Source organism: Physcomitrium patens, chromosome 26 (genome assembly GCF_059467195.1).
Source record: "Physcomitrium patens ecotype Gransden chromosome 26, ASM5946719v1, whole genome shotgun sequence".
Lineage (NCBI taxonomy): Eukaryota > Viridiplantae > Streptophyta > Bryopsida > Funariales > Funariaceae > Physcomitrium > Physcomitrium patens.
The window spans coordinates 4,439,232-4,500,179 of record NC_143435.1 but is presented as its reverse complement, the minus strand read 5'-3'; the positions used below and the strand labels follow the sequence as shown (position 1 = coordinate 4,500,179).

The following is a 60,948-nucleotide window of genomic DNA, read 5'->3' as shown; positions in this document are numbered from 1 at the left end:
ATAGTGATATAAAAATAAATGCATTATTAAGTTATGATATATATATATATATATATTTTAACTATAAAACATGAATGTTTTACTCTTGAAAACAAACCAAACTTTCTCTAGTAACAAAAAAAATATATTATTTTTATTCACCCATATTCTTTTTGAATTAAAAATACATAATAGGACTCTTGGTTCTATTGAAGCTTCTCAATAGCAACATACCATTGTCAAAGAATTAATATCCTATGTGGCCAATAGTACGTAGATCTTCACAAAACTACTATCTTATTATTATCCAATTACACGCAAATGGATGTTTAAAATTAAACTCAAAAGCAACAAAAGAAATTGACAAATTCAAAGCATGGCTTATGGCTCAAGGATTCAATTAAGTTTTGGATCTTGATTATATTGGTATCGTCTCTTCAATTGTATAAATCGTAAGCAATTTACTGCGATGTGCGGTAAATTGCTTACGACAAGCAACGCAAAGCATGCCGATGCTGTGCACCGGAAAGAATGAGCACGTGGCAGTTGACGCTCACCATGTGCAATGAACTCGTCCTAATCTACTCTATGATACACGGATGCTCTCCATATCTGGGCGGCCTTGTTTCCTGGGCCCCCTTTCCTTTCTAGTGGCTGTTCACCTGGTCAAACTGTCGCCGAATTTCGCCGTCCAAACCTGTGAGCACCTCAATCTGGCTCATCTTCACCATCGCCTTGGCGAAGTTGCGGTAGAATGCCGCGCCGTTGTTGGCGTACACACCCCCGCTGGTGCGGGAGTCGTACAACAGGCTCTGGTCCGAGGTGAGCAGGCCTCTCCCGGCGATGATGTCCTTGAAGTACTGGCTGTCGAATGTGTGCGCGGTGGAATCCATGTCCACGCTGGTGGATTGGATTGCTGCATACGGGCACTGCCCCTTCAAGAACGTGGCGAAGCTGGGAGCCAGAGTTGGGTCCACCGGGGTTGTCTGAACGCGGTCGTCGAATGTGACGCACGGGGCTTTTCCGATGGTGTGGGCACCTGATAGGACTACCATTTGGGAGGGGCTCAAGCCCTTCCGCCCGAACACATCTATGAGTTGGGACACGGTCATGCTCGGGGCGGGCAGGTTCAGTGCTTCTTCCATGATGGAAACCGTTCCGTCTCGACGCCCAGCGGGCACATGCCACCCGTAACCTCCAGCCTGGACAACCACGCAGGTGCAATCCACATGTCAGAAACGGGAGCCTGATACTCGACCCCACAGGTTCAATGCGGGATCGGATGCGCTTCTGAATCGCTCATTCGATGCGCGATCGGGTGAAGTCGGGAACGATCAACCAGGCAGACATCCAACCTTCATCCACAGACACTACCAGGTTTGCGTTATGGGATGCTTGCTCACCAGTACAACTGCGTCACGGGCGGCGAACTGCAACACATCGGCGGCTGAGACTACGCCCGGGCAAGCGTTCTCCACAGCTCTTTTTGCGGCGTCGATGGCGTCAAAGCCATGGAGTCCCGTGTTGGTTCTAGCTCTTCGCTCTGTATTGGGTCCTTCTAGCAGAACGGAAGCGTCGCAGCCCTGAAGAAACCACAGAGACGGAACAATCCTGTGAGGAGATGTTGCGGTTACAGTGTGAAGCATCTGAAGCAGAAGCAGACAACTCGGGAAAACTGAATTTGAAATCCAGGTACTTCTCAGCGCAAGCTCTGCGACTCGATCCAGCTGGCTGGGGTGCTGCAAATCAAGACGATCACGTACCCGGACGAAGCAATCGTGGAACGCCATCCGAAGGATTCCAGGTGCAACGGTGTCGTCGGCCTTGGTGGATTGAGCCATAGAGTTGTAGACGATGGCCTCCACTTGGGGACAGCTGTGACGATAGAACCCTACCTTGAGTCCAGTGTGAGCGGCAGCCGGGGTGATTGAATTCATGGCAAGGGCGATGGTTACGAAGATCGCCAGTAACGCCGGTGAGGGCCACCTCCCCATCGTACTGGTAAGATTCGGTTCACCGATGTGCTAGTAGGTGGTGGAAATATCTGTAGCACCTGCACCTGAAATATATTTGTGGTTACGAGGCGCTAGTCTTGGAGTGGGACGCGCCGGAGCTCGAAACTGGATTTGGGTGGGCGCTCTGCGTCGCACTTGGATCTCATCCAATATGGACGTGGTTCAGCGTCCTGCAAAAGCGCCAGGAATCGCGGATGATCAGTAGACGAATGGATACAAGACCGCTGATCCAGATGCAGGTCGAGGTCGAGGTCGAGGTCGATCGATTGGGAGCAGCGCGAGTTGTGGTGAGACTGGCACTGCCTCTGAAACGTATTTGTATGTGGTGTTCAGGAACTGGGCAAGTCGCAAGTTTGAGTACGAAGATGCAGGGAAAGAAGATGAGAGTCGCCTTGGCTGATGAAGCTTTGCGCGTCCGGATACGAGTGGCACTGCACAAGACCGCAACGACACGAGGAAGACTGGGAGTGTCCTATATCCGAGTTGACGTCGAGAACAGTACGGGCCGTCGAACGTGTACGGACCACAGAAACCCCTCGTGGCGTTCCAAGACTTTTCGGAGTGGGCTCAAGTCTGAAGAGGGGACAGTATTGACCGTGGGACGGAGAGAGCCGGTCGCCAGCACAACATCAGCGCACATGCTTACAAATCTAACCCACGCAAGATGGAGGCTCTAGCGAAACGAAACAGTTGACAACAGCAGCTGGACTTGGGCAATATGGCGGGACCGGTCACCATGGATGAGTGATCGAGCCTGGTATTGGAGTTGGGTGACCTTGCAACATCCGCCCCTGGAAGTGAGCAGTGATTCGGTCTCCGTGCAGCTGGCAACTGTTGACTCACCAACCGGTACCCGTCATCCTTGGCGGCCGAATTGTCTGTTCATATTTGTGGGTATTATTTTTTGAAGGTTGCTTCTATTCTTTGTAGTGTGTTTCCAATTCCCCAAGTTCATTCAAATACGGTTGAGATAGATCCTGTGAAGCAGGGGTGGGGAAGCGTGATGTTTCCGGGAAACTTTGTTGATGTAATCCGTGGTGCTTCCCGCATGGATCCCATCGTGCTTTGTTGAGCATGACGTTCACTTTGTTGCACTTTATGAGTGCGGTGGATTTCCCCCAGCAGTTGAGTTCAGTTATTCTATTCCTCGATTCGATTCTATCATGCACGTGAGATACGTATGGAAATTCATGAAAGTAGCGTTACCAGGTGGCGTGTATGTGTCCTGGTCAAAACATGCGCGTGTTGTAGTGAAATGGAGTTTGAAGTTTTTGAGCTTACAAGGATATTTGCATATATTTTATAATGCACGTGAGGTAATCAACCCTGATAGCTGTACCAGAAAAACATTACTACGGAACATTTGTGTGTTTATATTGAGGCTTTTGATTTCAAGAAGGGATGGATGTGATATGCACTTGAGGATTATTTCAAATATATAAATTCTGCTGTAGTAAGCAATAAAAAGCTACATTCATTAAAACTCTTACATTGCAAACATGGAGGTATGTAAATCGATGTTTTTGTACAAATGTGTTGGCTTTGAAAGAAGAAAAATTTGTGCAAATGTTTCTAATTCTATTTGGTATTTTCTTTATCAGTACAGAGTTTTTCACTCAGCACAGTGGAGTTCAGTGTGCTCCAATCTTCAATTCGATCACAGCATGCACGTAAGGTTTGTATGGAAATTTTGGAAAGTAGTGTTATTAGGTAGAGAGTATGTGTCTTGGTCAAAATATTCACGTGTTGTAATCAAGTTGAGTTTGAAATTTTGAATCTTATAAGAATATTTACATCTTTACATATGAATGTTTGATAGTAAGGGGTTGGTTATTGTGGCGATTTCAATCATTCTACTTCAATAGCAAATTTCAATCGGTGCCTTTGATTATTGGCGACCGGATGTGTATCCATATTAGTGGGTATTATTTTTGAAGGTTGCTTCTATTCTTTGTAATGTGTTTCTAGTTCTACGAGATCATTGAAATACGGTTGAGATGGATACTGTGAAGTAGGGGTGGAGAAGCATAATGATTCCGGGAAACTTTGTTGGTGTAATCCGTGCAGCATCCCGCATTGATCTCATCGTGCCTTATTGAGCATGATATTCACTTTGCTGCACTTTATCAGTGCAGAGGATTTCACCTAGCAGTCAAATTCAGTTTCACTTTGTTAAGCTTAGCACGATTTTTCAAATGGATTCTTGCATGCATGTAAGTTACGGATTACAAATCAGACAAGCAGTGTAACCAAGACGCCTGTATGTGTCATGTCAAATCATGAGCGTGACTCTTATCGTTAGAGCTTGTACTTCGATACCGCCTAGTCAAGAAGTTTTGAAGACTATAAATGTTATAAATGCATGGAGTATAGGATTGTTGTTTTAAGGCTTTTGATCCCAAGAAGGGATCAACTTGCTACTTAGATGACAATAATTTTGAAGGAGTATTCTTAGTTGTAAAACACATTACAAAGCATAATTTTACTGAACTTTTAAATGCTTATTTGGAGGTCTTTAGATTTACTTATTTATTTATTTATTTTTAACCAAAGTATGGACTTTAAAAGAAGCAAACTTGAATAGTTAAAAACAAATATTTTGTATTCTTTGCTTTATTTTTGGTAACTAATAATTGGCATATTAGCTCTTAAGTTGATATTATAGAGTTTTTATAAATAATGATGTAATTTCGAATAACATTATAAATAAAATTGGTTTCAGTTTTTTTAAATTAAAATTTTAATTATTTATTTTTGAAAGTATATTAAAAAATAAGATCAGAATAAATTATAAAATTGATGTTATAATATCTTATTCAATAATTTTAAAACAATTCGACTATTAGTCTTTTTAAATAATTTAAATAATTTTGATAAAATCTGTTTAAGTAGTGTTTTAGAATTTTTCAAATAATAAATTTTGGTTCAAAGAATATAATAACATAAAAAATTGCATATAAAATATTTTACATGATAAGATTATAGTATTTATTTTATACTATAATTAAAAATTTATCTATGATAATTTTTTTTAATAACATTTATTAAATATCAGAAATTGGCTCAAGTTTAAATTTTATTTAGGTTTATTTCTATTTCTATTTTATTTTATATGAAGAATGTGTACCTGAATTTAAAAAGAAACTTTATTACCTTGTAAAATTATAATGTTAAACTTCAAAAAAAACCAATTGTAAATAAATAATGTAATATTATGAAATTATTTTTATTTTATTAGTTGTGTAAAAAATTAATAAGACATATATTTAATCTAGCAAACAATGATAATAAAAAAGAATTAATTTAAATAACTTATAAGTAGAATGAAAGAATATAAACCTTGAATTAGGGGCTTGAACTTCCAAAACTTAATCTTTTGATTAAATAGTGCAAAAGATGAATTTTGATCCAATCTTGTTCTATCACATGTATTTGTTTTGTAGGTCTATGGTATTAATATTTTGGTATAGATGGATGTAAGAATAAAATTTATACCTCAATTTAAATTATAAAATGGCCTCAATTAAGAGTTATTTATAATATGTGGTATAAAATGAAAGAAGCAAATAACTAAAAATAAAGAGAATAAACACAAACAAGTGAAAGAAATGCAATCAAGAAATTACGTACTACAAAAATAATCTCAATCTATTTATTGATTTTTTATCCAATTAAATACAAAAATAAAATAAAAAGTATGTTTTTTTAAATAATTATTTTTTTTAATCCTTTCAATGATATAAAAAAACATAAAAATTCAAATTTTTATGTATAAGTTGATAATTTTGATCATTGTTCTAGTGGTTATAATACAAGTTTTATATATCAATTAGAATAATATAATCTACAAATCTGATCTTCATTACTTATATTCTAACTTGGCTCCTACAGTCTTTTGAAGAATGATGTAAAGAAATCACTTGATTGAATCTTTTATAATAATATATAAGGTAAAATTTTCTACAATTGGAACATAAAATTCTATTTTTGATCCAACATTAACTTAGTATATGTTGTTTTTTGCAAGTAGGTCAAGGTATAATGTTATTCTTTTGATTCAAAGAATAAACTATGACCTATTCGTCTTGAATGATGAAAAAGCTTATAAGGTTAGAACTCAATTGTTTTTCTATAGGTGGTTATTTTAGAAGTTATAGACAAAATTGAATCGTGTGGTTTACTTGTTTTTAATTTGTATACTACAACTTAAAGGTGTAAATTTTTACTTCATGATATTTAGGCTCTATAATTGGATTTTGATATTTGATAAAAACAAAAACAATATTTATTCAATAATGGATTTCATAATATTCATCATTTTTTTTTAAATACATCATTTTTTTGTGTTATCTTTCTTTTAAATTCCTTTAATTTAATCTTATTAAATATTTTATTTAGAACTTGATCATACTAGACTTATATAAATATTTTATAGATGGATCTATTAAATCTTAAAAGATTAAAAAGAATTGATATATCTTGTAATTTTAAAGATATAATAATAGATAATTTTTTATGCAATATCATCAAATCAATTTGAATATCCATTAGAAGATTTTGGTTACTTCCATTGATTACATTAGTCCTTCAAGTTAGAATAAGTGAGAGATCTACTTGAGTTTTTTGAAGATGGCTTCTACCATGCTCCATTCTAAGAAAAACTTATGATATTTTGTCATAAACCTCTTTCAATATAATGGTTTCTAACATTATGATTTTTAATTCTATTTTCTTTTGTATAATATGTTTAGATTGAAAAACATGGTCTAAAATAGAATAAATAATTTTGGTCTTAATTTTAAGTGATGTATGATTTAATATGTAATTTCTAAATTAACTACTTAAGATAAAAAGTTGTCAAGGACATAAATTTCAAAAAAAGAAATCCTCAATATACTCTTATGTCACTTATAAAGATTAAAAAGTAACTCAAAGATGATAATAGATTGAACTAAAATAGCTATTGCCAAAGACAAGAAGACTAGAAAGTCTTGAAACAAGATTAAAGACTAAAAAGGCATTGATAAGAGTAAAGAAGGCTTCATTCTTACTTCTATATATACTATCTAATTAGAAGCTATGTAATGATGTTTTGTAGGGCTTTCAACACATATTATTGAAGAAACACAATAAGCAAGACACAAGTAAGTAGAAATCAGCAAGGTTAGACACAAGAGAAGTGTGGAATGAGATACCTCTCACTTCCAACACCTTTTACTTATAGGTAGAAGTTACATCCATTTTGGATAGTATTCAACTTACTTTTATCCAACTAAACCCTAGATTCTTCTTAACCTAGCCGCCACTTTGAAACCCTAGCCGCCACCTTAGTAACTTTTCTTCATCCTTTTGTTGCCCTTTGACCATTAACAACTTATTTAAGATAATATCTTTTACCTTCTAAATTATCCTCCATTTACTTTAATACTCCCACTTTGCTATTAATCAAAGGCTAATAAACCTAATTTCTTTGTCAATTTGTAATGTCTATCTTTCACTAATATTTTTGTGAGTAAATCAGCAAACATGTCTTCCGTTGCACAATATTTCATGTCAATTATTTCCATCTCAATCTTCTCCCATATGAAGTGATGTTGAATGTCAATGTGTTTTGTCCTTGAATGATGCTTTGGATTCTTGGCAAAAGCAAGGCAACTTTGATTGTCACACTTCATTGGAGTTGCTTCCTATTACACAAGTCCAATGTCTTCTAAAACTTGTCTTAGCCATATTGCCTCCATTGCACCACGACTTATTGCCATGTATTCCGCCTCCATTGTAGACCTTGTAATTATTGGATGTCTCTTACAATTCCATGAAATTGCTCCCACTCCAACAAAGAATACATATCTTATTTTTGACCTTCTATCATTTGCATCTCTAGTCCAATCCGCATCACAATATCCATGCAATGTAATATTATTACCTCCAAGACACAATTTGAAGTTCAAAGTACCTTTTAAGTACGTCAAGATCTTCTTAATGGTTGCCCAATGAATTGGTCTAGCATTTGACATGTGTTGACTCACAACACTTACCGCATGTGCAAGATCCACCCTTGTACCAACCATTGCATACCTAAGTGAGCCTACTGCTGCCTTGTATGGAACATCTTTCATTTCTTCTTCAACTTCAGCAAATTCTTCATCAGTGAGCTTCATCAACTTCAAATTTGTCTCCAAAGGTGTTCCAATGGATTTACACTCCTCCATGTTGAACCGTTTCAGCACTTCTTCAATGTACTTCTTTTGGCTCAATGTAATGATCTTCTTAGCTCTTTTTTCTACAAATTCCACTCCTAAGCAATAGTGGAGCTCTTCCAAATCACTCATTTCAAATTCTTTTGCTAACTTTGACTTCAATCAATCCATCTTTTTCAAAGTATTGGTCAAAATGATCAAATCATCAACATAAAGAATAACATTCAACAAGAAGGCTTTTGATTGCATCACATACATGGAATGATCAGCCTCACTCCTCACAAATCCTTCATTCACAAAGAAGGTGTCGATACATTGGTACCATGTCCTTGATGATTGCTTAAGCCCATACAAGGATTTCTTCAACTTATACACAAGGTGTTGTTTTTCTTCTTCAACAAATCTTTGAAGTTGATCCATGTAGATGTCTTCTTTCAATTCTCCATTCAAGAAAGCCATCTTCACATCTATTTGGTGCATCTCCAAGTCCATTGCTGCCCCAATTGCCACAATGGTTCTAATGGTGGTGAATTTGGCCACGAGAGCAAATGTCTCATTGAAATCAACACCAACAACTTGTGAGTAGCCTTTGGCAACCAATCTTGCCTTATACCTCACAATATAGTCTATTGCATCCCTTTTGGTTCTAAACACCCACTTACAACCAGTTGAAAATTAATTTGGTGGCAGTTGAGTCAATTCCCATGTTCCATTGTCGATGAGTGATTTGTACTCTTCTTCCATAGCATTCTCCCACTTCATAGCATCCGTGGAATTCATTGCATCACATAAAGTCAATGGATCAGCAATAAGTGCAACATTGGCATGTTCTATACTTACTTGAGGAAAAATATGGTCCTTCCACCATTCACCATGTTGTTTTCTATCTCTCAAAGGATATCTCGTTTCATTTGAAGAAGACTCAACTTGTTGCACTCCATGGTCACCTCCAACCTTCTTTTCTTTTGAAGATAGTCTTTTCTCATTCAAAGGTTCCTAATCCTCATCACCATCATCATCAACATCTTCATGCTCTTCATTTCTGGTCTTAGCAATTGTAGAGGCCTTCTTGTCCACCTTCTTTGCCTCTTCATCTTAATTTCCACCTTTACAACCATCATTGTCTTTGTCTTCTTTCTTCTTTGCTGAATTTAAAGATGTATCTACAAACGTGCCATTACTCCCACTTGGACATATCTCCAAGTACTCACAAGTACTCTTATACTTCAAAAACTCAACATCACGACTTTTGATGATCTTTTTAGTCTCCAAACACATGAGCCTATAAGCCTTTATACCTTCACAATATCCAACAAATATACATTTGGTATCTTTTGCATCAAATTTTGATCTCATACAATCTGGTATCATTGCATATGCTATGCATCTGTAGAATAAGTAATTATTTGCTGAATTGTAGATACTTAGTTTATAGTGTAAACAGGGATAGATGACTGTTGAAAAGGTAGTTTAGTAGGTAAAATGGATGAATAGTTAGAAAAAACAGTTTTCATTAGAGATGTAGCAGTTGATATCTCGTGGTAGCATAAGCAAGATGGGAGAGAGGAAGTAAGGGCCAGACTGTGAGAGTCGTAAGCCGAGGGCCATCGCTGTGAGAGTTGTGAGCCGAGGGCCAGACTGTGATAGTATGAGCCGGGATAAGCTTGGTGCTGTCTCTTATTTTTTTGTTTTGTTGTTTAAAGTTCTGAATACTATAAAAAGAATTTATGGAATAAATCAGGGAAATGATTTATGAGATATTGGGTGTGTAACTGAAGTATTGTGTGATTGAAGGAGAGAAATTTGAAAGTTGTTATCAGATTTTGTGAAGATTGGTTATAACTAGAAGATTATGATCGTGATTAATTGAAAACTGTGTGTGTTCGGACCGAGGAAATCTGAAAAAATAGAAATTGTGTAAAGCCAGATTAATTAAGTAAGATTGGTTATTCTTGGTGTTGGATGGAATTTATGTGTTTTGTGTGGACTTTTGAGACAGTGCAGATTGCATTTAGTGGTTATTGGTTAATGAAAGGATTTCATTAGCAGAAAAAAGTCTTGTAGTGTTTCTTCGTTGTTTTAAGTAGTGCGGAATATAGTTAATTGTGTGACCCTAACGTGTAAGCTCATGCGGTATTCTTTCCCTATGTTCAAATTCCCATATACAGGTTTACTCTGATTAGATTAGTTAGAGTAAGTAAATCGACAATCACATTTTGGCACTGCTGCCGGAGAAATTGATAATAGCATGGAGTGTTAGATATTAACTGCTGGTTGAAATAGATGGAAAATAGGTAGCAGTCGCAGAAGAATATAATGAAAGAGTATGGTTTTTAAGAATGAGATATTAACAGTAAAGAAAATACGACAGTCAAGAGAAAGAATAGAGAGATTGCAAGCAAGAAATTTGTAGCGAAACGAGCAACAAAAAAAGTTAAAAAGGAATCATAGACAAAGCTGGATTAAGCCATGGTTGCATCCCTATCGTCATATTCGAGCATACTTAGAAGCTAATCGACATCTAATATTTTAGAAGTATATACCATTAGAGAAATTGCCAAGAGTACTTGCAGAAAATTTGGTCAATAGGCCAGGGTTTCTTCTGAGACCATTAACTAAGAGTGGGGGAATCACAGAAGAGTTGGGTACTCCATTGGATACATTTCCAATAGCGGAAACTGCCGATTCCGTCAAAATTGGTTCCATAGAGTGGCATAAATTATTGGTCAATAAGGGCCAATTCAGTGTGTTTCAAAACCCATCATTTTCACTTCTTATTCAACCAATAAACTTGTTCAAGGATAATAATAGCAAATTGAGCAGGGTAGAAAGTTCGGAAAATATATTTGGGAGAGACGCAGACTATATTAACAAATAATTAAGTATCACATTGTCAAATTCAATGACGACGGGAGGTCCAGCGATTCCCATAGCAGTACAAATGGATACTGTGAGTGATTGCACAACTAGCGTGGCTCCATTACCTACCTTTAGGGGCTTTCCGGGTACGGATCTAGATCAACATTTGTCGCAATTTTTGACAGCATGTGTCGCCAATAATGGGAGAACCGAGGATATTTGGTTACAATGGTTGTCAGCAACCTTAAAGGATACGGCGTTTGAATGGTATAACCGTCAACCAGTTGGTCAATTTTTGAACTGGGAAGCATTGAAGAATGCATTTTTGACCCATTTTTGACCAATTGGTTTTGAAGATCGTCTTCGAGGAAGGTTAATAAACAGTAAAATGATCCTAACAGAGGCGGTGGAATCGTACTATGGCCAAGTGGCTGATACACTTAGTAAGTGGCCGAACCACCAAATGCCGGAGGTATTTATATTATCTATATTAATAAATGGTTTGCACCCACCACAGCTAAAAATGTTTGTAAAAGAAGCTCAACTAGTTACGGTATCTGCATCCCTTGATAGAGCCAAGGTTTGAAAGGAATGCCATTATGATCAATTTTTAATTGCGAGTGCCACGATGATACCAGTTCAAAGCAATTATCAATATCCGGCTTTGAACGGATCAGTGGATAGTTATCCACAGATGATCGAAACAGTGGCCCATTCAAGTGCCAATACTCAGGGGCCAGTTAATGTTACTCCATTGCAAGCTTTACCACCGCAAGTCACAACAGCGTATGCTCCATATTTTCCATATGAAACACAAGAGTCAACTTTGGCAGAAAAACAAATAATACTAGCTTCAAAAGATTCCAATGAAGCCTTATTATTGAACTTGACAAAGAAAATGGAAGAAATGGTCGTTAATATGGCCAAAGATAAGGAGAAGAAGCAAAAGCCAACCAATACTAGGACCAATGTATGGTGTAGTAATTGTCAGGGCCACGGTCATTTGGTAACGGAATGCTCGTCACCTTCACAAGTGTTGGGTAAATGTACATTTTGTGGAGGCAAGCACTTAACTGCTAATTGTTGGAATTTGCAAAGACAACAACAATTCAGTAATCGGACCATGATTCCACCAACTCCATGGAATATCAATCAAGTTCAAATAGGAAATACGTTTGGATGGCATGGAAATCGATCTAACCGACAAAATCGAGCAGTCAATCATTTTCAAAATTCCACTTATAATCAGGGGTTTGTATCAAATCTTCAGAACTATGGTAAGGAGCAGCATAGGTATCAGCCATATGCTCCATCGATGCCATTGAACCAAGTACAACCGGGACAACCAGGATCGTTTTCTCAACCTACATGGAATAAATCTAGTAGGTATATACCGGTGGAGACACCTAATATGCCTGATGGGGGTGCAAAAAGGCCATTGCGTTGTTTCCATTGTAGACAGATTGGTCATTATGCCAATGAATGTCCCAATCCAAGAGCCAGTGACGATTATGCGCCAGTTTGTGGGAATTGCAAGCAGTCAAGGCATACGTATCAGCAATGTAATGCTCCATTCAATTTCAATAATCGGGATCAGTAGATCTAGAGTCCAGGAAAAATAGAGGGGATAAATCGAGGTCCTCAAGACTCTCCAGTAAATCGGGTGGAATGTGTCCATACCATTCTTACTAAGAGTCAGCAAAAAGGAAAGGACCAATCACACCCAATTACGGATCCATCCCATTCAGGTCTTGACACTTGAAAAGTCTTGAGTCCTGATTTGGTTGCGAAGCCCAATGAGGTCCCAATTACGGAGTCTTGAGTTCCGTCTCGAGCTGGTCTATTCCCACCATAGTTCCAAGAAGCATCATATTCGTTGAAAGATCCCCTTGGGAAAGGTAGTCCCAAGGAAGCTCAAGCTGCTGTTCCAATTCCAAGGCTAGGGCGGCAGAATAATTTATCTCACGGAGTTAAACTCAAACCCATGAAACGGAAGAGGGCATTGGAAATTATCCTAAATATGGAACCCTACGACATTTTAAAGGATTTGGATGCTATTCGGCCTTGAATTTCTATGAAGCAACTTTTAGCAGTCGCACCAGAGTGTCGTTCCACCTTGAATTCATCTCTAATAAGACATCGACATTGTAATATGGAAGTTTGTGAAGTTAGTATGAACCCTGATCTAGGCGCACCAACCATTGATGTTTCGATTGATGGTGTTCTGATCTCTGGCATCCAAGTAGATGGAGGTTCCAGCGTCAATTTAATGAACGCTGATACAATGGATGCTTTAGATTTGGAACAATTAGTCTCCACGACATTGGTATTACGGATGGTAGATCATAGCCGAGTTAAGCCAATGGGTATTTTACGAAGTGTTCAAACTATAATTGCAGGTATTGCATATGAAATTGACTACATTATCTTTCGCTTACAACGTTCAACTTTATCGTACCCTATTTTATTGGGACGACCTTGGCTGTATCAAGCAAGGGCCAAGAACGATTGGGGTCAGGGTACTTTGACAATTGGTAAGGGCGTAGATAAAATGGTGTTACAAATGTACCCAGTACGCTATCACGGGGAGTCTCAGTTGCCAGTATCTGAATTGATGTCAAACGAAAAGCTTAGCTCTGAGGATGACACAGAAGTATCGAGTACGGAGGCTAATGTGGAGGCAACACAGCACCTTGAGGTGGTGTACCAATGTGGAGGTCCGAGGGAGTACTTGATATATCCGAAGGATTCGGAAAACTCTGCTTATATTAGTATTGACTGAAAACCTCGGCACGATGTGCACCATGTTAGTGCCCTCGAGACGGGATTCGTTACTTCGCATATGTCAGACATACCGAGTAACTTTAAATCACTGCAAGAATTGAAACAGAGTATTGTTGTTGAACCTATATGTCAAACTATTAATTTAGTGACTACGGCCGAACCTCGGCTAATTAAGGTCTACAAAGGTATTAAGGAATAAGAGTTGACCTGTTGGACAGACTTTTTCTTATATCATAAATCTGCTTTTGTTTGGACTTATGATGATCTACAAGGTATCCCCGCTGATGTCTGTGAACATCGTATCATATTAGAAGAAAACGCTAAACTGGTACGCCAGAGGCAACATCGCTTTAATCCTAAATATTTCCTTATGGTGAAGGAAGAATTGGACAAGCTTCTTGCGGTGGGTTTCATTTATCCGATACCAAATAGTGAGTGGATTTCTCCAATTGTGATGGTGCCGAAAAAGAATGGAAAAATCCAAATTTGTCAAGATTTTCGGAAACTTAATGCAGCCACCAAGAAAGATTACTTTCTGTTACCATTCACGAATAGTATATTAGATGCCATCGCCGGTCACGAATGCTATTCATTTCTCGATGGTTTCTCCGGGTATAATCAAGTTCAAATTACAAAAGAAGATCAGCTCAAGATAGCCTTTACTACGGATTGGGGCACATTTGCTTATCGCGTGATGCCTTTTGGGTTATGTAACGCCCCAGCCACGTTCCAACACGTGATGACTCAGGCTTTTCAAGACTATCTCCGGATGTTTATGGAGATCTTTTTAGATGACTTTTGTACATTCAATACCAAACAAGATCATCTTCATTGTTTAGGCAAATGTTTGGCTCAGTGTGCCAAATTTGGGATATCGTTGAATTCGGAGAAGTACCAATTTGGTATTCCGTCTGGAAAATTATTGGGCCATATTGTTTTCAGTCGTGGTATTGCTACGGATCCTGAAAAAGTGTAGCATATCATAAACTTGCCCAGACCGGAGACAGTCTCTAGTGTTCGAGGGTTCGTTAGTCATGTCAGTTATTATCGATGATTTATAAGTTCGTTTGCGGTTATTTGTCAACCTTTAACGAACTTACTGAAGAAACCTCCGTCTGATGGTACTAGTCCTCTCTTGACCAAGGAATGTACTGTAGCCTTCAAGGTCTTAAAGTCAAAATTGGTCTCTGCACCAATATTGGTGGCTCCTTGTTGGACAAAGCCATTTCATGTGTATGTTGATGCATCCAATGTTGCTATTGGCTCGGTGTTAAGCCAGAAGGATGATAAGGGATTAGATCATCCCATATATTATGTCAGTCGACAATTGGTGGCTGTCGAACGTAATTATACTACTACTGAACGAGAGGCGTTGGGTATGATATACTCGGTTGATGAAATTGGAGGAATTGGATGAAATACGGGCTGTCGCTCTATTCCACATGGAAGCCACTTATAAATGGAAGAAGAGTTACTATGATAGTAAACTATGGCCGAAGTGTTTTATGCCCAATGATTTGGTATTGCTGTATGACAGCCGATTCAATCATTTTTTGGGAAAATTTCAAGTTCGCTGGCATGGACCATATCGCGTAATTGAAGGATTTTCTAATGGATCTGTTCAATTGGAGGATTTCACGGGCCATCATTTCAGTACCCGCATTAATGGGAATCGTTTACGGTTATATAATACCTAAAACCCGGGACGGGTTTTATTTCATTTGAGGGGAAGGGACTTCGAATGGACTCAGGAGGGACCTAATTATGGTATAAGGCGTAGAGGTGGCTGCAAGGATATTTAGTTATCGCTATTGTGTCAGATACGAAGAAAGTGAGAAATGGACAATATGGGTACCATGTTATCGTTCTCATCACTAGGTAATAGAATAGGAGTGGGGCTCCTATTAAGGGTTATTCTGTGGTGTTATATTCTGTTGTTGCTTATTTGTGTTTCATTTTAGTGTTTCGGGCATACTGGAGAGTCGCATTGACAGTTAAGACCTGTAAGCGTTTGAGTCACGGCGATTGAAAGTACCAAGAGAGCTGGAGACAGAGATGAAAGTGGCCGGAATGTGAGAGCTAAACGCACAGCAAAACCATCGGCTGTGATAATCATTACTAATATGGAGCCGATGAAGTTAGAAATCTGTTGGACGCAGAGAAAAATAAGGGATTTTGGACTGCGAAGTTGTTCCAGTGTTTGCACCATTCAGAGCGTTTACCATCAATCAATGTGTCATTAGTGGAAGAATACATTGAGAATTACGACCCCGAGGATGGATCGAGTGTTGTTGAAGGGCGAATTATTGGGATTGATGAAACAATCCTGGAAAAGGTGTTATTTCTTCCCATTGGAGAGATGGCAGTAGGGACTGATGAGTCAAGCGATTTCAGCCCAGGTAGATATTTCAAGGGAGGAATGTCATCCTTTGAAAGGAGCCAAGGATGGCGGACTCAGGACGCGATTACATCAGAATATGTAGAATGGTTGCGATTCGTGCTGAGGCGGTTAGGATTGTACCGACACCCCACATATGTATCAAAACGATTATTGTATGCAGCAGTAGGGGCATTTGAAGGGATGGTGTTCAACTGGGCACCTTACATAGCTACTTGTATTCATGAGGAGATAGGAGCCAAGTTCAAATTGGAAAAGTTCACATCCTTGCTTTGTTCAAATTATGTGTATGTTGTCATCGTGCACACATTACGTCAACTATCGTCAGAAGAGAAAAACCCTATATCAGTGTCAGCACCTTTGCAGAGAGAACGAAATTTGTTGGCACAGAATCTTAATGCAGCGGATGTAATACACAAAATTAGAAAATCAAGTCGTACAGTGGTTCAAGGGGTAGCTCCGGTTATCAAAGCGGGACGGGTTCCAAGTGGTGTTGCGATGGAAGAGAAGAATCAAGTCCCATTATTGATAGATATCAACCAGTTGGCGTTTCCAGAAGGTCGATTACCTGAAGGAGTATCTCTTAAAAATGCCATATTGAAGCACATTTCGCAAATACATTGTATGGTACGAGCATTGGATATAGAAGACAGAAGTAAACGGGATTGGGAGGACAATAAAAAAATGATATCGGATCAAAATTGAAAAATTAGGGAACAAGAACTGAGGATTCAAGAAATTGAAGAAGCCAAGTTGGTCCTGGAGTGAAAATCGGTTCTCGAATATGAGGCTTGGACAAAGGAAAAAGAACAGATTTCACGGATTGTGGAAGGACAATGGGACGAATTGATTCAGAATAAGAAGTCATAGGATTTGGAACGGGAGAAGTTCAAATGCCAATTGGAAGCGGAAGTGGACAAGACTGAGTTATTGGCAACAGAGAAAGCATTATTGTGTGACCAATTGACATGTGAAACGGGAAAAATGAGGTCTGAAATTGAAGTTTTACAAAATGAGGTGTCAAAATTGACGAAAGAGTTAATTGTGAGGAGCCAATCTCAAGTGTCGATTGAAGATGTCTCAGAAGGGATGAGTCCGCAGCAACATCAGTTGGAACTTTGCGATGCCCAGATCCTGAAACTGGAAGCTCAGGTTCGTGAATTGGGAGAATACAATGAAGATCTTTCAGCCCAGTTGAGAAAGAAGTCACTTGAAATATTGGAAGAGGATGAAGACGTACCACTAGAGCCAGAATCGGTGGAACCAATAACAGATAATGTAGTAATTGATCAATTAGGTGTATCAAATAAATAGAAATTTTGGAGAAGTTTTTTTTTAGTTATGTATCGGTTCTATGTTTGCGAAGACGCTGCACAGATGAGAGTGGGGCTATGTAGAATAAGTAGTTATTTGTTGAATTGTAGATACTTAGTTTATAGTGTAAACAGAGATAGATGACTGTTGAAAAGATAGTTCAGTAGGTAAAATAGATGAATAGTTAGAAAAAACAGTTTTCATTAGAGATGTAGCAGTTGGTATCTCGTGGTAGCATAAGCAGGATGGGAGAGAGGAAGTAAGGGCCAGACTGTGAGAGTCGTAAGCCGAGGGCCATCGCTGTGAGAGTTGTGAGCCGAGGGCCAGACTGTGATAGTATGAGCCGGGATAAGCTTGGTGCTGTCTCTTATTTTTTTGTTTTGTTGTTTAAAGTTCTGAATACTGTAAAAAGAATTTGTGGAATAAATCAGGGAAATAATTTATGAGATATTTGGTGTGTAACTGAAGTATTGTGTGATTGAAGGAGAGAAATTTGAAAGTTGTTATCAGATTTTGTAAAGATTGGTTATAACTAGAAGATTAGGATCGTGATTAATTGAAAATTATGTGTGTTCGGACCGAAGAAATCTGAAAAAACAGAAATTGTGTAAAGTCAGATTAATTGAGTAAGATTGGTTATTCCTGGTGTTGGATGGAATTTATATGTTTTGTGTGGACTTTTGAGACAGTGCAGATTACATTTAGTAGTTATCGGTTAATGAAAGGGTTTCATTAGTAGAAAAAAGTCTTGTAGTGTTTCTTTATTGTTTTAAGTAGTGCGGAATACAGTTAATTGTGTGACCCTAACGTGTAAGCTCATGCGGTATTCTTTCCCTATGTTCGAATTCCTCTATACAAGTTTACTCTGATTAGATTAGTTAGAGTAAGTAAAACGACAATCACAACATCCAAAGGTCCTCATGTGAGAAATACAAGGTTTTCTCTCACTCTAAGCTTCTTCTGGTGTCATTGATGTAAGTACAGTTGTAGGACACCTATTTCTTGTGTATACTGCATTCACCACTGCTTCCATCCAAAACTCATGTCTAAGGTGTTGTGCATGAAGTATACTCCTTGCCATGTCTACAATGGTTCGATTTGCTCTTTCAGCAACTCAATTTTGTTGAGGAGTATAAAGAGTGGAGGTTTGTCTTGAAATACCATGAAATTTTAAGAAATCATTGAATTGCTTTGACATATACTCACCTCTATTATCTTTACACAATATCTTGATTTTGCATTCACATTGCTTCTCTACAAGTGTCTTAAATTCTTTACACCTTATGAAACACTCACTCTTTGCTTTGAGGATGAAAATCCATACTTTCTTTGAAAAGTCATCAATGAATGTGACAAAATATCTTACACCTCCTATTGATGGCATCCTCATAGGTCTACAAACATCAGAATGGACAATCTCTAATAACTTGGATGCACGTTGTCGTACTGTAAATGCTTACAGTATGTAAAAATTAGCTAAAATATATTATATGTTGATAAATCTAGATGTATGTTAGAATGGCTAGTGGATTAAATTAAAAGGAGTTGGTATAAAAAGCTTTACTTTATTTCTTTATTTCTTTTGATTTTGACATTAATATATATATATATATATATATATATTTATATATAGGACCTAAATGTTTAGTATGAAACCTTGGAAAACGGTGGAAACCTATGGATGAAAACCTAAACTAGTAGGAAGCTAATTGGGAGGGATGAAAGTAAGGAATGGGAAACTTCATCCCTATTCGTCGAATACCATGCCCAATGGGCTTTGAGGAGGCTGCCCGCGACCTTAAGAAGGATTTCGGCGACTTCAAAGGAGGCATTCGGAGATTAGAAGCTAGGATTATAAAGTTTAGGATTTGGAGAACAATTTGTGTACAAAAATTAGAGGATTTGGAGTTAGGGTGAAAAAGTTATAACCGTTTGAAGTTAAGGTATTTATTTAAGACATATTGTTACTCTTTTGAGAGTACAAGGAGTTTTACAGCAGCTTTTGAAGATCGGAAGGTGCGACTGGAACGGCGATTTTAAGGCCTACATCTTTTATGGAAGCATTATTGCTTTTGGAGTTCATATGAAGGAGTTGTAAGGAGTTGAAGGCGATGCTTCCAAATCAAAAGCAATAAGTAAGCGGGTTTGTTTGTAGTAATAGTTGAAGCCATAACTTGAGTTTTCAGACGAATTTTTGGCTCAAACTTTTTGGAGAATGTAAAATTTTGTGTTAAAAAGCTATACATACAAATTTCGTGGTATTTGAGCTTATATTTTGTGAGATATGAAGAAAATTGCACGCGGATGTATAAAGACAAGGGTTTGAAGCAGCTGTTAGGGATTTCAAGATATCTCAAGATCTGCAATGAATTTACGGTTGAAAGTTTTTGTAGAAGTTAAAAAGAATACATCAGTACCTCATGTAAAATTACAGTTTTTTTGGATGGTCGGATTAAGAGATATGAGGTGTTGAAGTTTGGAAAAATCTCCACATAAGAATAAACAAGGATTTAGAAGATTTTATCATATTTTGGAAGTTGTGGGTTACTTGAGGATTGTATATTTGGTGTAATTACTCAAAAAGAGAAAAATTATATATAAACTTAGGGCTTCCCTTATTTTCAAGCTTGATTGAATAATTAGTGACAGCCAGAAGCCCAGCATTTTCTTGAGGCAAACTCTCTCTACCCCGACATATTGGTGCTTCCATTGAGAGAGCCTTAAGGCACTGATTTTTCAACAAGTTGAAATGCAAGATCAAAATCCAGGATTTGGATTATCAGGAGGAGTGGGTGCCGATGATTTATTCAAGGCATTTGCTCAATTTATGGAAGAAAGGCAACAGGTGCATGGAGGGGATAGAAACACTACTAAGGCCTTACAAGTAGTAGTGGACAAAGTTGAGAGGTTTGATGGATGGAATATCACCAAGTTCTTGAGGATTTATACATGTGAAATGGAGGTGCATCAAGTTTCAGAGATGAAGATGATTACCACCTTTGATTTGGCAGTGGTACCAGAATTCAAAGAAAGGGTGCAAGAGTTACATTCTGAGACTATATCATCGAAGAAATTTGAAGAACTCTTGAAAGATGAATTTTTTGAAGAAGATTCAAAAAGAATGACAAGACAGACTTTTTCGGAGTGGATTGAGTAAAGGCCAAGGAATTAATTGACTCCAAATGAATTAATCAAGGAATTTGAGATCAAGTTTGGGCAATTACCTCGGTAAGAGAGGCAGCTCTTGGAAACAAGGAAAACTGGATTATTTTTACAAGCAGCTGATGAATATTTGGAAGACAAGCTTCTCTTTTATCTAGCAGATAAGACATCTGAGAGTGGTTTTATAAATAATTGGAAGCTAGTAAAAGAGACTATGGGACTTTTGGCTAAACAATAGAAGATTAAGACTCGTGGTTTAATATCCAGATTGGAACCAGTGCCTACATCTCAGAATCAAGGACCACCTCAAAGGATGATCAAGACTATTAATGATGGTACTCTTGAAAAATTGATCAAGGGTATACAAGATTTGAAGGTGGAAATGACTGAGTTGAAGAAATCCCAAATAGCAAATTCATCAAAGACGATTGAAGGCTCAAAGGGATTTGTAGAGAGATGTATGTGGTGTGACTATCCAAATCACAAGCATGGTGAATGTGATAGCTACAAAGGTGCAATCAAAGATGGTATTGTATACTTCAAAGAGGGCAGGATAAGACTCTTAAGGTCAGATGAGCTTTTAAAGACTAATTTTGGGAAGGGTGGCATGAAAAAATTGGTAGAAGAGCAAATATCAAGAAATAATGCCATACAAGGAGAAGGAGCTGAGTCTTACTCTATTACAAGTGAACAAAAAGGACTTAAGGCTATTTCTCTACTAACTACAGAAATCATGATCAGTGGAGCTGAAGCTATCAGAAAAATGACTAGGTGGAATAATCTAGTTGATGCTATTAGTATTAAAGCATATTTATGTGGAGATAAATATGATGATGATTTACACGATGCCATGGTTGAAGAAAAAAGAGGTAGGGCTATTCATGAAGAAGATGTTATTGAGCCTAAAAATAAGAAGAGATCTCCAAGAAACAAAGAAGCTTTTAAGGAGCAAAAATCAGAGAAAATGCCTTCTTCTACTCATCCCGGTGGTGTACCATTACCAAAAGAGTGGTGGGAGAAGAGCAAAGAGAAAGAAAAAGATGTTGCAAGCAAACCTAAAGGTAAAAATCCTGCTTATAAGCTTCAATCTGACATTGAAACATCTACAGATGTGAAGAGCATTTTAGAGGAAAAGATCTTAGATGAAAAAAATGAATTCACTCTGAAAGAGGCTCTTAGTATAGCTAAAAAAGATTTCCATGAGTTGATCATCAATATAATAAAAAGGAAGAGGCAAATGATAGCTGAAGCTATTATGATAGAGGCATTGGATACTCGGGTAACTATGGATGAGGAAGAAGAGATAGGGCAAGTATTTGCACAATTTGTAATACCAAAAGCTGGAATTAAGGTTGATATGGAGAATGAGGCTTTAAATAAATATGAAGAAGTTATAGATGAGCATCAAATGAAATGTGCATCTATGAAAATTACTGGAATAAAGAAGAATGCACAAGAAGCATGTGTGAATACTTGTTCTAAATGTGATAATGATGGAATGGAAAGTAATAGCTATTTAGTTCTTTATTGGGCTAGAGCTACTACAGAGACATATGTGAGGTTGGGAGACTCTAAAGATCCAATTTTGGCTTTAGTTGATCATGGATCAGAAATCAATATCATGTCAAGGCGAATATATGAGAAAAATAAGTGGCCAGTTGATATCAATCATGGTTGGGTAATTAGAGCTGCAAACAACCAACAAGGTGATTTATACGGAGCTTGTCCAGTTGTAAGGATTAGAACTGGAGATGTGGAAGTGGAGCAAAATTTCTTCATACAAAACTCTGCTACATATCCAGTAATACTTGGTCAACCTTATATTAAAGCTGCTAGAATGGAAACTAGAGTCTTAGATGATGGTTCACATTATGCTAGGATTTGTAGTTGGGATGGAAGGAAAGCTGTGCAGTTTATTACTGTGAAACCTATTCATGAAAGGCATAGAGAATAATTAAGATGGATGCCTTTGGAGCCAGGAAACAACTTTGTGGATTTCTAGAAAACACCCTTGTAGAATGGAGACACATGAGTGCAAATAAATCATCTGCAAACCCCATTGTAGATAATATGAATTTTGGATTTTTAAACTTGACTAGTAATGGATTTGTGAATATTCGAAAGATTAAAGATCTAGATTCTATATATAGAAGAAGGGTGAAGAAACAAGAAAAAAACTTAAAAAGAGTGGGTTTAGTTTCAAGTGATGAAGCCATAGTTGGAGTAATAGAAGAAATAGGTTTAGAAGATGATTTGATAAAGATTCTTGAAAATTTAGCTATAAGTATAGATGGAAATGCTATAGTAGAAATATATTCAAGACAGAATTATAAAGAATTAGAAAAGATAGTGGTAATTGGTGGGCTTGCTACAAGCTATGGATTGAAACATGAAGCTAGAGTATAAACTAAATATAAAGCTGTAGCAAGAAAGGTAAAGCCTATAGCTACTCATTTACCAGTTGATACTATGGATCATATCAATCAAGCAATTAAGGAGCCAAGTCTAAGAGAAGGACTTGGAATTGGATATCAATTTACTCAAGAATCATTAATTAAATTGAAGATTGGAGGGGATGATTTCTTGACATCAATGGAGAAATTTATATTTTAAAAAATACTTATTAGGCATGATAAGGCATTTGCCTCAACTTCTGATGAAATTAGATTTGTGGATCCTAATGTTGTAGTACCTATAGTAATCTTTACTGTACCGCATGTTCCATGGGATTTAAAGCCTATACCTGTGCCCAGAGCTTTACTTCCAAAGTTGATAGAACTACTAAAAGAAAAGGTGAAGATGGGTATTTTAGAACCTTCAATTGCTCCCTATTCTAATAGATGGTTCACAGTACCCAAGAAGTTAGGGGCATTAAGGTTTATTCAGGATATGCAACTTGCAAATAGAGTAACTATTCGAAATAAGGGATCAGGTCCTATAGTAGATGAAGTGGCTGAACAATTTGCAAGTCATGATATCTATTCTATTAGAGACTTATATTCGGAATATGACCAATTTCAATTGGCTAAAGAGAGTAGGGACTTAACTACCATTAAGACTCCTTTGGGTTTAATGAAGATGTGTACCTTACCTCAAGGTGCAACCAACTCAATGGCTCATATGCAAAATGCTATGAACCAAATATTGAAAGAATTTATTCCTGAAAAAACCATACCATTTTTGGATGATATACCTATAAAAAGAGATAAAGAAGAAGACAAGGATGAGACTATGGAGGTTGAAGGTTGTAGAAAGTTTGTTAAGAGGCATATTGAAGATGTGGCTCGAATATTAGAGAGATTAGAATCAGTTAATCTCACATTATCTTTGGAAAAATCAAGCTTTGGAGTTGATGAGATTCTAGTGGTGGGACACATGCATGGCAGGTATGGTAGGAAACCAAACCCTAATAAAATCGATGCTATATCTAGAATGAAGGCTTATAAAAATGTTATAGAAACTAAAAGGTTTTTAGGAGCATGTGTATTCTATCACATTTGGGTGCCTCACTTTGCCCATATTTGAGAGCCACTATATAAATTATTAAGGAAGGATAAAGGATTTGTTTGGGAAGAAGAACAAAAAATAGCTATGGAAAACCTGAAAAAGATGTTGAGTTCACCACCTGTGCTTAAACAAGTGGATTATCAATGTGAGAGACCAGTGGTTGTAACAGTAGATACAAGCCTTATAGCAATTGGATGGGCTATTGGACAAGATGATGTAGAAAGGAGAAGATTTGCTATAAGGTTTGGAGCTAGGATTCTTATAAAGAGGCAAAGGACTTATCCACAAGTTAAAAGAGAGCTTTTGGGAGCACTCACCACTTTAAAGGTTGAGAGGAATTATTTGATTGGAATAAGTATGGTTTTGGAAACAGACTGTTTGCCATTACTTGGAATGATAATTAACTGTACTACTCCAGACACTGCCATGTTAAGATGGATAGTATACATAAGAACATTGAATCCTGTTTTAGTATATATCACAGGCAAAGAAAACTTGGTGGCGGATATATTATCTAGAGCTAGATATACCTTTAAAGAGGAAATAATGGCACACGAAGGAGGTGAAGATCAAGAAGAGAAGAATTATAAAAATTCATTTGCTACTAGTAGAATGGATTTTGGTGAAAAGGTTCAAAAATTCTATGAAGGTTTGTATGAAGGCAGATTGAAGGATATTGGAATTTATTTAAATATAATAAAGAAATAAGAAGGGTAGATGGATAAAACCTTCAAAGATATTAGACATCAATCCTATGGTTATTTGCTCAGAGATGGATTCCTATGAAAGAGGCCAAAACGAGGAGATAAAATCCCATTGAGGATAGTAGGAGATCTTGAAATTAAGTTTAAGGTTTTAAGAGAATATCATGATACACTTTGGGTAGGGCATAGAGGAATTTGGGCTACATATACTAAGATCAAGGAAAGGTATTGGTAGAAGGGTTTATACATAGATGTAGAAGACTTTGTGAGTTCCTGCAAAGAGTATCAACTACAATCTAAAATTAGGTATAGAGATGGATTACATCCTACGTATCCACCTTCAATATATTTTCAATGGATGATTGATTTGGTAGCTATGCCATTAGGACTTTGGAATATGAAATATTTAGTTTTGGCAAGAGAAGAGCTATCAAATTATGTTGAAGAGAGGGCTTTGACAACCAAGACTACAAAAGCAATATGCAGATTTATATTGGAAGACATCTTTAGTAGATATGATAGCATTGGGAGGATGAGAGCTGATAGAAGAGAATTGGATGCTGTTGAAGCAAGAGAATTTTTCAACAGGTATGGAGTTCAATTGAAGTTGACTACTTCTTATAATCCTGAAGCCAATGGAAAGAGTGAGAGGGATCATCCTCCTATCATTTATGCATTGGTTAAGGCATGTAAAGATAAGTCAATTCAATGGCCTAAACTGCTTCTATTTGCTTTATGGGCTGATAGAACTACTCACAGTACTATCACTCATTATATGCCCATGGAGTAAATGTTAGGACAAAAACCTATGATGCCAGCTGAAGAAACTTATCCTACATGGATGTTTTTATCTTGGAAAGATGATATAAATAGAAAAAGATTATTAGAGCTTCGAATCCAACAATTGGGTAGGTTACCTGAAGACCTACAAATTACAGCTGAGAAGTTAAAGAAAGCAAGATTGAAAAATAAAGAAAGATTTGATAAGACTCATAGGTTGAGGCCTAGGCCTATAGAGATTGGAGACTGGGTTCTAGTTTATGATAGCAGCCTTGAGCATCAACATAGTACTATAAAGAAATTTGCAATAAAATGGTTTGGACTATATGTGGTGGTTACAATACATGATAATGCCACATATACTTTACATGAGTAAGATGGAGCTATCATAAGAGAATCCAATAGCATGGAAGGGGGTGAAAACTTTTAAGAAAAAGAGATGGATTATTTCAAATAGAAGACCTTCAAGAATTCTTACCTCAATATTTAGATCAAGAAGATGAAAAAGAGTAACATGTGGCACATACCGGAGGATGTGCAGGTTTGGAGGGGGTAAATGTCGTACTGTAAATGATTACAGTATGTAAAAATTAGCTAAAACATATTATATATTGATAAATCTAGATGTATGTTAGAATGGCTAGTAGATTAAATTAAAAGGAGTTGGTATAAAAAGCTTTACTTTATTTCTTTATTTCTTTTGATTTTGACATTAATATATATATATATTTATATATAGGACCTAAATGTTTAGTATGAAACCTTAGAAAACGGTGGAAACCCAAGGATGAAAACCTAAACTAGTAGGAAGCTAATTGGGAGGGATGAAAGCAAGGAATGGGAAACTTCATCCCTATTCGTCGAATACCATGCCCAATGGGCTTTGAGGAGGCTGCCCGCGACCTTAAGAAGGGTTTCGGCGACTTCAAAGGAGGCATTCGGAGATTAGAAGCTAGGATTATAAAGTTTATGGTTTGGAGAACAATTTGTGTACAAAAATTAGAGGATTTGGAGTTAAGGTGAAAAAGTTATAACCGTTTGAAGTTAAGGTATTTATTTAAGACATATTGTTACTCTTTTGAGAGTACAAGGAGTTTTACAGCAGCTTTTGAAGATCGGAAGGTGCGACTAGAACGGCGATTTTAAGGCCTACATCTTTTATAGAAGCATTATTGCTTTTGGAGTTCATATGAAGGAGTTGTAAGGAGTTGAAGGCGATGCTTCCAAATCAAAAGCAGTAAGTAAGCGGGTTTGTTTGTAGTAATAGTTGAAGCCATAACTTGAGTTTTCAGACGAATTTTTGGCTCAAACTTTTTGGAGAATGTAAAATTTTGTGTTAAAAAGCTATACATACAAATTTCGTGGCATTTGAGCTTATATTTTGTGAGATATGAAGAAAATTGCACGCGGATGTATAAAGACAAGGGTTTGAAGCAGCTGTTAGGGATTTCAAGATATCTCAAGATCTGCAATGAATTTGCGGTTGAAAGTTTTTGTAGAAGTTAAAAAGAATACATCAGTACCTCATGTAAAATTACAGTTTTTTTGGATGGTCGGATTAAGAGATATGAGGTGTTGAAGTTTGGAAAAATCTCCACATAAGAATAAACAAGGATTTAGAAGATTTTATCATATTTTGGAAGTTGTGGGTTACTTGAGGATTGTATATTTGGTGTAATTACTCAAAAAGAGAAAAATTATATATAAACTTAGGGCTTCCCTTATTTTCAAGCTTGATTGAGTAATTAGTGACAGCCAGAAGCCCAGCATTTTCTTGAGACAAACTCTCTCTACCCTGACAACGTATTGAAACTCCACTTGGAAATAAGGCCCTTTGTTGTTTGCCTTGAATACAACCTTCACAAGAAACTATCATAGCATTGTGGCTTATATGACCAAGATCTAAGCTACTTACCATGGATTGGAGCTCCTTCATGCTCTTGGCATTCAAATGACCAAGGCGTCGATGCCAAATGCCAAACTTGTCTTGATGTTGAGGAAATTCAGCAAATGTCGCCATTTCAACGCCATTCACCTTGTTATACTTGATGAAGTAGAGGTTGCCATCTCTAAAGCCCTTTGCAATATGATTTCCTTTCAATGTCTTCACAAAACACCCATTCTTATCAAATTGTACTTTACAACCATGTGAAACAAGTTTACTCAGCGAGAGGAGGTTTTTCTTCATCTTTGGTACATGTAAGACGTTCTTCAATGTGATCTTCTTGGTTCGGCCTTTCACAACAATCTCTATAACAATTGAGCCCATTCCAATAGCTTGTACTATGCCATTGTCTCCCATGAGGATATTTGCTGTTGAAATTTCTTCATAAGTCTCAAATGAACACTTATATGGAGTCATGTGCTTAGTGGCACCAGAATCAATGATCCACTTGGACATGGCAGCCATGGAAGTACCTTCACTTGCCATGAATGCATAATCATCACCTCCATATTCATTAGGAGCATTATTTGCACTTTCTCTATCTCCTTTCTTAGCCTTGTAGCAATTTCGAGCAAAGTGACCTGGTTTTCCACAAATAAAGCAAGTTCTCACATTGCCATGTTGGTTGAGATGACTCCCCTTGCCTTGCCTTGAAAAGAGAGCCGAATCCTCACTTTGGGGCTCTTTTTCTTTTCTCTTGGTCACTTCATGGGCAAGTCTTGCCGTCACATAATCCATTGTGAGTTCTTTTACTTTGATGGATTCCAATGCCACAATGAGGTAGTTACAAGACATAGAAAGGTTCATAAGCAAGGTCATGACAATATCACTCTCTTCTAAAGACTTGTCAACAACAATAAGTTGATTAGCAACAGCTTTTATCTTGTTGACATGAGCCATGAGGTCTTCACCTTCTTCCATCTTGCAAGTGAAGAATTTCTTCTTTGTGAAGATGATATTGGATAAGTTCTTACTCTCATATATGTTACGAAGAGTCTTCCATACTTCTGCTAGTCCTTTATAAGAGATGATGTGAGAAAAGTTGGCTTCATCCAAATTAGTGGCAATCATGCCAAAAGCCTTCTTTTTTCATCTTGTGAAGTCCTTCCTCTCTTTAGCATCAACATGCGTGCTTGGAGGCTCTTCACTTTCATCTACAATGTCCCAAAGGTCCAAAGACGCTAACAAAAGCTCCATTTTGACCTTCCAATGGTAGAAATTGTCACCTTTAAACTTTTCAATCACTCTCAAACCTTCACCTTCACTTGAAGCCATGTCTTAAAAGAGGACTATCAAAAAATATCAAGAAAAAGAGTCTCTATGTGCTTAAAATGACTAAAACAATTTTGTACTAGCAAAATCTCAAAATGCCCTCTTAAGAATAAATGAATATTTCTTCACTCCAAACACTCCCAAATCAACTTTTGAAGCTTCTAACAAGTATGTCTCGAATCAACCTCACCATGTAATTCTTCCACTCATAAAACTTACTTTCTCACCACAAAATCAAAGACACTATGTGGGTCTTTGTATAAGGTCTTAATCACTCCATCCTAGGAGTTAAGAACCTTCAAACTAATGTAAGAGATCTATAAGGCCTAAATTAGAACCTCCACAAGTCAAAATACTAGATTAGATCATACAATATTTAACATCAATAAATACCATAAGATTTATTCCACACAAGAATAACAACCAACAAATGACTTCAACTTACTTAAAAGGCACAACAAAGTGTGTGTGGGCCCATTACCTATTCAAGAAATACAATAAGCAAGACACAAGTAAGTAGAAATCAGCAAGGTTAGACACAAGAGAAGTGTGGAATGAGATATCTCTCACTTCTAACACCTTTCACTTATAGGTAGAGGTTACATTCATTTTGGCTAGTATTCAACTTACTTTCATCCAACTAAACCCTAAATTCCTCTTAACCTAGCCGCCACTTTAAAACCCTAGCTACCACCTAAGTAACTTTCCTTCATCCTTTTGCTGCCTTTTGACCATTAGCAACTTATCTAAGATAATATCTTTTACCTTCTAACTTATCCTCTATTTACTATAACACATATAGACTTTGCTAGACACATGTCTTAACTTACAAGGTAATTTTTCTATATGTGTACAATATAGTTAGATTGTTTCACAAGGTATTAATATGTGTGGCATGTAGTTACCTTGTTGACCAAGTTTTTAACCTATCAATTAACTACAAACACGTGTAAAGTCCAAACTACATCTATAAAGCTTCTAGGAAGCTTTTCTAAAAGATATTATGAAATTAATTTATATTTATCTACTTCTATTTAATCACATTGATAATTATTGGATTAAATATATATGTCTATGATATTATCTTTTCTTTTAGAAATAAGTTTGATAAAAAATTATTATCATCTTTTAATGATCTTACCTTTTTTTATCTCAGTTTTGATGGATATTGGCAATAAAAAGATTTAACTTTCTTTACTACATTTACAAGTTTCTTTGTTGGAAATCAAGTTCATTCATGAATATCATGTCTATACTCATAAATAAGATATTAAGATTTGATTTGCTATTGCCTTAAATTTAAAAGTTCTTTGACTTCAAATTGTTGATTATTATTCACTTTTATTAGATGAAGTGGGATTTGTCTTTTTTTCAAGAATGCAAAGATGCAAGAAAAGAAGATGAGAGTTGCCTTGGTTGATGAAGCTTTGCACGTCCAAATACAAGTGGCATCTTACAAGGCCACAATGATATGAGGAAGACTAGGAGTGTCCTATATCCAAGTTGTCGTCAAGAACTGTATGGATTGTTGAACGTGTACGGACCACAGAAATCCCTCGTGGCATTCTAAGACTTTTTGGAGTGGATTCAAGTCATAAGAGGGGACATAATTGATTGTTGGATGGAGAGAGCTGATTGCCAGCATAACATCAATGCACATACTTATAAATCTAATCCACCCAAGATAGAGGGTCTTGCGTGAAACAAAACAGTTGACAACAATAATTGGACTTAGATAATATTGAAGGATTGGTCATCGATCACAAGATCGATCATCTATGTGATTTAATATCCAGGTTGAGGATTAAGATAAGGTTAATTTATGAATAATATTATTTTTCTTTATTTTTTTTTATTTTTATACTTGAGATTATACTAAGGAGGAGGTTTTATCTAAAAAGGTTGTATCTTCTCCGAAGGTGAAATAATTTTATTAATGTTAAATTTTTTGATTTCTAATATGTGTCTAAGAGCAAATTGTGATACTAATATGTGTCTTATATGTGTCTATGAGCAAATTGTGATCAGATTGATAACAGTTTTACAACCTGAACGCTATCCAACAGAGGAGTCACGTGTTGGGCTTGTTGGAACCTTACTTACAGGACAAGCTCTATCATGGTTTGCTCCTTTGTTTGAGAAACGATCCTCCATACTAAACAACTTTGAAACCTTTTTCGAGGCGTTTGCGGAAGCATTTGGTGAACATGATAAGATTCGATGGGCTACAACAAAGATCCGATCACTATGACAAGAGATGCGTTCTACATCAATCTAGAGATCAGACTTCAGAAAATTAGCATGTGACATCAATTGGGACGAAGAAGCGTTGATGAGTCAATTCTATTGGAGTTTAAGGAACAATGTGAAGGATTTGCTGTTAACTCTTCCTGATCTGCAAAAGCTCAACGAAGCTATTAGTCAAGTTGTAAAGTGCGATAACTACCTATTTCAATGTCGCCAAGATCAATGTTCAAGACAACATATGGTTCGCCACACCCCAACTATGTCGGCAAGCACCGTGAATTCACATTCAGAGGTAGAAGACATGCAAATTGATGCGGTACGTGTCAAATCTCTTACTCTAGAAGAAAAAAAGCGGCGTATGGAGGAAGGTCTATGCTTGTATTGTGGTGAAGAAGGCCACAAAGTTGGAAACTGCCCCAAGAAGCAAAATTGATGTATTATTAAGACTAGGGGTGTGTTTATTCAGGAAAACGAGGATGCCCAGCCACAATAGGAACCGTGCGGCTAAACAGTGAAATATCACAACAACAACCAGGTTCCTTTCTTTTCGCTCAACCTGCCCTTTGTTTTACAATCCTTTTGCTTATTGGCCCTCAAAAACTGAGAACCTTAGCATTATTAGATTCAGGAGCATCTGCTTGTTTCTTAGACAAAGAAGTTGCGAAGCATCATAAGATCCTTTTAGTACAAAAATCAAAACCTATTGACGTTGAGGTCATAGATGGACGATCTTTATTGTCTGGTAGTGTCACCTATGAATCAGAACCTATAGAAGTGACGTTTAAGGGCCATAGTAGTCATATTATTTTCAATATTATTAGAACCCCATCAAATCCTGTTATTCTTGGTCTTTTCTGGTTGGAAAAGCATAATCCATCCATAGATTGGAAGTTGTGGAAGAAAACCTTTCCCACAAAACCACCTAAGAGCAAGCCTAATAGAAAACCCCGAATAGAGAAATCCTTATTTATTGGAGCAAGAGCGTTTATAAGATCGTCCAAGGAAGGTACACCGTTTGTCATTTATGCGACTCCAACTATTGGGCAGAAGATCTCGACAGCAAGTATATCAGAGCAATATAAAGATTTTAAAGACGTGTTTCAAAAGAAAAATGCCGACATGCTACCGGAACACAGACCATATGATTGCGCCATAGACTTGTAGGAAGGAGCACAACCGCGTTTTGGCCCAATCTACAATCTATCGCAGAAGAAGTTGGCAGAGTTGCGAAAGTATATCGACGAGAATCTAGCCAAGAACTTCATCTGGCATTCAAAATCATCAACTAGAGCACCTATCTTATTTGTGAAGATGAAAGATGGCTCATTGCGGATGTGCGTGGATTATCAAGGCCTCAACAAGGTAACAAAGAAGAATCGTTATCCATTACCCTTGATTTCTGGTCTCTTAGAACAACTTAGACGTGCAAGAATCTTTACAAAAATTGATCTAAGGGGAGCTTACAACCTCGTACGAATCAAGGAAGGAGATGAGTGGAAGACAGCGTTTCGTACAAGGTATGGCCATTTTGAGTATAATGTCATGCCCTTTGGTCTTACGAATGCTCCAGCAATCTTTCAACATATGATGAATGACATTTTTCGAGAGCACCTTGAAGATTTTGTTGTCATCTATTTGGATGATATTTTGATATTCTCCAAAAATGAGGAAGAGCATAAAAAATACGTTCGTTTGGTCTTGGAGAAACTACGTGAGCGAGGACTATATGCCAAGTTGGAGAAGTGTTTATTTCACTAAATAGAGATGGAGTTTTTGGGATTTGTTGCAACTACGGAAGGCTTGAAGATGGACCCCAAGAAGGTGGATGCAATCGTGTCCTAGGAGGTTCCGAAGACGGTTAGAGACGTACAATGCTTTCTTCGTTTTGCTAACTTCTATCGGATCTTTATCAAAAATTACTCTCAAGTTGCTGCTCCTCTCACTCAGTTGACATGCAAGGATAAGCTGGAATGGGGACCTCTAGCAGAGAAGGCGTTTCAAGACCTGAAAATGGCATTTACTACGGCTCCAATCTTGGTACATCCAGACTTTACAAAGGCCTTTTATTTAGAAACTGATGCTTCGGGTTTTACTTTAAGAGCTGTACTTTCACAAATGGAAGAAGACAAGAAGCTCCATCTGGTTGCATTCTATTCTCAAAAGTTCTCTGTTGCTGAAATCAATTATGAGATCCACGATAAGGAACTTCTTGCTATAGTGGATTCTTTCTAAGAATGGTGTCACTTTCTTGAAGGAGGTGCACATCCAGTGATCGTATACATAGATTACAAGAATTTGGAGTATTTCATGTCGGCTCGAGTTCTAAATCGACGTCAAGCTCGGTGGAGTATGTTGCTATCTAGGTTCGATTTTGTTATCACTTATCGACTTGGAAAGCAGCAAGGCCTATCTGATGCCTTATCGAGGAGATCATATCTTGTACCAAAGGTTGGAGAAGTAGCATTTGATCAACAATGTATGACATTGTTGAAGCCAGAGCAATTTCAGCTTTGTACTACTATTTTGCCAATTGATGCTGACTTCCTGAATCAGGTACGTGCCGTGACCATTGAAGATTCAGTAGCCATTGATATTAAGCAACGTACCAATGACAACAAGTTCAAGGTGGAGGGAGATCTTTTATACTTTGAGGAGCAGTTATATATCCCAAAAGGACCAGCATGACTCCGAGTTCTTCAATCTCACCATGATTTTCCAGCTACGGGACATTTTGGATTCAACAAGACCTTGGAGCTTATTTCTCGAGATTTTTGGTGGCCTCAAATGTGGAAGGATGTGAAAGATTTTGTCCTCTTCTGCGACATCTGTTCAAGATCCAAGAATCCTCGGCATCGCCCTTATGGACTCCTACAGCCATTGCCGATTCCACGTCGACCACGGTCTTCAATTTCTATGGACTTCATCACGGACCTGCCATCATCGAACTCATTTGACAGCATCTTTGTCATGGTAGATCGACTTACAAAAATGGCACACTTTGTCCCTTGCAAGAAGACATCGTCCAGTGAAGTCACATCAAGGCTCTTTCTCGATAATGTGTATCGTTATCATGGACTTCTAGATGATATCGTATCAGATCGAAGAATCCAATTTGTATCAAAGTTTTGGAGATCTCTCTTTGAGATATTGAAGGTGGATATCAAACTTTCTTTGGCTTTTCATCCTCAAACTGACGGCCAAACGAAACGGGTGAACCAAGTCTTGGAACAATACTTACGATGCAGTATCAACTATCAGCAAGACGATTGGACCACATATCTGCCGTTAGCCGAGTTTGCATATAACAACACCCTCCATGCGCCGACTCAATACACACCATTCTTTTCCAACTATGGGTATCATCCGAAGCTTGATTTATTGAGTCCATCAATAAATAACAATCCAACAGCTGAAGGATTTGCGAAACAACTATCAGAGCTTCAAAATACGTTGAAGCTTCAATTACAATCCGCTCAAGAATCCTACAAGGCGTCTGCAGATAGATTTCGGAATCAAGCACCTACTTTCAAAATTAGAGATAAAACATGGTTTCTTCGACGAAATATCAAGACCAAGCGACCATGTGATAAGTTGGACTATCGAAGATTGGGACCATTTATCATCCAAAAGCAAATCAATCCAATGGCGTACCGTCTGGAATTACCGGCTTCTATGAAGGTACATCCAGTCTTTCATATTTTTCTGTTAGAGCCTTATCGAGAGTCGTCTTTTCCTAGAAGAGTGCAATGTCCGCTATCTAGTATTGAGATCGAGAACCACGAGGAATACGAGGTTGAAAAGGTACTGGATTCACGGCGAAGGTGGGGCAAGTTGGAGTATCTTGTTCATTGGTGCGGCTATGACATTAATGAACAAACGTGGAAGCCAGCTGAAAATCTCGCCAATGCGCCACAAAAGGTACAGAAGTTTTATCAACAACATCCTCATAAACCTAAGCTGGTTTGTCGATAGCTTCTTTCTGAAGCTTGCTCACCCAAAAATATAAGAAAAGGGGAGAGCACCACCAAAATTCGTAGTTGATGTAGTTATTTTTTCCAAGATAAAATAGAATTTTTTTAGTAGCCATAGTTTGGTTTTCTGATATGGATAGCCAAAAGATAGATACTATGCCAGTCAGATTATCTCAACCAACTAGCTCACGAAGACGACCCCCAGATGAAGAACCACCTGCACCACGACGATGACGGAGGATACCAACTAACCGATCACTGGTGATTGTATTTGAGTCCGAGCCTGCTTACGATGATCAACCAGAAGGCATATTTGCAGGACAATTTCACAATGAAGACACGGAAGTTCATGCTTGGTCAGAAGTTGAAAGAGTGGGTCACTACCATTAGCTTCAAGGATCGATGAACCACTTATCTCGTGAATAACAGTTGGAGTTCATAGCAGACGTTATGCGACAGATCTTCATTTTCTTGCGTTGGTACTGATTGACAACAACATTGCTTCTCAGAGACCTCAAAGCTAAACGAGGGAGTAATGTTAGGGACATAGTCTTTAGAACCTTCTAGAGACAAGTTTCTAGAATCTTCTAGAGACAAGCTTCTAGAACCTTCTAGAAGTAAGTCTCTGGAATCTTTTAGAAGCTTCTTAGTTAGTAGAAGTTGCTTGAGAAGCTTCCTAAATAGGAGTATATATTAGAATCGAGGCTGAAGAGTTCTTCAGTCTCGACAACACATCTCTTGTAGCTCTAGCTCACCTCTCTAGTGTTGTTCTTGTATTCATCTGATTAATCTAGTTCTTACTTGTTCTTCTTGAACTTCTTGTTAGATCTCAAGTCTGTATTTCTGTATCCGTGACAATGGCAGAACAAATCACTCATCGACAATGGAACATGGGAATTGACTCAACTGCCACCAAATTAATTTTCAACTGGTTGTAAGTGGGTGTTTAGAACCAAAAGGGATGCAATAGACTATATTGTGAGGTATAAGGCAAGATTGGTTGCCAAAGGCTACTCACAAGTTGTTGGTGTTGATTTCAATGAGACATTTGCTCTCGTGGCCAAATTCACCACCATTAGAACCATTGTGGCAATTGGGGCAGCAATGGACTTGGAGATGCACCAAATAGATGTGAAGATGGCTTTCTTGAATGGAGAATTGAAAGAAGACATCTACATGGATCAACTTCAAAGATTTGTTGAAGAAGAAAAACAACACCTTGTGTATAAGTTGAAGAAATCCTTGTATGGGCTTAAGCAATCATCAAGGACATGGTACCAATGTATCGACACCTTCTTTGTGAATGAAGGATTTGTGAGGAGTGAGGCTGATCATTCCATGTATGTGATGCAATCAAAAGCCTTCTTGTTGAATGTTATTCTTTATGTTGATGATTTGATCATTTTGACCAATACTTTGAAAAAGATGGATTGATTGAAGTCAAAGTTAGCAAAAGAATTTGAAATGAGTGATTTGGAAGAGCTCCACTATTGCTTAGGAGTGGAATTTGTAGAAAAAAGAGCTAAGAAGATCATTACATTGAGCCAAAAGAAGTACATTGAAGAAGTGCTGAAACGGTTCAACATGGAGGAGTGTAAATCCATTGGAACACCTTTGGAGACAAATTTGAAGTTGATGAAGCTCACTGATGAAGAATTTGCTGAAGTTGAAGAAGAAATGAAAGATGTTCCATACAAGGCAGCAGTAGGCTCACTTAGGTATGCAATGGTTGGTACAAGGGTGGATCTTGCACATGCGGTAAGTGTTGTGAGTCAACACATGTCAAATGCTAGACCAATTCATTGGGCAACCATTAAGAAGATCTTGACGTACTTAAAAGGTACTTTGAACTTCAAATTGTGTCTTGGAGGTAATAATATTACATTGCATGGATATTGTGATGCGGATTGGACTAGAGATGCAAATGATAGAAGGTCAAAAATAAGATATGTATTCTTTGTTGGAGTGGGAGCAATTTCATGGAATTGTAAGAGACATCCAATAATTACAAGGTCTACAATGGAGGCGGAATACATGGCAATAAGTCGTGGTGCAATGGAGGCAATATGGCTAAGACAAGTTTTAGAAGACATTGGACTTGTGTAATAGGAAGCAACTCCAATGAAGTGTGACAATCAAAGTTGCCTTGCTTTTGCCAAGAATCCAAAGCATCATTCAAGGACAAAACACATTGACATTCAACATCACTTCATATGGGAGAAGATTGAGATGGAAATAATTGACATGAAATATTGTGCAACGGAAGACATGTTTGCTGATTTACTCACAAAAATATTAGTGAAAGATAGACATTACAAATTGACAAAGAAATTAGGTTTATTAGCCTTTGATTAATAGCAAAGTGGGAGTATTAAAGTAAATGGAGGATAATTTAGAAGGTAAAAGATATTATCTTAAATAAGTTGTTAATGGTCAAAGGGCAACAAAAGGATGAAGAAAAGTTACTAAGGTGGCGGCTAGGGTTTCAAAGTGGCGGCTAGGTTAAGAAGAATCTAGGGTTTAGTTGGATAAAAGTAAGTTGAATACTATCCAAAATGGATGTAACTTCTACCTATAAGTAAAAGGTGTTGGAAGTGAGAGGTATCTCATTCCACACTTCTCTTGTGTCTAACCTTGCTGATTTCTACTTACTTGTGTCTTGCTTATTGTGTTTCTTCAATAATATGTGTTGAAAGCCCTACAAAACATCATTACATAGCTTCTAATTAGATAGTATATATAGAAGTAAGAATGAAGCCTTCTTTACTCTTATCAATGCCTTTTTAGTCTTTAATCTTGTTTCAAGACTTTCTAGTCTTCTTGTCTTTGGCAATAGCTATTTTAGTTCAATCTATTATCATCTTTGAGTTACTTTTTAATCTTTATAAGTGACATAAGAGTATATTGAGGATTTCTTTTTTTGAAATTTATGTCCTTGACAACTTTTTATCTTAAGTAGTTAATTTAGAAATTACATATTAAATCATACATCACTTAAAATTAAGACCAAAATTATTTATTCTATTTTAGACCATGTTTTTCAATCTAAACATATTATACAAAAGAAAATAGAATTAAAAATCATAATGTTAGAAACCATTATATTGAAAGAGGTTTATGACAAAATATCATAAGTTTTTCTTAGAATGGAGCATGGTAGAAGCCATCTTCAAAAAACTCAAGTAGATCTCTCACTTATTCTAACTTGAAGGACTAATGTAATCAATGGAAGTAACCAAAATCTTCTAATGGATATTCAAATTGATTTGATGATATTGCATAAAAAATTATCTATTATTATATCTTTAAAATTACAAGATATATCAATTCTTTTTAATCTTTTAAGATTTAATAGATCCATCTATAAAATATTTATATAAGTCTAGTATGATCAAGTTCTAAATAAAATATTTAATAAGATTAAATTAAAGGAATTTAAAAGAAAGATAACACAAAAAAATGATGTATTTAAAAAAAAATGATGAATATTATGAAATCCATTATTGAATAAATATTGTTTTTGTTTTTATCAAATATCAAAATCCAATTATAGAGCCTAAATATCATGAAGTAAAAATTTACACCTTTAAGTTGTAGTATACAAATTAAAAACAAGTAAACCACACGATTCAATTTTGTCTATAACTTCTAAAATAACCACCTATAGAAAAACAATTGAGTTCTAACCTTATAAGCTTTTTCATCATTCAAGACGAATAGGTCATAGTTTATTCTTTGAATCAAAAGAATAACATTATACCTTGACCTACTTGCAAAAAACAACATATACTAAGTTAATGTTGGATCAAAAATAGAATTTTATGTTCCAATTGTAGAAAATTTTACCTTATATATTATTATAAAAGATTCAATCAAGTGATTTCTTTACATCATTCTTCAAAAGACTGTAGGAGCCAAGTTAGAATATAAGTAATGAAGATCAGATTTGTAGATTATATTATTCTAATTGATATATAAAACTTGTATTATAACCACTAGAACAATGATCAAAATTATCAACTTATACATAAAAATTTGAATTTTTATGTTTTTTTATATCATTGAAAGGATTAAAAAAAATAATTATTTAAAAAAACATACTTTTTATTTTATTTTTGTATTTAATTGGATAAAAAATCAATAAATAGATTGAGATTATTTTTGTAGTACGTAATTTCTTGATTGCATTTCTTTCACTTGTTTGTGTTTATTCTCTTTATTTTTAGTTATTTGCTTCTTTCATTTTATACCACATATTATAAATAACTCTTAATTGAGGCCATTTTATAATTTAAATTGAGGTATAAATTTTATTCTTACATCCATCTATACCAAAATATTAATACCATAGACCTACAAAACAAATACATGTGATAGAACAAGATTGGATCAAAATTCATCTTTTGCACTATTTAATCAAAAGATTAAGTTTTGGAAGTTCAAGCCCCTAATTCAAGGTTTATATTCTTTCATTCTACTTATAAGTTATTTAAATTAATTCTTTTTTATTATCATTGTTTGCTAGATTAAATATATGTCTTATTAATTTTTTACACAACTAATAAAATAAAAATAATTTCATAATATTACATTATTTATTTACAATTGGTTTTTTTTGAAGTTTAACATTATAATTTTACAAGGTAATAAAGTTTCTTTTTAAATTCAGGTACACATTCTTCATATAAAATAAAATAGAAATAGAAATAAACCTAAATAAAATTTAAACTTGAGCCAATTTCTGATATTTAATAAATGTTATTAAAAAAAATTATCATAGATAAATTTTTAATTATAGTATAAAATAAATACTATAATCTTATCATGTAAAATATTTTATATGCAATTTTTTATGTTATTATATTCTTTGAACCAAAATTTATTATTTGAAAAATTCTAAAACACTACTTAAACAGATTTTATCAAAATTATTTAAATTATTTAAAAAGACTAATAGTCGAATTGTTTTAAAATTATTGAATAAGATATTATAACATCAATTTTATAATTTATTCTGATCTTATTTTTTAATATACTTTCAAAAATAAATAATTAAAATTTTAATTTAAAAAAACTGAAACCAATTTTATTTATAATGTTATTCGAAATTACATCATTATTTATAAAAACTCTATAATATCAACTTAAGAGCTAATATGCCAATTATTAGTTACCAAAAATAAAGCAAAGAATACAAAATATTTGTTTTTAACTATTCAAGTTTGCTTCTTTTAAAGTCCATACTTTGGTTAAAAATAAATAAATAAATAAGTAAATCTAAAGACCTCCAAATAAGCATTTAAAAGTTCAGTAAAATTATGCTTTGTAATGTGTTTTACAACTAAGAATACTCCTTCAAAATTATTGTCATCTAAGTAGCAAGTTGATCCCTTCTTGGGATCAAAAGCCTTAAAACAACAATCCTATACTCCATGCATTTATAACATTTATAGTCTTCAAAACTTCTTGACTAGGCGGTATCGAAGTACAAGCTCTAACGATAAGAGTCACGCTCATGATTTGACATGACACATACAGGCGTCTTGGTTACACTGCTTGTCTGATTTGTAATCCGTAACTTACATGCATGCAAGAATCCATTTGAAAAATCGTGCTAAGCTTAACAAAGTGAAACTGAATTTGACTGCTAGGTGAAATCCTCTGCACTGATAAAGTGCAGCAAAGTGAATATCATGCTCAATAAGGCACGATGAGATCAATGCGGGATGCTGCACGGATTACACCAACAAAGTTTCCTGGAATCATTATGCTTCTCCACCCCTACTTCACAGTATCCATCTCAACCGTATTTCAATGATCTCGTAGAACTAGAAACACATTACAAAGAATAGAAGCAACCTTCAAAAATAATACCCACTAATATGGATACACATCCGGTCGCCAATAATCAAAGGCACCGATTGAAATTTGCTATTGAAGTAGAATGATTGAAATCGCCACAATAACCAACCCCTTACTATCAAACATTCATATGTAAAGATGTAAATATTCTTATAAGATTCAAAATTTCAAACTCAACTTGATTACAACACGTGAATATTTTGACCAAGACACATACACTCTACCTAATAACACTACTTTCCAAAATTTCCATACAAACCTTACGTGCATGCTGTGATCGAATTGAAGATTGGAGCACACTGAACTCCACTGTGCTGAGTGAAAAACTCTGTACTGATAAAGAAAATACCAAATAGAATTAGAAACATTTGCACAAATTTTTCTTCTTTCAAAGCCAACACATTTGTACAAAAACATCGATTTACATACCTCCATGTTTGCAATGTAAGAGTTTTAATGAATGTAGCTTTTTATTGCTTACTACAGCAGAATTTATATATTTGAAATAATCCTCAAGTGCATATCACATCCATCCCTTCTTGAAATCAAAAGCCTCAATATAAACACACAAATGTTCCGTAGTAATGTTTTTCTGGTACAGCTATCAGGGTTGATTACCTCACGTGCATTATAAAATATATGCAAATATCCTTGTAAGCTCAAAAACTTCAAACTCCATTTCACTACAACACGCGCATGTTTTGACCAGGACACATACACGCCACCTGGTAACGCTACTTTCATGAATTTCCATACGTATCTCACGTGCATGATAGAATCGAATCGAGGAATAGAATAACTGAACTCAACTGCTGGGGGAAATCCACCGCACTCATAAAGTGCAACAAAGTGAACGTCATGCTCAACAAAGCACGATGGGATCCATGCGGGAAGCACCACGGATTACATCAACAAAGTTTCCCGGAAACATCACGCTTCCCCACCCCTGCTTCACAGGATCTATCTCAACCGTATTTGAATGAACTTGGGGAATTGGAAACACACTACAAAGAATAGAAGCAACCTTCAAAAAATAATACCCACAAATATGAACAGACAATTCGGCCGCCAAGGATGACGGGTACCGGTTGGTGAGTCAACAGTTGCCAGCTGCACGGAGACCGAATCACTGCTCACTTCCAGGGGCGGATGTTGCAAGGTCACCCAACTCCAATACCAGGCTCGATCACTCATCCATGGTGACCGGTCCCGCCATATTGCCCAAGTCCAGCTGCTGTTGTCAACTGTTTCGTTTCGCTAGAGCCTCCATCTTGCGTGGGTTAGATTTGTAAGCATGTGCGCTGATGTTGTGCTGGCGACCGGCTCTCTCCGTCCCACGGTCAATACTGTCCCCTCTTCAGACTTGAGCCCACTCCGAAAAGTCTTGGAACGCCACGAGGGGTTTCTGTGGTCCGTACACGTTCGACGGCCCGTACTGTTCTCGACGTCAACTCGGATATAGGACACTCCCAGTCTTCCTCGTGTCGTTGCGGTCTTGTGCAGTGCCACTCGTATCCGGACGCGCAAAGCTTCATCAGCCAAGGCGACTCTCATCTTCTTTCCCTGCATCTTCGTACTCAAACTTGCGACTTGCCCAGTTCCTGAACACCACATACAAATACGTTTCAGAGGCAGTGCCAGTCTCACCACAACTCGCGCTGCTCCCAATCGATCGACCTCGACCTCGACCTCGACCTGCATCTGGATCAGCGGTCTTGTATCCATTCGTCTACTGATCATCCGCGATTCCTGGCGCTTTTGCAGGACGCTGAACCACGTCCATATTGGATGAGATCCAAGTGCGACGCAGAGCGCCCACCCAAATCCAGTTTCGAGCTCCGGCGCGTCCCACTCCAAGACTAGCGCCTCGTAACCACAAATATATTTCAGGTGCAGGTGCTACAGATATTTCCACCACCTACTAGCACATCGGTGAACCGAATCTTACCAGTACGATGGGGAGGTGGCCCTCACCGGCGTTACTGGCGATCTTCGTAACCATCGCCCTTGCCATGAATTCAATCACCCCGGCTGCCGCTCACACTGGACTCAAGGTAGGGTTCTATCGTCACAGCTGTCCCCAAGTGGAGGCCATCGTCTACAACTCTATGGCTCAATCCACCAAGGCCGACGACACCGTTGCACCTGGAATCCTTCGGATGGCGTTCCACGATTGCTTCGTCCGGGTACGTGATCGTCTTGATTTGCAGCACCCCAGCCAGCTGGATCGAGTCGCAGAGCTTGCGCTGAGAAGTACCTGGATTTCAAATTCAGTTTTCCCGAGTTGTCTGCTTCTGCTTCAGATGCTTCACACTGTAACCGCAACATCTCCTCACAGGATTGTTCCGTCTCTGTGGTTTCTTCAGGGCTGCGACGCTTCCGTTCTGCTAGAAGGACCCAATACAGAGCGAAGAGCTAGAACCAACACGGGACTCCATGGCTTTGACGCCATCGACGCCGCAAAAAGAGCTGTGGAGAACGCTTGCCCGGGCGTAGTCTCAGCCGCCGATGTGTTGCAGTTCGCCGCCCGTGACGCAGTTGTACTGGTGAGCAAGCATCCCATAACGCAAACCTGGTAGTGTCTGTGGATGAAGGTTGGATGTCTGCCTGGTTGATCGTTCCCGACTTCACCCGATCGCGCATCGAATGAGCGATTCAGAAGCGCATCCGATCCCGCATTGAACCTGTGGGGTCGAGTATCAGGCTCCCGTTTCTGACATGTGGATTGCACCTGCGTGGTTGTCCAGGCTGGAGGTTACGGGTGGCATGTGCCCGCTGGGCGTCGAGACGGAACGGTTTCCATCATGGAAGAAGCACTGAACCTGCCCGCCCCGAGCATGACCGTGTCCCAACTCATAGATGTGTTCGGGCGGAAGGGCTTGAGCCCCTCCCAAATGGTAGTCCTATCAGGTGCCCACACCATCGGAAAAGCCCCGTGCGTCACATTCGACGACCGCGTTCAGACAACCCCGGTGGACCCAACTCTGGCTCCCAGCTTCGCCACGTTCTTGAAGGGGCAGTGCCCGTATGCAGCAATCCAATCCACCAGCGTGGACATGGATTCCACCGCGCACACATTCGACAGCCAGTACTTCAAGGACATCATCGCCGGGAGAGGCCTGCTCACCTCGGACCAGAGCCTGTTGTACGACTCCCGCACCAGCGGGGGTGTGTACGCCAACAACGGCGCGGCATTCTACCGCAACTTCGCCAAGGCGATGGTGAAGATGAGCCAGATTGAGGTGCTCACAGGTTTGGACGGCGAAATTCGGCGACAGTTTGACCAGGTGAACAGCCACTAGAAAGGAAAGGGGGCCCAGGAAACAAGGCCGCCCAGATATGGAGAGCATCCGTGTATCATAGAGTAGATTAGGACGAGTTCATTGCACATGGTGAGCGTCAACTGCCACGTGCTCATTCTTTCCGGTGCACAGCATCGGCATGCTTTGCGTTGCTTGTCGTAAGCAATTTACCGCACATCCCTGCGCGGCGTCAATCTCTGAATCACTCTTCGTCCTCTGAATTGGGCCAACCATGACAAGGTTATGAGCAGCAAAGCGCATGGATGTACTGCCCTTCACAAGTGTGATGAACACAAACAAACGTGGAGCAGTTGTTGTCGTGGCCGGTTTCGAAGTGGGATTCATGGATAGCAGCTTTGTGAAATCTCGAGGTATCGTTTTTATTTGCAGAGTGAGCATGAATAAACTTGATCTCCGATAACCAGGTCGAGACTGACCTGCTGTTTCACATGCTGGATCTTCCAGAATGAGCATATAGTTGGGTTGTGTCGCCAGGATAAGAAATGTAAATGTGTTTTGCTGGATCTTTTAGAATCAACATTTAGCTAGGCATTGTGGCTTGGATTAAAAATGTAAATGTGTGTTGAATATTCCATCAACAGACTCAGTGAAAGCAATTCAAATACTTCTAGATATTAGTGTATTGTGGTAACCCACTTCATTGTTTAGAATTATTGGTAGTAGTGGCTTGGCTTTTTGTTGATCAAACGCCTATATAACTTTCTTCGAACAAAACATTTGTAACACTTTTAGGAATCATTTCCACTTTTAATAATATCACAAAATATGGAGAGTTTCATTTAAGATTGTGATATCAAACATGTTATAGTTTGCCTTTTATATGGAGAAAAACATGTCTTTTTTGAAGGTCTTCATCTCTTTCACATTATTGGTTGTGACAATCTCAATGTTTTGTCCACTAAATCAAAAAATGATACTTCTTAAATTGAATTTGTTGATTGTTGATGCTTTGTCTTCTTAATAGTTTAAAAAAAACTTTAATTAAGTGTAGAAGATAAAATGCAATCTTTATTCAACATCAATTTTTTTATAATATAAAATGACTTAATTCTTTGCCTTGGTTTTGATCAATATTATTGATAAAAAGCCTTGAATTTTTTATTACATTTACAAGCTTTTTGATAGATTCTATTTGTGTTCATCAATATTATATTCTTATTAATAAATTAAATATTGTAACCTAAGTTGGCACTACCTCTAATTTAAAACTTCTTTAATTTTTTTTTTTTATTATTATCCAATTCTATAAAAAGAAGCAATATTTGTCTTCTTTCCAAAATATTCACTATCTTATATGATTCTATATAAGATTTGTGGAACATACAATGAATCTTCAAACTCTAATAAATATAATTGATATGCAAATAGATTAATTTGATTATAAATAATAAATGGTTCAAATTTATATTAATCCAACTTATTATAATTGCAATTAATTCTTATATTATGACAAAATAATCATAGCTTTTTGTAAACATAAAATTAAGATTATTTCTTATAATAGGCATTTATATTGGTCTTTTTTGTTTGTGAGCTTCCTTTAGTTATGTGTTTATTGTTTCATATAGATGTGATAGATAATTTGCCAAATCTTTTGCCGCATAATTATTAATTTTTAAAAATTTAAAAATATTATCATGAATGATAACCATAATATATATAGAAAGGTATTTATTTAATGAAACATGTATCATATTATTATAAAAAAATTCTACCAATGGTAAAAAATTGTCCAATCATCTTAATGATAGTTGATAGTATATTGCAAATATTACTTCAAAAACTTAATTCATTTTTTTGTGTGTCAATCAATTTGAAGAAGAAAATCTAAAAATAATTTTATATCTACTTTCAATATCTTGAAAAGAATTTTTTAAAATCTTAACATAATTTGGATCCTTCTATTAAATATAATATTTTTGTGTAATTTACAATAATGCTAAATATTGTAAAAAATATATTTACCTATTTTTTATTTGTAATAGATTTTTTATATGATACAAAATATGCCAATATAGAAAAATAATCCACTATTAGGAATATAGAGTCATATGTACTTGATATTCAAAGATTTGTGATAAAATCCATAAAAATAAAAGACTTTGCTTGTTTTGGTATAGATAATAGTTATAGAAGTTTATAAGATCAATAACAGGGATTTTTTTATCTTAAAAAAATATTACATAATTGTAAAAATTATTTGATTTCTTTTGCTATTTGATGCTATGAAAAATTCCTTGAGATTAATTCTAAGGTCTTTTTATATCTAGAATATCTTACAGTTGAAAAATTGTAATGAACTTAAAGTGTTCGTAATTATATTTTATTTTTTAGAACATATAATTTTCTTTTAAAATAGAGTAGATTATTCTTGAATTCAAACTTGGAAGTAGCTTGAGATTTTAAACAATTATTCTTAATATCACAAACAAAAAAATTAGAAGACATATTTGACTAAATTTATTCAAAAAAAGTTAAACTAGTAACTAGTGTTGATTTCATTGTTTGAAGATATAATTGCTTTGGCTTTAAGAAAATTATTTTTTATTGATAAAAAGTTACATTTCTTTTTTTGACACAAGATAAGAACATCTTAAAAAGACATTTGATAAAATTTATTATTTTTATGGCTAAAAAGTATTCTTGAATTTGAATCTTCACAAAGATATAATCTAATGGGCTTGGCAAAAATTTAGAATATGTTCTAACATGAAATATTTGAGATTCTTGTGATTTATATAAACAATCACTAGACATGAAGTGCCTTCTAGATAATGGCGCTATTCTTGAAATGAATCCATAATAGCAAAAAGTTCTTTGTTATGGATCTTGTAGTTGATTTTTGCCACTTAAAATTTTATCAAATAAAAACAACGTGGAGTTTTATATTTATTCTCATTTGTGATAATATTGCACTTATAGCAAAGTCGAATGTATTTCTTTCTATAAAAAATGCCTTAGAGAAGTCAATACAATATAGGATTGGTGTAAAAATAAAAGTTGTCTTCAAAGCTTCAAACTATGTTCCAACTTCTTTATTGTATTTAATTTTTTTTTTTACCAATTAAATGTGTAAATAGCATTGATATTTGAAAAAAAATCTTTATAAAAATCAGATAATAATTAGTAAATTCTAAAAAATATAGAATATTTTTTATTATTTTTGAGACCTTCTAATTTATGATAGTTTTAGTTTTCATAGGATCCATCATAAGGCCATCATTTGAAATGATGTATCCTAAAAAGTCAACTTGAATAATATAAAATTTACATTTTTTTTTATCTTGGCATAAGGTTGTACATTTCTAAGTTTTTGTAATATATGAAAAATATAAAATTTATATTTTTGTGTATTTTTAAAATAGATGAAGATATTGACTAAATAAAAAATAGTAAATTTATCTAAAAACTCTCAAAAAATAATTATAAGATATTAAAAAGAAACTAGAGAATTTATGAGTCCAAAAGGCATAATATTATATTCAAAATGTCTATATTAGGTTCAAAATGTAGTCTTTTATTCATCTTTTTTTTTATGCATATTAAATTGTATGTTTATTATATATTTATTTTTGTATAGATCTTAGATTAATTTAAGTAACCAAAAATTTTGGATATAAAAAATAAAAGATAATTATTCTTGATGATAATCTTTTTGAGCCCTTAATAATGCATTTACATCTATAATAGTCCATATTTTTTCTTTACAAATAAGATAAGAGCTCATGCCAAAGATTTTAAATGACATTAATAGTTCTTGAGTAGATTCTTATTAATATATATCTTAAATTCACCTAATTCATTTTGTGATGAATTATAGATTGATCCAAATAATGATTAAGATTGTTCTTAAAGGTCAATTGAATAATCATAAGAACAATGTTTTCAAAGAATATCTACATTTTTTTCACAAAAACATCTTGGTAGTCTTGATATTAGCTTAGAGTACCACTTGATGTCTTTCCATCATTATAAATAGGTGTAGCATAAATAATATAAGATGATTATTTTTTTTAATATGTAAAAAAATTCTTGTATTTATAAATAAGGATTTGATTATGCTAGACTTATAAATTTTTACTTAATTAACAAAATTCTTAATTATACTTTGAAAAAAATCTAAATTATAAGAAATTCAATCTATTCAAGGATTATATCTATTTAGCCATGATTTATCTAAAATAACTAGATAAGAAAGAATTTTGATGATATTAAATATAACAAAGCTATTATAATTATTATTTATTATTTTTATAAAAACAATTTTATGAAAAACATCTCTAAAAGACAATGAATAACCATCTATGATTTTTACATGTATTAATTTATTTTTCTTTATTAAAGATATGTTAGCCACATTATCATATTAGAATATAATTATATGATCAAAATATAATTAAATATAAATTTTTAATTATTATTTTATCATCTTGATTCAATAATAATTCAATAAATTTAAATATGGCTTTTATAAAGTCCTCATAATTTATTTTCTTGTCTTAATAGCTAATAGATTAAAGATTGGTTTGTAATTTTACCTTCTAGGCTGTAGAAATTCTTTTATTGCCCTAGAATGGCTATAAATTAATAAAAATAGAATATAAGAGATAAATAATTAGTATGGTTGATACAAGGATTGAGTTGAAGGTTGGATTAGACTAAAACATTCCTAGGATAAATTGGATTGATATCCAAGGATTGATCATTTATGGGACAAGGTTGAAATTAGACCTCCAACCATTAAAATTGCTACCTAGGATAAAATATAAAAGTATTTGGAGATCAAAAAATAAGATTAGAGGACTAGCTTTAAGCTTGTTCTAGAAGCATAAGGATTGTTTTTATAGGATTTTAGTTGACTTTACAATTTTTATTCAAATCAAAAATTTTATTAGTGATTTTAGATTTATGCAATATAATTAGGGTTAATATTCTTAGCTAGTTTATTTAATTGATATGACATCTATAGTTCAAAATTTTATATTATTTTTTTGATTAGATGTATTATGTGTGTATAAAATTTTATATTAATTTAATAGTATGATTGAAAAATATTTGGTTTTTAATATAAGAAGGTATTGCAAATTGGCAGTTTGAGGTTGAATAGGATTTTTGTGATATTTGAAGATATATTAATTTAAACAAGATAAAATGGTGTTGAAAATCAATCTACACATCAATTTTAAGCTAAAATTAATGGTTGGAGAAAGAAAAATTACTACTAAGATATTTCCATCAATTTTTGAATTAGTGGCCGAATGACATTAATGTAACTTTTTGGACATTTTATCACAATTTGCAAATTGAATTGAGTTGAATTTTTTAAGCATGTAAAAGACTTATAGTGGCATTTTTGTACAAAATTTTGTATCAAGTAGATAGTAAGATTAGGAGTTGTAGCTTACTAAAGTTCATTGACTAGGATTAAGGCTTACAAAGAGAAATTAAAATTACCTAATTATGAAAGTAATAAGACAATTGGAGTTTATGTATAATTAAGGATCATAAAAAAGAGTATTTTTGAGCACTTAGTATTGACTTTAAGCACTTTTGAATTGAAATTCAAATTTCATTCTTCCTATATAGGTGAAACCTATTAAGATTTCTTGAATACTTATAAAACACAACTTCACTTTCTATAGTCAGATACTTGGTGCTTTTTCAAATAAGATAATATGTAATATAATAACTTCTCACATATATTGATAGCTTATGGTATAAGCTTATAATGTGGTGCACATATAAAAAAATTGCTTTACAAATTAAGACATTTGTCTCACAAATTGAACATATGTTGGAGGTTTATAAAATATTTTTACATAGCTCTTAGGTAGATAGCATATATAGATACAAATGTGAAGCCTTCTGCACACTTGTCAATTCTTTTTTTGTTTCTAATCTAATTTCAAGAGTCTCTAGTTTTTTAGTCTTTGAAAATAGCTATTCTAATTTTTTATTAAATATATTTATTTTCTTATTTCTAATTTTTTATCTCCCTTTAATGTATTTTTTATCTCTCTTTAATATATTTTTCATTTGCTTATATATCTTCTTTGAATTCTTTTACTTGACATTATTACATGTAGTTCTAATCAATTATATATTTTATCTTTTTTTATATAATTATCAATATTTAAACTGTCAAAAGTATCAAGTTGTAAATAATAACCATAAGTAAGATAAAAAGATATTAATTGAATAAAAAATATATTTTTTTATTATAAGCAAAGTTTTTGAATGGAAAAAAAAATTATCCAATCATCTTGGTAGTAATTAATGCTATGTCTCAAATATTATTTTTAAACTTGATTCATCAGTTTTAGTTGTCTATTAATTTAATAATAGAAAATTAAAGATAGTCTTATATCATTTTTTATTATCTTAAAAGAGTAATTAAATATCTATTTATATATTAAATCCTTCTAAAAGATATAATATCTTTTAAAAATCTATGATATCAATAAAAATTATTAAGAAAAAAAATAGATATTTTTTTATTTTTAATAATTTTGAAAGATAATAAAAAATATATTATTTTAGTAAAATAATATACTTTTACAAATATAGAGTAAAAAGAACTTGAGATTAGAAGATTTGTCATAAAATCTAAAGAAACAAAAGACCATGGTTGTTATAATATAAGTAATGGTTGAAGAAGTCTATAAAGTCAATGATAAGGAGTTTTTGATCTTAAACATCATATAATTATATAAAGTCTTTAACTACCTTTCCTATTTGAGGCCACTTAAAATCTCTTAATATTAATTCCAAAGTCTGATTGTATTAAAAATATATTATGTTTTAGAAAGTATAATAAAATTAAAGAATGTATATTTATATTTTATTCTTGGAATATATAAATATTTCTTAAAATATTAAAAAAAAAAATTGAATTAAAATTTAAAATTATTATAAGATTTAGATAGATTATTTTTAATATCAAGAATAAGAAGATCTAAAGAAACACTTGATAAGACTTGATTAAAAAAGAATTGAATCAATAGTTAATGTTGATTTTATTTCTTTAAGATAAAATTACTTTCACTTCAAAACAATTGTTTATTATCAATCAAAAGTTATATTTTCTTCTTTTGGTCTAAAATAAAAACATCCAAAAAATGTATTTGATAAACCTTGTTTTTTTCTTATAGGATGAATTTTTTATTTATTTATATTTATGATAATATTACATGAAAGATAAAATTAGATATATTTTTTTTATAAAATCTATCTTACAAAAATCAAAATAATGTAAGATTGTTATTAAAATATACTTGAATTGTTTAAAATGCATACTTTTCTATCTTAGAATATAATATTACATCTCTAAGTTTTTATAATATACAATTAAGATGAATTTTATATTTTTTTATATTTTTCGAGTAGATTAAAATATATTAAAAATATTTAAAAATCTTCAAAAGTATTATTTATAATATATTGAAAAAAAATTAGTACATTTTTTGGTTCAAAAAGCATGATATTATATTTAAAATGACCATATCTAATTCAAAATTTAGTCTTTTATTTATTTCTATTTTTAATATATATCATATTAAATACTTTACTTAGATCTATTTTTATATAGATCTTTGTATGGTTCAAATAATCAAGAGATTCTAATATTAAAAATAGGAGATAATTATTCTTAATAGTGCTCTTTTTGAGCCTTTAATAGTCTATACATATCCACAGTGAACCATCTTTTTATATTTACAAACAAGTTAAGAAGTAATGTTAGAGGTTTTGAATGGCGTATAAAAATTTTGGAAATTTTTTTATTAATATATTCTTTGAGCACAACCAATTCATTTTATAATAAGCTATAGATTGATCCAAATTATAGTTGAGCGCTTTTTTAAAGACCAATCTAGCAATTATAAAGACAATACTTTAGAACAATATTTGAGTTCATTATCTCAAAAGTATGTTGATAATCCTTATATTAGTTCAAAATGCTATGTGAAGTCTTTCCACTATCAAAAATAGATGAAAAAAAATAAAAAAAGATCATTTTTTTGTAGCATGTCTAAAAGTGCTTGCATCTATCAATAAGAGTTTGGATATATTAGACTTAGGATTTTTTACTTGGATAATAAATATCTAGGTTATGCCAAAGAAAAAATTGAAATTACAAGATATCTAATCTATTTAAAAATTATATTTCTTTAGCCACAATAAATTCAAAATAATTATATTTAATAAAGATTTAATTACATTAAATATTATTAAATTATTATAATCATCAGTTGCTACTTCTACAAAAATAGTTTCATAGATAATATTTTTAAATAAAAAAATAATTATTTATGACTTCTACAAGTATGGATTTAATTTTCTTAATTAAAGATATTTCTTACTTTTTATTAAAATATTTATCTATAAAATAAGAAGATGCTTCAAAATCTAATAATATAAAGACTTTGTAATTTTTAGATTTTAAAAAAATATCTATTATAAACCAAGGTGAAGGATTTAAAAAGAGATGTAGAAAATTTCTATAAGATCTCCAACATGTATCCAACTTTTAAGACACATGTTTAACTTGTAAGACAAGTTTTTTATATTTATGTCATATGTTCAATTTCTACCACAATTCATCAACATATGTAATACATAAAAATGCAATGACATATTTTTATTTTAGTTCATCCTTTATATCAAGATTTCTCTCAATCTTATTGCATTCCAATCTATGTATATTTAAAAAAATCTAATAACATCAACACAACTTTTGCTTCAACATATCAAATATATGTTGTTGTTCATAACTTCAAGTCTATAGATGATGCTTCTTGGTGAAAATAGTTAAAAGCTTGGCAATCAAGATGAAGTTCTTCATAAATCTTTAATAGTACTCTATCAATTCAAAAAAATCCAAAATAGTGAAATATGGCTTAGTGCCAAGATTTTTTGCAAGACATCTATCTTTTTTCACTATACATTATCATATAATAACACAACCTTATGGTAAAAAATAAAAATATGGATGTCATTATAGAAGATGTTAATAGAAAGTTATAAAAAAATAAAGATAAATGATAGGAAGATAGTAAATTTTTTTATCTTGATGCTACTTTTATAGAAAGAACTTCTATTTTCTTTATAGGGACATAAATGCCTCAAATCAAAAAAAAAGAGATAAATAAATAAATTGGCATCTTTAAGAAAAAATGAATAATAGATTCAAGAAAAAATTAGCTCAAATTACTAAAAATTGGTACCCAAAGAGGCTCAATTGTGAACTTAGATCAAAATCAGATCCTAAGGCATAAAATCATGCACCTACGGCAACTCTAAGATTTTTTGATTGATCAAAGAGTAGGATATGAGAGAAAATAAGAAAGAGGTTCTTTGAATATTAGTTTCAAGTGATTTAAAAGCTTAATGACTTTGTAAAGACTTTACAAAATTAAAATTGTTTTTGAGTGAATTTAAATTTTGAAAAATTCAAAGAATTTATACTTTAAAAAAATTTGAAACCTATAAATGATTTGTAGATGAATTTTTTTTATTAAATGTTAATTATTATTTATAATTTATATTTTAATTTTGAGCTTGATCTAATAATTTTTTAAAATTTTATTGAAGCTCAAACATATTGAGGTCTCAAGAATTTTAGTTTAGATGACTAATAAGGATTTCTAAGATATCTATCAATTGATTGGTTGGATTAAAATAATTTTTTATATATAAGTAATAAATTTAATTTATAAAAATTATGCAAATTTTAAGACCTATTGAATGGTAAAATTAAAATATTTTGGCTCTAAAATATTGGCATTAAAGTTATGGAAGAAGGCTGGCCAACACTCAAGTAGATTTTTGGGATTATTTTCTATTTGATTAATTTGAGTTATTTAATGATTTGATTATTAATTATTGAAATTTCAATTTGCTATAAGATTTGTGTAGAGTTTATTTAAGATTTAGGATTTAATTTAGGATTTCATTAGAATTTGGTGAGGATTTGATCTAAAGTTTAGTTAGAATTTGATCTAGGATTTGATTTAAATTTATTAAGATTCTATTAGGATTGATTTAAGATTTGATATTTGGTTAATATTTAATTAAAATTTGATTAATATTTATTTAAATTTTATTTAGGATTTATTTAATACTTCTATTTTTATTATTTATTTAGTATTTTTTATTATTTTTAAATTTTTTTATTTTTAGAATTTTTTAAGATTATTATTATTTCTTTAGGATTTATTTATTATTTTTTTGAGATTAATTATGACTTTTTTATGTTTCTTTGTAGTTATTTTTAATTTATTTTAGATTGGTTAAAATTTGATTATAAATTTTAAAGATTATTTAAGATTTATTTAAGATCCTATTAGACTTGATAGGATTTTATTGCATTTTTATTTACCTTCTATAATTAGGTACTCGATGCATTCTCAAGTAAGAATATATGTAATACTACAACAATAAGACTTCTTAAAATAATTATAGAGCCAAAGTATGATAACTAATTGTAGAAGAATTTATACTTATCATGATATAAATATAATTTTTATTACTATAATTACTTAAATATTGCTTATAAATACCTCATATGATCTTGTAGGCTACTGCTATAAATCATAATATCATCAATGTACCATTTAAAAAATATCAAGCCAAACAACATTCTATTTATCACTCTTTGAAACTCAACTAATATATTCTTGAGACCAAATAAAAGAAACTTTTAATGATAGAGTTGATCTATGCTATTTTGATCAACTCTCCAAAATATTGTCATCATCCAATCTTTAATAAGTAATAATAATTGATGATAATGAGATCTTAAGTTTAAAGTATTGAACACTTAAGAGAATCTTACTTCACATAATACAAAAATGAATTGAAAAAATTATACTGTCATATATTGTGAATCATCAAATTGACTCATTAGCTGTTTTAGGATAAAAAGATGTATTTAGAGTGCTTAGAACCACAATATATGGTGAATATTATAGAAATATTTAGACAAATAGAAAATTAAAGTATTAGTTCTAGAATTGGAGTCTTAGCAAGTCTTGGAGGCAATTATCTTAATTGATTTAGTTTTTTTTTTACTTATTATTGAATATTGAGGGATATTTATTAAGATCAATATTTATATTGGCCTTCATTTTATATATATTATTTATAAGAAAAACTATAAATGTTAGTTAGTAGTTAAAAGCAACATGAGAAAGAACCTCGCCTTTTTAGTTAATTATATAAAAAATAGAATTTATAATAGATTTAAATTTATTTTTTTATTATAAAAATTATCAAGATAAGAAAATATAGCTTTCAACTGATATTAGTATTATAGAAATATTATAAAAAAAAAATTATTTAGAATTTATTTAGAAATTTTTAGAAGTTATTAGAACAATTTCCAAGATTTTGATAAAAAAAAAATTTACCACTGTAGGAGCCATTATGAAGAAATGGATCAAGATTTGAAGGCCACTATAGATTCTCAAGCTAATTGGATATTTTTAAATACCATGGTGAAGTCAAAAATATAAAATTATTGATTTTACTAGTATAAAATAAGAAGACCAGCAGCTAGTATAGTCCTTATAAGAAGGGAGGAGCACAAGTCCCATATGGATTGTAGCACCTTGAAGGTAGTTAGGAAAATAAGACTAAGGCCTTGTAGCCTCTCTTAAGAACCTATGTATACTACTTGTGAGCCTTGGTGAGGCTGGAACTCTTGATTTCTTAAACAAATTATCCTTGAGATAAAATTATTTACTTAACTTTTCATTTATTTACTTATAATTTTTAAACCTTCATAATTTATTCATAGTAATTTGGATTTAGATTTTTTTCATACCATTAAAAAGATAAAAAAAAAATCTTTTTAAAAATTTATTTTTTATTTTTATTTTTTATTTTTTACTAGATAAAAATTTAGTGAATAGATTGAGACTAATTATCAAGGATATGAATCTCAAGGAAAGAAAATCCTTAATATACTCTTGTATTACTAAATAGAACTAAAAAATCACTTAAAGATGATACAATATTGAACTAGAATGGCTATTACCAAAAACAAGAAAACTAGAAAGTCTTAGAATAAGACTAAGGATTAGAAAGGTGTTGAGAAGAAAGCAAAAGGCTTTACTCTTGCTTCCATATATATTCTTAACTAGGAGTTACATGGCAATGTTCTATAGGACATCCAAAATATGTTGACTTTGCAAGACATGTATCTTAACTTGCAAGGCAAGTTTTTTATATGTATGCTACATAGTTAGCTTGTTTTGAAAGCTAGCAATACATGATTAACTTATTGACCAAGTTTCTAACCTATCAATCAACTAAAAATACATATAAAATCAAGCAATATATATATAACTTCTAGAAAGCTTTTCTAAGAGGTCTTATGAAATTAATCTATTTTTATTTGCTTTTACATATTTCCATCTAATTATATAAGTATTTATTAGAATATTCATATATGTTTGTGACATTATCTTCCTTTCTAGGGATGAATTTCACAAGGAGCGCGATCGTGATGTAAAATGGCCAATAGGTAAAAAAGTGAAGAAAATATTATAATTTTGAAGATCTCATTTCAAATATATTGTAACAAATTATCTTAGAAAAATAAATAATAGTAAAGGGGTAGAAAAATTAAAGATGCTAATACTGCCTTCTTGCAAAAAAATACTTCTATTCATTTTGTAGAGCTATAAATAAGGCAAAACAAAGTAGATTGGAAAAAAAAAATAATATAGGCATCTTTAAGAGAAAGTTAAGACTAAATTCTACTAAAAATTACCTAAAAAAATTAGATATTGATACCTGGAGAGGGCCGATTATGAATCAGGAATAAAATCAGATCTCAAGGCACAAAATTGAACCCCAACGATGATTTAGGAATTTTTTGGCAGATCAGAGAATAAAATTAGAAATTTGACTTGATAAGTTTTTTTAAGCATTAATTTGAAGGGATTTAAGTGAGTATTGACTTTGTAAGATCTTTGCAAAGTCGGAATTTGTTTTGGGTGACTCTAGATTTGTGAAATAAAGTGGGTGATAATTTTTGGAGAATTTCATAAGTTTGGCAATAGATCTATAAGTAAAATTTTGAAGATTTGTAGGTTTATATGTGTTCAATATATGTTGGAAGTTTGAGCTTAATTAAAGGATTGGATCTAGGATTATTGAAATTTAAATGGGTCATGATCTCAGAAAGTAGAATTTTAGGTCCAATGAGGGTTTCTTAGTTTTCTTGCAATCTATCAGTTGGATTGCAATAAAAATTGTATATATGGATATTTGACTTATTTTCTTATATATTTAATAAATTTGAGATCAATTGAATGGTTTGATATAGAGATATAGGTACTAAAAATTTAACATTTAGATTGGAAAAGGAGGTCAGCTAATATCCGAGCAAATATTAGAGTTGATCTTCTTTTTGATGAATTCGTTCTTCAAAAATTTTGTGCTTCTTATCAACTTAATTTTTAAGAGCTGTGCAAATTTTGAGTTAAATTCAAGAGTTCATTCATTAGTTATTGAGGTTTAAATCTGCTATAGGAATTACTTAGGATTATTTAGGGTTTGGTTAGGATTTGTTTAGGATTTGGTTAGGATTTGGTTAGGATTTGATTAGAATTTATTTAGGATTTGTTTAGGATTTTTTTAGGATTTGAATAGGTTTTGGTTAAGGTTTGTCTATGATTTAATTAAGATTTGATTAGGATTTGGTTAGAATTTGATTAAGATTTGATTAGAATTTTTTAGGATTTAACTTGAGATTATTTAAGGTTTGATTAGGATTTGTTTAAAATTTATTTAAGATTTGATTAGGATTTATTTAGGATTTGTTTAGGATAAGATTAGGATTTTTTTAGGATTTGTTAGAGTTTGATTAGAATTTATTTAAGATTTGATTAAAGTTTGACTAGGGTTTCACTAGAATTTGATTAGATTTTGATTATGGTTGAATTAAGGTTTCTATTTTAATATTTTATTAAGGTTTTTATTTTAGTATATTTTTTTTGAATTTCTATATTATTTCTTTATGATTCTTAAAAGGGTCTCTAAGAATATTTTGTGTTTTTACATAATTTCTTTGAAATTTTGATTGAATTTGATTGATGTTTGATTATATTTGTTAATCTTTAATTATAATTTGTTTAAGAATCTATTAGAATTGTTAAAGCTTCTTATTACAATTTCTCTCTTATCTTCTATAGCCAGGTGCCTAGTGCATTCTCAAGCCAAATGCCATGTATTACAACAGCGATCTTCATATGTTGCTATGTTGAAGAAATTATATTTGCCACATACTCTAATCTTTGTTCTCTTTGAAGATGATTGATGGGTCTTTTTAGCTATTAATAGTATCATATATTAGAGCAAGAAGACCATCCTATTATTTGGTTATTTTTTAGGCCTTCTTAACTTTCTTCAAATAAAATATTTGAAATATCATAAAGAATTGTTCCTACCTCTAATAAAATCACCAAGCATTGAAAGTCTCTTCCAAGGTTGTGATATCAAACACATTGTATCTTGCTATCTATTTAAAGAAAGACATGTTATTCTTGAGGATCTTCATCTCAATTTTGTCATTTTGAAAGTTGTAACAATTGTAATGTCTCATTTGATAAGTCTACAAATAAAAGTTCTTGAGTTGAATTTGTTGGTTGTTGGTTTTTTATCTCATTAATTACACAGAAGCTACAAAAAAAGATAGAAAATAGAGTGTTATCTTCCTTTTATATTATTCTTTTTATAGCAAAGATTTTTTATTCTTCATCTTAATTTTGATAGATGTCGTTGATGAAAGGCTTCAACTCTCTTTACTGCATTTACAAGATTCTTTATTGGCTCCCATGTGGGTTCACTAATATCATATCTATACTAATGAACAAGATATTCCAACCTATTTCGGCGCCGCTTTGAGTCTAAGACTTCTTCCATCTTGAACTCTTGATTATTATCTACTTTTGTAAGAAGAGGTGGCATTTGTCTTCTTCCAAAGATATTCATTATCTTATACGGTTCAAAAAAAGACACGTTGTCATATTGTAAAAGCTTACAGTATATAAAAATTAGTTAAAATATATTATATGTTAATAAATCTAGATGCATATTAGAATGGTTAATAGATTAATTTAAAGAGTGGATTTAAAAAACTTTATTTTGAGTTTTATCTTTTTTTATTATAGTATTTAAAACAATCATAAGACCTAAATGTTTAGTATAAAGCCTTGAGAGGAGATTAGAGCCTAAAGTGGAAAATCTTAACTAATAGGAGGCTTATTAGGAGGGATGAAAGGAAGGCATGGTTGGGTGAAGGCAAGGAATAGAAAACTTCATTCCTATTGGTCGAAGGCCATGTCCAATGGACTTCAAGGAAGTTGCTCGAGGCCTTATTAGAAATTAGGGTTTTTCTTTCAAAGTCATTCGAGCTTTCGAGGCTAGGGTCAGCAAGTTCAGGATTTTTGGTATAATTTGGGTGAAGAGTTTGTATGATTACGAGTTTTTGTGAAGGAGATATAGATGTTCAAAGTTAAGGTAGAAAATTTGTACCTACTGTCACGCTTTGAAGTATAATATATGCGTACGGAGAGCAATGAAAGATCGGCGACTAGAGTTAGAGAGAACACTTTCTTGGCTATATTTTACATATACTATTTGACGAATTTTAAGTCTAGATGAAGGAGTTATAGGGCATTGAAGACAGCACATGTAATTCAAAGGTAGTAAGTGAATCATTTTGTTGATAGTAATGGTTGGAGCCATATCTTGAGTTTTTGGATGAATTTGTGGCTCAAAATTTCTATAAGTGTGATTTATTAAGTTAAGAAACTATAGATCAAAGTTTCATGGTATTTGAGTCGTAATTTTGTGAGATAGGAAGAAATTAGCATGCGGGTGTATGTAAGCTAGGATTTAAAGCTACTGTTAGGATTTTGGCAATATCTCAAGATCCGTAACAAATTTGCAATTGAATTTTTATGTGGAAGTTTTTGAAAGTATATCAGTACTTCAAGTAAAATTTAGGATTTTTTGGACGGTCCGATTATAAGATATGAGCTATAGAAGTTTGAAAAACATTTTTCATAAGGATATATGAGGTTTTAAGATACTTTATCATACATTTGGGTATTTTCTTGATACTTGGGCTTATGTTTTGATGTAATTTTCTAAAAAAAGAAAATATTATATATATAAACTTGGTATTTTTATATCTTAGACTTGATTGAGTATTTAGTGACAATCAGAAGCCCAGCACTTTCTTGAAGCAAACTCTCTCTACGTCGAAAATATAAAATATATGGTGGATCTTCATATATTCCAATGTCAGGATAGAGAGAGATTGCCTCAAGAAAGCACTGGGCTCCTGGCTGCCACTAATTACTGAATCAAGTCTTGAGATAAGAAAGACCAAGTTTATATATATATATATATATATATATATATATATATACTTTTAGATCCTATTATATCAAATTTATAAGTCTTAAGTTCTCAAAAACACCCAAAATATGATAAAACCTCTAAATCCTTAAATATCCTTATGAGGTATTATTTCCAAACTTCAAAAATTCATATCTTTCAATCAGACTATTCAAACACACTCAAATTTTATATGAAGTACTGATGTACTTC

General features: G+C 33.7%; 4 protein-coding genes across 6 annotated transcripts; 2 read left to right on the top strand and 2 right to left on the bottom strand.

The window, feature by feature from the left end:
- Nucleotides 1-339: 339 nt before the first annotated feature.
- On the bottom strand, nucleotides 340-1,973 carry LOC112277762 (peroxidase 71). 2 transcript variants are annotated; one of them, XM_024510461.3, is made up of 3 exons: nucleotides 1,743-1,973; nucleotides 1,383-1,562; nucleotides 340-1,181 (listed from the first exon to the last, which is right to left on the bottom strand). In XM_024510461.3, exons 1-3 carry the CDS (start codon nucleotides 1,971-1,973, stop codon nucleotides 627-629), a joined length of 966 nt encoding a protein of 321 aa, XP_024366229.1. In that variant the 3' UTR covers nucleotides 340-626. The 2 variants fall into 2 exon arrangements, with proteins under 2 accessions (XP_024366229.1, XP_024366228.1); XM_024510460.3 differs by having other exon boundaries at nucleotides 1,383-1,973.
- LOC149986203 (uncharacterized) lies at nucleotides 1,814-3,145 on the top strand. The gene is made up of 2 exons (XM_090247983.1): nucleotides 1,814-1,954; nucleotides 2,328-3,145. Exons 1-2 carry the CDS (start codon nucleotides 1,915-1,917, stop codon nucleotides 2,669-2,671), a joined length of 384 nt encoding a protein of 127 aa, XP_090104109.1. The 5' UTR covers nucleotides 1,814-1,914; the 3' UTR covers nucleotides 2,672-3,145.
- Nucleotides 3,146-41,774: 38,629 nt separating this feature from the next.
- On the bottom strand, nucleotides 41,775-43,114 carry LOC149986202 (uncharacterized). Its single transcript, XM_090247946.1, has 2 exons — nucleotides 42,974-43,114; nucleotides 41,775-42,600 (listed from the first exon to the last, which is right to left on the bottom strand). Exons 1-2 carry the CDS (start codon nucleotides 43,011-43,013, stop codon nucleotides 42,257-42,259), a joined length of 384 nt encoding a protein of 127 aa, XP_090104072.1. The 5' UTR covers nucleotides 43,014-43,114; the 3' UTR covers nucleotides 41,775-42,256.
- LOC112277764 (peroxidase 71) lies at nucleotides 42,955-44,746 on the top strand. Of its 2 annotated transcripts, XM_024510465.3 has the most exons (3): nucleotides 42,955-43,185; nucleotides 43,366-43,545; nucleotides 43,747-44,746. In XM_024510465.3, exons 1-3 carry the CDS (start codon nucleotides 42,955-42,957, stop codon nucleotides 44,299-44,301), a joined length of 966 nt encoding a protein of 321 aa, XP_024366233.1. In that variant the 3' UTR covers nucleotides 44,302-44,746. The 2 variants fall into 2 exon arrangements, with proteins under 2 accessions (XP_024366233.1, XP_024366232.1); XM_024510464.3 differs by having other exon boundaries at nucleotides 42,955-43,545.
- The last annotated feature ends 16,202 nt before the right edge of the window (nucleotides 44,747-60,948 follow it).

Bases quoted from the DNA above. Each gene is read 5' to 3' on its own strand.
- LOC149986202 (XM_090247946.1), bottom strand. From the start codon at position 43,013: ATGGCAAGGGCGATGGTTACGAAGATCGCCAGTAACGCCG. The intron at 42,601-42,973 runs GTGAGGGCCACC...TGTGGTGTTCAG, and splicing joins GAAGATCGCCAGTAACGCCG to GAACTGGGCAAGTCGCAAGT.
- LOC112277764 (XM_024510464.3), top strand. From the start codon at position 42,955: ATGGGGAGGTGGCCCTCACCGGCGTTACTGGCGATCTTCGTAACCATC. The intron at 43,546-43,746 runs GTGAGCAAGCAT...GTGGTTGTCCAG, and splicing joins CCCGTGACGCAGTTGTACTG to GCTGGAGGTTACGGGTGGCA.
- LOC112277762 (XM_024510460.3), bottom strand. From the start codon at position 1,973: ATGGGGAGGTGGCCCTCACCGGCGTTACTGGCGATCTTCGTAACCATC. The intron at 1,182-1,382 runs GTGAGCAAGCAT...GTGGTTGTCCAG, and splicing joins CCCGTGACGCAGTTGTACTG to GCTGGAGGTTACGGGTGGCA.
- LOC149986203 (XM_090247983.1), top strand. From the start codon at position 1,915: ATGGCAAGGGCGATGGTTACGAAGATCGCCAGTAACGCCG. The intron at 1,955-2,327 runs GTGAGGGCCACC...TGTGGTGTTCAG, and splicing joins GAAGATCGCCAGTAACGCCG to GAACTGGGCAAGTCGCAAGT.